Source organism: Lissotriton helveticus, chromosome 1_1 (assembly GCF_964261635.1).
Source record: "Lissotriton helveticus chromosome 1_1, aLisHel1.1, whole genome shotgun sequence".
NCBI lineage: Eukaryota > Metazoa > Chordata > Amphibia > Caudata > Salamandridae > Lissotriton > Lissotriton helveticus.
In genome coordinates this window covers 1,781,818,724-1,781,890,812 of record NC_136057.1, presented here as the reverse complement: position 1 = coordinate 1,781,890,812, position 72,089 = coordinate 1,781,818,724, and positions in this window count along the sequence as shown.

Sequence of the window (72,089 nt, the reverse complement as noted above, 5' to 3'; positions counted from 1 at the left end):
CCAGGTGTTCTTAAAGGGAGTACGAGCTTGGTTGGTTATTTTCCACTGCAGAGATGTGTAACACGTTTTGTTTCAGTTTACACTGCCACTTTGTTATATTACCTTTTTCTCTAATCCCATATAGGCATTGCCTTCTGCTTAGTTACTTCTTTCGAATACCAATACCATTTTGCCTTTCATTTTTTTGACTCCACCCTATTTCATTTTTCCTCGCTCACATGTCTAATTCCTTACAATCTACTTCATGTCTTTCCCTTCAGTCACTCAATTCTTTTCTACCCATTATTGCTCTATTGTCAACCCCTTTCCTCCGTTTCTTCACTCCCTTTATCTTTGCCCTCGTTTATCAGTCTTGATTTCACTCTTTTCCTATTTTTCTGTGGTTCCTACTTTCTCCCCTGCCTTGTCATATTCCCTTGCTTCTTTTTCTTTATGCTGAATTGAATGAATTACCCGCAATCCCACTTGTCAATTATATGGACTCCTCTGAATCATGTCACTACATTGCAAGCTAAGTATCAGGGGTGAATGAGAATTTATTGGGTTGAGTTATTTAGAAAATGTGACCGTAATGTGTTGAATGTAATATAATTATAGGTCAAAATAATTGACCTTAATAAAGTGTCCCACAACTGAATTGGATATCACTTACTAGCTGTGCACTGTGTGGCTTGACTGCAACTGCTTGAATCTGGCTGCATAGACCCGTCAAAATCACCCTCTCGACTGGTTGGAAAACCTAATTTGATTCTATTAAAAACACACCTTGCTGCCCACAAGGTAGGATGCATAATATCTAACAGTGGAGCATGTGTGACATTAGAAAGGGCAAGTCCCCCCACTGATAAGGCTAAACACAGCTGTCACTGGTAAAGCTGTAGCTAGCACACAGGAAAAGTCAAAGTATAAATTATACACTTTAACCTACAACCTTTCACCTGTATCAACTACAGACTCAATTTAAAGATTTATTAAAAGTCCAATCCAGTGACAACTGCTCTCAGGGTAGAGACAATTGCCTGTGAGTAAGCATATGTTGTTCCCCTGGCAAGAAGACCAGTTGGGGTTGGCCTAGGAACTTCATTAAATTGCAGAGGGTCCTTCTCTTTTACAAGTAAATGTCAGGAGAGACCTGGTAAAGGCAGTCCTTTGCACCCTCCCAATCCCAAGTAAGGTTGGCCTCAAACCCAGTGGGAGAGAAACTACCCCAAAACCAATTTAGAGTGAACAGAGAGGAGGAGGCTGCTCATTTCCCTGGCCACACTGGCTCTGCACAAGGGGAGAACAGTTTCCTCATTTTGGATTTGGAGCATGAGTGGCACTGTGGGATTGTTTCACTGGGGAAAACAGGAACTGCTGGAAAGAAGGGTAGGGTTATCCCCAGTAACTTTTACCCCATAGGTTGGGGAGTGCTAAGAGTCTTCCTCCTCCGCAGGCTGATAAAGCCTACAAAGCTGAACCTTCACTCAGCCTTACTCATTACACGTTCTAGGCCTGCGGAAGAACAGTAGAGGATTGGACCTTCTGTCTGGTGACCTGCGAGCATCTCCGAAGGACTGGACCGGTTCCCCCTTTCACCCTGGACAGAAAAGTGGACTCTAAGGGTTAGTTTATCTGACCTGTGTGGCTGCAGGGAAAGAAAAAGCTGCAAGAATCCTTTTCCCTACAGCTCCTAGCTGAAACTTGGGACTGTCTGCCTGTCACCCGGAGTATCTCTAGGTGCCCCACTACAAGCGTACTCCTGTTGTTGCTTGGGCAACAAGAAACCGTTTGGAAAGTTTTACTCCATAGTCAAGGGGACGTACGGCATAAAGGACCTGACTGGTAGTTCCACGGATGCAGCCAGGTGGTGGAGCAGCTTCCTGTAATTCTCGAAGATGTAAACGTGCTGTTTCAGAATAATGAAGCATGACATTATCTATGCCAGTATTAGATTCAGATCCAGACAGTGAGTCAGTCTAGGTCACCAAAACATGGACATGGTGTGAACCTAATATCACAGGTGTGGGTATGCACTTAGCTGCATCTTTAGCTGCCTAATCTGCTAATGCATTACCCCGTGACACAAAGCTCTGTCCATTTGAAAATGCCACACATTTAACAACTGCCACTACGTGTGGTAACGCAAGTGCCTATATTAAAGCCTCTAAAAGATTCCTATGCATAATAGGACTTCCATCTGACTTAAGGAACCCTCTCCTACCCAAACTCATAATATTGGAATGTACTGTGGCGGTATACAACCTTTACAACGCAACTTTTACAATGACCTACCATTACCACGCAATTTTTACAACGCAGGATCCATTACAACGAAGTACCATTACAACGCATGTATTTACAACGCAAGTACTTTTACAACGCATACCATTACAACGTGAGTATTGGTAAGTATATAATTTTATTAAAAATATTATAAGTTTGGGTTTTTGGGTAAAGGGGTAAAGGGGGTAAAGGGGTATTTTTAGGGTTCAAGGTCAGTTTTGGGTTTTTGGGTAAAGGGGTATTTTTAGGGTTCAGGGTCAGTTTTGGGTTTCTGGGTAAAGGGGTATTTTTAGGGTTCAGGGTCAGTTTTGGGTTTTGGGGTAAAGGGGTATTTTTAGGGTTCATGGTCAGTTTTGGATTTTTGGGTAAAGGGGTATTTTTAAGGTTCAGGGTCAGTTTTGGGTTTTTGGGTAAAGGGGTATTTTTAGGGTTCAGGGTCAGTTTTGGGTTTTTGGGTAAAGGAGTATTTTTAGGGTTCAGGGTCAGTTTTGGGTTTTTGGGTAAAGGGGTATTTTTAGGGTTCAGGGTCAGTTTTGAGTTTTGGGGTAAAGGGGTATTTTTAGGGTTCAGGGTCAGTTTTTAGTTTTTGGGTAAAGGGGTATTTTTAGGGTTCAGGGTCAGTTTTGGGTTTTTGGGTAAAGGGGTATTTTTAGGGTTCAGGGTCAGTTTTGGGTTTCTGGGTAAAGGGGTATTTTTAGGGTTCAGGGTCAGTTTGGGGTTTTTAGGTAAAGGGGTATTTTTAGGGTTCAGGGTCAGTTTTGGGTTTTTGGGTAAAGGGGTATTTTTAGGGTTCAAGGTCAGTTTTGGGTTTTTGGGTAAAGGGGTATTTTTAGGGTTCAGGGTCAGTTTTGGGTTTTGGGGTAAAGGGGTATTTTTAGGGTTCAGGGTCAGTTTTGGGTTTTTGGGTAAAGGGGTATTTTTAGGGTTCAGGGTCAGTTTGGGGTTTTTAGGTAAAGGGGTATTTTTAGGGTTCAGGGTCAGTTTGGGGTTTTTGGGTAAAGGGGTATTTTTAGGGTTCAGGGTCAGTATTGGGTTTTTGGGTAAAGGGATAAAGGGTAAAAATTAAATATAATTAAATTTAAATTACATTAAATTAAATTGATTAAATTAAATTAAATTAAATTAAATTAATTAAATTAAATAAAATTAATTAAATTAAATTAAATTAAATAATATTAATTTTAATTAAATTTACATTAAAAAAAATATTATAAATTTACCAATACTTACGTTGTAATGGTATGCGTTGTAAAGGTACCTGCGTTGTAAATACATGCGTTGTAATGGTACTTCGTTGTAGTGGATCCTGCGTTGTAAAAATTGCGTGGTAATGGTAGGCGTTGTAAAAGTATGCGTTGTAACGTCATACATCCTACTGTGGCAGTCACATAAGCCAAATCTGAATACATTGTGCTGACTTTTCCTATTCCCTGCTTAAGATCCGCCCTCAATTCTGATGTTTGGGCAAAATAATGTGCTGGTAGTGTTAATGGCTCTACTATGTGAAATGTGTCTGAAGAATTATGCTGCTGTGCCCTGACTACCGCTGCACCTATATGGGTTACTCCTGTATCCTGGTCAATAGTACAGAAACCATCAACAAAATAGACATTGCTACCTGCATAGGATCCTCTGTTGATTGACTAGATTCATTAGGGATAGATGTTGAACAGTCATGCACATCATCCTCAGAGTCTAATATAAGATGAGCAAAGAATGTTTGAGTTACCTAGAACAACGTCTCTGCAGCTAAAAGCAGAATCGACTACTGAGATCAAATACACAAAACGTATTGTATATTCCTCGGTTTAGGAAAGCACGGATGGGAGGCAGATGTTTCACGGTCGAGGCTGCCAAGCTGTGGAACTCCTTGCCAAATAACCTGCGACATGTTGATTCAGAGCCATTCTTCAGGAGAGCAGTGAAAATGTGGCTATTTAGCCTAGTTCAACAGGCCTAGGTCACATGCTGAGTGAACTTCCTGCATGCAACTGTTTATCGCTATAGCCCCAGGACAACTCTGTTTGAGATAGCTGTTCGCGCTCTATAAATGTTGATATTATTATTATTATATAAAGCCCTCGGATACCTGATGTCTTGGGTCTAGTTTGGGCTATATAAAACTCTTAAAAAAAAAAAAAATGGAGTCACTCTTCAATCAGAAGCCGACAGTGATTGTCATGGGTAGTGGACCTCCCCCTGACAATACTTGAATGTTGTCTTTTTCTACCTTCTATCCTCTCTGTGAGAGAGTAATCAGAAGAAATATTATATATCTCCTACACTGCTGCTCAATAGGACTACAAAGTAATAAGTCGTTGACACACTGCAACAATGTACTGTCACACTGAAAGTTTGATGGATCATTTTTCACTATTCAGTTAAAAATGCTAGGAGATTCGCAATACCCTTGAGGTAACTGTGAATACAAATACTGAGTACTGCGATAGGAGAAACCTGTTCAATGGAGAGATGCTAAAAAAGGCATCGAGATCTACAACAGGGAAATATTTAGCATCCTGAAGAATATTGGTCAAAATGATAGAAAGGTCGGGAACAATTAGAAATTCTGATACTACCACATCATTCAGGGAGTGCAGGTCTTGAACCATACGCCAAGTATTACCCTCAGATTTCCTAACCAGGTATATAGGGGTATTGCAAGGAGACACTCCAGTGTAAATCACTCCTTGCTCTAACGACACTTGTATATTCAGGCGATGCCCTCATCTGCTTCTTTAGAAAGAAGTTACTGCTTCACTCTAGGTAAGATAGAACCTTCCTTTAATGTAATTCTGAATGGTGTAGCAGTACGAATAAGGCCTACATCGTGGGGGCACTAGTCCACAAGGTGTCTGGTACTTGGGAAATATCTGCATCCTTAACAGAATCAAAAACTCGACCTGGGGGGGGAGGAGCCAAGCTCGCGTCCGAGATGGCCGCGTTTTAGCTCGGCTCCGATCACTCTCCTGTCTGCAATAAATATCCTGTACTTTATCCTGCCCCGGGAAGTATTCCACGATGTGCAGTGGAACGACGATAACTCACAGGCACTTACCGTTTGCTCCGGTGATTCCTGGGTGTCACGGATCCTGAGTTACGCCCCTGTCTGCATCGGGGCCTCCGGAGCGGCCGGGCCTGGCACTCCTTGGCGGCGCCCGGGCTGGACGGGGCGCGGTGGCCGGCCCCTGGTGGTGGTGTGGAGTCGGTCGGAGGGGCCGATGTGCTAATAGACCGATTGCGGCCTCCCGGGCCTGGTCCGGCGGTCCTGCGGCCTGGTGTTGGGGAGCTGACTTCCATGGACGGGGTTGACCGTACATCTGGCTCGTCTCCCCTTTGTTCTCCGGCCCGGCCATTTTGAGTTCCTCCGCCCGGACTCGGAGAACGGTGCCGGCGGCGTGTGGGGTGCCGGCGCATCGCCTTCTTCTGGTGGCTCCCCTTCCTGCCCTGGTGGCACCTCCGCTGGTGGTTGCCGGTATCCTGTTTTGCCCCGCTGATATCCGGGCGAGGGTCGGTGTTCGCACGGCCCCGCCGGGCTTCTAAGATGGCGGCCGGCCCCATGATTCTTGGCCTTGCGGGGACCGGCGATGCGAGTCCGCCGCGCGGCACGTTTGCTGAATACTGTAAAGGTGAGCCTACGCTCCGCGACATCCTCGCCGCCCTGCGCTCCTGGGGGGCACCCATGACCGCACCGACCGCTATTCTGGAGGGGGGTCCCTTTGTTGGGCCTGCCGGACCCCCCTCGGTTTGTGCGGCTTCATCTTTGTTGTGTGCTGCTGGAACTTTCCTTGGGGTCGTGGACCTTGAGGCTGCTGATGGTGTGGATGTGCGGGGATCCGCTGCCCTTCTTCGTCCTGTGCCTCCTTCTGCTCCGGAGGTTCCCCGGCTGGATCCCGTCTGGACCGACCTCGATGGGTCTCCTTTTCCTCTTTTGCCTCACATGGCCGTACGAAGATCCTGTGACGGTGCCGCTGGACCGGCTTTCTCCGTATTCTCATCGGAACTTTGCCTGTTTTGCCTGAAGTGGTTACTGTACTTTCTGGATCATCCGGGTCACGATCGCTACAATTTGAGTGTATTTTTAATTCGACTCCCTGTTGTTCACCTCCTGTTTTATGTGGTCTGGTTCCTGGTGCGCTGGACGATTACAGTTTGCGAAAAACGAGGACAGGGTTGAGCTGATCTTGCCTCTGTGGACTGATATTTTGTGGTATGGTTGGGTGATCCGTTCATAATTGTATGATTATGTTTGATACGTCTTTACGTTCCTGGAGCTTATCCGTGTGTTTATTATCTTCCCGTGGGCTCTGAGTATTTTCGGGCGGGGGGGTGGGAGCTGAAGGGGTTTTGATTATGTGGCTCCTCTCCCGCTGTTTTTTCCCTGTTTCCCCTTCTCCCCCCTTTTTAATCTAAGAGATTCTTTCTTTCTTATATTTCTCTATATTTCGGGTTCTAATTAGGGCGACAGGCACGCTGCTGGGGGGTAGGCCATAGCCTTCTGCAGGGGTGCAGGGTGGGCTGTGCGGGGTGGTGGGGGGGGTCTGTTTATTGTATCTTTCCCTGTTCCTCTTTTTGGTTCTATGGCTCTTATGTATTCCCTACTTTCGTGGCGCGGTGTCGGCACGTAGCCCCCCGGGGTGTTTGTGCTGGCATGGCCCTTTTGGTATGTCTGCTGTCACGGTTTACTACGCATTCATTTCTCCTGTTGCCACTAGTTCCATGTGCCGAATTAGTATTGGGTGCTTTGTTAGCCGTGGGGGGCGTGCACTGACGCTGCGCCCTCACTTTCCCCCTCCCCTTTTTTGATGTCCTCTTCCTCCCCTTTTTTCCTTTTCCCCACCCCATTTTCTTTTCCTCCCTTGGGTTGTTGTAACGGAGGGCTTTTAGTTTTGTAAACGTATTTTTCGCTGTTTTATTATTATGTGCCCTGATGGTGGTGGGTGGGTGCTGAGCAGCGATTGTGATTGTTCTTGATGTGGGACTCACGTTCTGCCTTTGCCAAAATGTATTGTTCTGTTGGTCTTTTCCTGTATTCGAGACTTCGGCTTGCTCACGGCCCGCCACGGCCCTCTGGACTTTACAGATTGACATTATCCTGTGACACCCTTTATTCTATTATAAAATTAACCTACTTTTATCCTGTCCGTGATGGCGACTCAAAGACTTGTTGCCTTTGCCTTTCATATGAGCTATTTAGTAATCCTGTTGTCTCTCCTGTATTGCCTCGTATGTTTCTTTATTGTGGTGGCCGGCCCGGTGGGTTGTAGGCCCGTATCTGTGCGCGCCTTCTGTACAATAAAGGTTTTTAAAAAAAAAAAAACTCGACCTGGTGTAGGCGCCCTTAACTCCAATACTGTCCCCAACGTTATGTCAACCTGAAAGACTACAACTGTTTTCTTAGAATCAAACAATTAGTCATCCAATATTCCCCTAATCATTTTACCTGGATCAATGAATATGACATGCTCACAAGACATGGTTATACTCACTGGCTCCCAACACCAAGAAATGGAGTAACACCCTAAATCCATCCTGGTAAGGTGGTACTACCAGCGTGGACTCAACCTCAGGTGGCGGTTAGCCTGAGGGAGTTCTTAGAAATGTTTTCTTTTTTTTCTGAATAAAATACTAGGATCTGTTGTTTTGGTTGAAAAAGCCTTCGTATAAACCACAAAAGTATTTTTTATTAAAGTGGTATCCTAGGCTTGTCTAAAAATACCAGACGGTATTATCAGGAGGCATATGATGGTGTTATGACATATATGCGTCACTGATTGGATAATATTCTCCACATGTTTCTGCCTATACTAAGCCAAGAGGTCAAAGGCATTAATCAGAGCTAATGCTATCCTTCTCTACACCACAGGAAAGTCAGTGCAGAGTCCCATAGAGTATGAAAGGATCTACCTCTCAATTGAAGTATTTTGATTATTTAATCTAAAAATTGTATAAGGGAAAATAACATATAGCGATGTGTTACACAGTTGGTAGCAATTAGAGAGTCATAGTGATATCTATTACACTACAAGAACAAAACTTGTGGTTGTATATTGGCCCCTCTAGTGTCATAAAAATCTTAGCTTAAAAGTCAGTAACAAGCGTGAAACAGTGATAATCACTGGCTATCAGAGCGCCATAGGTTTGTGTTACCGCTAAGGCCTCTATTTGTAATATTAACTCATTGTTAGGTATCCAAGAATCTTGTCCTTGTCGCCGCAAAATAAATTATTTGGTTAACTGGACCTCCCTTCCCAAACACTCTGGGGTGACAGCTATTATTGTATACACTGCTGTGGTAAATGCTTTCATATCAGCAGCTCGAGCTCAGATTTGATCTCTAGTAGAAGATTCTACTATTACAGCCATGAGCCTGGAAGATGGTACTCTAGGGCTACAACAAATCATAGTACCATCAGACTCCAAATAAATGGTCAGATTTAACTTAGCCAAAGGATCTCTCCTCAAAGCTGGGGCAGGTGGAGAGAATAATAAACAACTATCAATGTATCTCCCTCCTAATCCATATCTACTGGTTTAGTAAATGGAATCCTCATTACTGCCCCAGAGAATCCTTGCGTGTCCATTGACCTATTAGAAATTGGAAGGGCTCCCTCTCTAATACAAGATTGTGTTGCACCAGTATCTATGAAGAATGCATAGCTCCTTTCATGATAGCTACCGTCAAAGTGGGTTCCTCATCAGGCCTGTCCATCACTAACAATATTGGACACACGGACTACTCTGTGGGAACCTCAATAGTATATATCCTCTCACATAATTTGTTTGGAAGGGATTTCTTCCTCTCACAATCACACTTTCCTTTCCACTTTGTGGTGGAGTCGCCATTGGGGGTGCTTGGTAACTGAGGTGTCGGGATTTTTTGAACCTCAGGCATTGCTGGTTGCTGCACTCTGTGGTGGCACCTGAGGTACATACATTATTTGCTGGTTTGACTGTGGCTGCACTACTGTAATTCCTAGCTGATTGTAAAAACCTGTCCTTCCATTTTGTTCATCCGATCTCTTAGTCCTGCAATCTTTAATGAAATGTCCATATCTGTGACAATAGTGACATGTTTGATCCATCCTGTGGGGACCTATGCTGCCTTTTCCTTTTGCTCCTTGTCCTTCTCAGTTACTTCCTAGTGCCCTTAAACTATCCTGTTGTGGATACTGTTGGTGGGTGGTTCCTAAGACTGATCGCACACACATTGCAGTCATCTAAGTGGCGGCTGCTACTTAAGCTCCTTTCACTGCTCCTTTCTTTGCCAACTTAACTTGGATGCTGCTTTCCGTCACCTACTGCTTGCTTTTCTCTTTCTCCTGCTTCTTTTAATAAAAATGGATTGTGTGACCCTGTATCTCTGTCCAGGGCTTGGCTTCCAATGCCACTATATTATCTAGATTATCCTGTACATCAGTGGGTAAACCCTACTACACAAAATTGTTAAATAACACAGCATTTCCCCCTGTTGCTTCACAACCCTGCTCTACTACTTGCGTCTATTTTTCTTTCATCCTACTAAGAAACTGAGCAGGGTGCTCATTTGGCTGCACTGATTGAGCCATAACGAACACAATATCTGGCCTGTCAGTGTAGGAGAGTAGGGTCTGCTTCCTATGGTCACCCCCACTTTTTGCTTTTGCTTCACTGGTTTTCGACTTAGATGTGGCTGTGGGCCTGCTAATCAGACCCACAGCACAGATGCACTCTAACTTTGGTTTGGCTTTATCTAAACATGTCGTGTAAGGTGTCATACGCTTTGGAATACTACCCCCTCACCAATTCTGGCGACGGGGGTAGCATTCCACCCTTCTAGAGGGAGAAGACATGTTAGTTCTGACTATCCCGGTTAAAGTTAACCAGAGCCCCAGCGTCACAAAATGGACGCTGCTGCCACAGACACAAGTCTGACCTCCTGCTGCTGGGAGTCCTTCCAGTCACGGAGGTTTGGACAATAGGTTTCCTGCCTGGAGAGGTGCGAGCACCACCCCAGACAGGACTTTGTGTATTGGGACAGGGAGGGCTGAATAGATTGAGACACTGCCTGAGGCACACTAGGTGCTTCATGCATACCCCAGTTCAAACCGGTTGCTGGGGCACTCCAGCCCCAGCTCTGGCGCGAAACTGGACAAAGGAAAGGGGTGTAACCACCCCCCTTCCTGGTCCCACCCATAGGAGGGACCTAGTAAGTAAACCAGCCCCCTTTAGTTGTATAAAGGTAGGAGCTGACCCAGGAGGCTTTTGATTTATCCTGATATCGACTTGAAACGAAACTCTGGACCCTTCGACATTCACCTGAGCTGAAGACTGAAGAATCTCCCTTGTGGCCAAGGAGTGACCACCCTGGGCAACCAGGCACCATCCAGCAACTCGACGGCTTGCTTTGTCCCCGTTCCCGCCAGAACCCGAGCACAGAGCCTGACAAGACCTTGACTCCCGGACCTCTCTGACCCCACTGCACGACTCCAGCACAGCTGAGCCCCGTGGAAGGTGTCGGAACCCGTGGAACCAGGCAACTTGGAAAGTCTTCAACTTGCTAACAGCGCAGCTCCTGAGGCATCCTCGAAGCTGTGCACTGGGGACTGAGACACCCCGACACTGAGCTCCACCTGCACCGAAAACCAGCCCTCCACACTCCACGAGATCTGCGTGGGGCCCTTCTGCTTGTGTTCTGCTCGACGCGTTGTCCGGTTGCTGGCCAGTTGGCTAGTAGCCCTGTGACGACGATCCTTTTGAAAATCCATCGCTGGTCTGGTTGCTCCAGAATGGCCCTTGCTTCCCTGAAAAGGTGAAGTACCTCAGACCCTCCTGGTCTGCACCAGAAGCTCTTTGTGTATCCTGCGTGGGTTGCCTTTGCTTAGGCTTGTTGGCTCCGATCTTGAAGTCGACCCCTCCATCTGCGAGAACCTTCGTGGGACAGTTCCTCTCCAGCACCTGGTCATCCTCGACACCTCCTGGTCCGCGTGGCTGCAACAACAAGCTTCCCGACAGCACCTGATTGCTCCTCGATGACGTCTGGTTCCTTCCTGGTTCCACCCGGTCACTGGCTAGTGACCCAGACTCTGTCCCCTCTGCTTTCAGGTCTCCTTCATCTTTGATCCACCCTTGGATCCCCCGGACATCTTCCTCCTGGTCGCCTGCAGCATCTTCTTCCGAGGCTCCATAGGAATCAACGAGAAAACCCGACACACTTTGACACCTATGCACCCGCAGCCCATGAGTGAGGTAACGCGAGTACTTCGGTGCTCCTGTAGAGATTGACTATCCTAGTGTCCAGTTTTGTTAGTTGTACATTCCTAGTTAGACCGGAAGTGTCTTAAATCTTCAATTACTTACCTTTTAAGTACCCATTGACTTTCTATTGACTCTCGCGTGAGTGTACTGACACTGCACGCGCCGCCTGTGGGCCTCCTACTCCTAACCTAAGGGTCAGATAGTGTAGCCCCAGCGATTCTCTAGGCCCTATGCCTTTCCTTTTCCCGAGTCGTGGTTCTTATACCACTTACTTAGTATATGGTTTTACGCGCCCCTAGGGCCTAACTGTAAATTGTGCTATTTAAAGTGTTTCTAAGAGTAAATTGTTATGTGCTTTGGCCTCTGATCTCATGAAGAGTTCAGAGGAGTGTGTTAATAAATAAATACATATATATTTTATATATATCCTGTGTGGTGTCCTTTCATTTGATATTCAAGGGGTTACATATGGTAAAACAGCTGGCTTTACACGCCCTGAAGAGTCTTTTAGCCTAAGACTGTTCTGTCCACGCTACCACTAGGATAGCTGGTCTATAAGGTTGACTTTACAACCATCACCATAAGGGTTGTTTGGACTGGTGCAAGGTGCTCACTAGAATAGTGAACATCATATACCAGACTAACTTCTCACATTGGTGGCAGCGGTGGGATTAGAGCTTGCTGTTGTCAACTGATCCCAAACTGCTGACTCTAAGTTGACCAGGGAACCATCATACCTAGTGTCAGTGAGGGTAACATTTCTCACTTCTTCTTCTGGTTAACAGTATCCGTCTCATCTCCTATGAAAGAGCTAAGTAAACTTTGTGTGTCCCCCTACTGCCAGGGTGATGCCTCCAGTTTGCTTTTCAAAAGCACTAATCCATTTCCCTGCTCCCTCGGTAAGTGGTGTTAACAAATTTTTCAGATTCACCTTGTCCATTTGTTGAAAAGGAACATAATGAGATGCCTTAGGTCCTTAACATATTAGGGGCATCTGATACATGGAAGTGACAGAATGCTGGGGGTTGTGCTATCTGGCATATTTTTGCCACATGCGCAAACATTTCAGCATGCAGGGATAATCCCAGTCTGGATCTTCCTCGCCATTAAGAATACAATGCTCAACATTTACCATGTCACGTTGATCAAGGGGTCTTTCTTGAGTGATGTCAAAAGTAGAGTGTTTAGCCTTCGAGGATCGAAGTATTTCACCCATGTTATCTACACGCCTATGTATGGATTCTACCCTAGTTGCCATCCTCCCACAACTTCCCTGAATTGGTCCTGAAAGATCATCACAATATTCTTCTCTCCCCGCATCACTTCTGTCCTCATCTTGTGATAACCATTCCTGAATGTTCTCTGGTGAAACTATTACATTCCCCTTCTGCCAAGGTGGTTGATTATCTTCAGTCCTTCTAAAATACTCATCTCGTCCTTGTGATACGAGGCATCATGCTATTCTAACAGCCCTGTCTACATAGTTATTCCATCTAGCATCATCTGTTTCTCCGTTGTGGGTAGACATTCGTTCCCTAACTACCATTTCTTGTTGCATTCTCTTCTGTAATAGAGAAGATGTTGCTGATGAAACATACAACTGATCACCACTGTCTCCTGGATCCTGCTCTTCACCTCTCACCTCTTGGGGAGAAGCTAGATCTAAAAGCAGAATAAACTCCGCTTCTAATTGTCCTGAAAAAGGAGAGTAACTCACCCTTACTTGCTGTCTGGGAGTACTCTTATGTTTTGGCTTTAGAATCTGTGGGGCCACATTAGAAGATCCCTTTGGAGATTCTCAAATCCCACTGCAGCTTCATTTAGCTGTGTGTAAAAAGACCTCTTTTGACATGGTTAGCCCCCCCCCTTTTTGACAAGAAAATGATGTGGTTTTGATTGTAGTGCACAGGGACCCTGCCAACCATGTACCCTGTGCCTCTTCCCTAAAACTGATCCACAATTGACCCTTCAGGCTCCCTGTAAGTCTCTAGTAACTGGTACCTGGGCCTAGGGCACTTGGACGTAATAGGGTTCCCCTAGGCACCCCTCACCAAGGACAGGCAGACTGACCCTGCAGCATGCACGGTCTGGTGCAGACAAAATGACAAAGTCGATAGGGCACACTTCTGCCATGCCAACTAGCACTGCCTAAGGTAAGTCACCCCTCTAGCAGGCCTTACAGACCTATGGCAGGGTGTACTACATCATAGGTGTGGGCATATCTGTATAAGCGGATATGTCCCTACAATATTTAAGTCTATTCTTGGATACTGTAAGTGCAAGGTAAACCATAGAGTACATGGGCTGGAAACTCAACAACTCTAGTTCCCCAGCACCATGATGGCTTCTCTGAACCCAGGAGTGTTTGGTTCCAAACTACTCCTCTCTATAAAACCACACTGATGCCAGTGTGGGATTTATTGAAACATTTACTCAGAGAGCACCTCAGAGGTGCCCCTTAAAACATACCCATCCTGGTGTGGTCGCAGACTGCCTTTAGGCACCCTGCCATCACTACACATGTTTCTGGACCCCTGGGTCGTGAGCCCCCACTCTGTGGGGCCAGAAACAAAGCACATCCTGGGCGGAAGTGTAACACCTACTTTCCCTGGATGGGCACAGTGCTCGAGAGGGAAGCTTCAAAGGCCTGCCACCTTTGTAATGCACCCACCAGCCTCTGGCAGTCCCCGGTTTACACCCCCACTTTGGATGGGAAACACTTAGAAACAAATTGGAGGTGTGCCATTTCTGTCAACTCCACCCATAAGGTGAAGCACGTCTTTCAGTCCCCGCCATCTTGAAGATGGGGGAACTTATCCAATTAGGGCTAGGACTATGCCCTCCTCCATGGGAGGGCAGCATAATTGAGGGTGTAGACACCCCAGTTAAGGTGCCCATTGGCTCTACCTGTAACTCTCTTAAAACGCACCAAAACCTAGTATTAACGTGGCTCCCCCAGACTCTGAAACTAGATCCTGTCGACCTAAGAAGGATGAAGAAGACTCCGTGCAGAGAACACTGTTGACGCACACTGACTTGCCCCCTGCCCTACCTGCCTGTCTGCAGCTTCAAAGACCCTGCACAAAGAATGACGCCCTTCCTGCAGCCAGTGACCTCCACAACCCCTGGGAGGACTGCCTGCCTTTGAAGACCAGAACTTGCGAGGACAGCGGGTCTGTCCACAAGAAAGCAACACAAAGGACTCTAGTGCAATTCGGATCTGCGATCCTAGACCACTCTGCACCAGATGCCTCCAGCCTGTGTCCATGTGGCCCACCGATACAGAAAAGGTTCCCCAGTGATCCAGAGTCCAAGTCCAGTGTTGGCTGACCCCTCCTGGACTCCATCAACATGCCTGCAGTGTGAATCCAAAAGCTCCCCCACCCGATCGGCTACGGTATGAAAAAACGGTTGTCAAAGGACACCCCTGCACCTGAAGCCCCTAGGACTTGGAAAGCTCGACCAACTGTGTCCCTATGACCTAAAGCATCTCAACGTACCTCTGCTATTGCTGGTTTCTTTCGTGCAGCCTCCAGTTAGTCACCTACAACCTGTTTCCCAAACCGAGGCTCTCCATTGACTTGCACTGGGTGCCAGACATCGCGTTTGTACCCTGCTGCCCCAGTGCTGCTGGTGGTACATGTTTGGTGCTGCCTTGTGGCCCCCCTGTGCTTGCCTAAACCACCGAAGCTTGAGCCCTGCAGCCGCTTTACTTACTTGCAAGCAGTGGGTCTTCAAGAACCGTAACATTGGGCCTTATCTTCAACTTTGACCTCGCCACTTGGCAGCTGGTGGTGCAGTGTTGGTGCTTAACTGAACGTTGCCCTCTGCGGACCCTGCAACCCGAAGACTGGATTTCTAAGTTGTTCACTTGCCTGTAAAACTGCATTATTGTTTTCCGTCATAGGTTAACATTGAAAAAACTGAAAACAAAAAGAATTCCTATTTAAAAACCTACTTACCTTTTTGCGAAGATCTTAGTCTTAAAATACATCTTGAGGAAACATTATTTTTATATAATTGGTGTATCTCCTTTTTGAGTCATGTGTCAGTCAGTTAAAGATTCTTTATCTCCCTATATTTCTATAGCATATAAAGTACACAGAATACAAACTTTATTATACATTCTATATTGATCGAAAGCATGTTAAAACCTTTTTTAAAAAGATAAAATGATACATTATTAAAAATATGTGAACAATACATTAAAGACCCTCTAACATAATATAAAGAAAAATTTTAAAGTGCCATCACAATAGAATTCATAATCACAAATGATCGGAAGTGTATCTCATTTAACTTGACGCCCTTACTGTTTGGGATCTCCTACTCTTCAAAGGTGACCAAAGGAATGTTGCTAAAGAATAGCATACAAAAGGTTAATCAAGCTTTTGGATAAAATATAAATCTGGGAAACACTGCCTAAAACTATAATTACGCGAAAGCAGAAGGATGTATCCTTTCATTTGGACACTATAAAATATATTTTATAAAATGTAAATCTGTTTGACTTGATAACCCATCACAAGGACAGGCGGGAGGTCACCTATGGTACGAGTATCAGTGGGATAGCCCAACATCAATGGGATATAATTTAAGCGGAACCTCAATGTTGTAGATTCAACACAAAAGCTAAATAAGAGTGTACCTAATTTGTTATATGAGGGCCTATCTGATATAACTTCACCATGGATTTATTACAATTTGTGTCCATTCTCTCTCGCGCAACCTTTGTTAAAAAAGATTTCCTTCATTCTGGCCTTAGAGATTAACACACAATGATGTGGGTGCTCATATAACTTCTGCAGGCCAAAAGACCTCAGAGAGCACTTTACATATTGCAGCCATGTGATCTTACGCGCAAGGTCTAAGTGTAGACAGTCCCCCACAATACTCTGTGTTAAGTTAACCATCTCCCTTCGTCATACCGAATGCCACAATAAAATAGGTGCTAGGCAAACACTGTCCGAAACATATGAAACCTCAAGTTCAGTATGTAGTAACTGACTCCACGCAGGAAGATGATATTCAGGAGGATTTATTGAAGTTAGTTAGAAGATTAGAAGTACAATGGTAATCAGCCCCACCAGGAGCAGCCAGCAAGGCGCTCAGCCCTTCTCCAACTGTCTGCTTCATACACCAACATTCTAAGTGACATCAACTCAAGAGTGTTCTACAGATTGAGGAGTGGAAAGCATGTAAAACATAATAACCAGGATACTACATATCCTCCTTTCTTCCAAAGGAAAACAAAAGAGAAGAAAATATATTCAGGTGTATAACCTAGTGGACAAAAATAGAGAGAAGAGAGCTAGGGAGAAACAAAGCAAAAATAGATGCAAAGAAACAGATAAATAGAGAGAGCCAGAAAGAAACAAAGCAAAAGTAGATACAAAGAAACAGATAAACAATCTGTTTCCCATCCTCCTTGCTAATAAATAAGAGAAAGAAATAAAGAGAAGAAAGAAAACCATCAATGAGTACCATCTGTACACCAACTGGCCACGAAAGTATACGAGAGAGCAATCCACATCAGGAGAAAATAAGGCGAAAGAGGAGAAGAGAAATACAATATAGAATTCCTTCTTCTCCATACAATTATAAACATTTGAGTTATTAATACAATAGAAAAGTACTGGGCTACAGTGTAATTAAAGATAAGAAAACAGAATAAAGAAACGCCCAGTCTTAAATGGACCACTGCAGTATAGTTAAAAGGTAAAAACCCAAACTATACACCCAAGAGGGTAAAAAAAAAACATGAATGTGCAGAGGTAAAACAAGATAACATTAAACTGTTGTGCACTGTAGAAGTAAAACAAACAACCTACACTAGACACCTTAAGAAAGGTAAGAGCGTGCACGGTAGTGAAGTTTTGTAAATGTAAAGACAAGTGTAATGTCATGTCCGTAAGGACGCACCTCGACTGGAGGTACAATGTTATACACAAAATTATGGGAAGACCCAACAAACATATCTCCAGAGAGATCAGAAAATTATGCATTGTAAAGGCGAGGTAGGAACCACGCAACCTGTAACCCTATCTACGTAGGCATGCACTGAAACAAACAAGAAAACACCTCGTGAAGAGGTCAAAGTTGTGAACTGTAATAACGGGATTAAGAATCCTTGTGTGACACCCCGTGTGGGGTAATAAGAATGTGCACTGTAATGATGGGACTCAAAACCCCTGCGAGACACCTCTTGTTGAGGTACAGATTGTGCACTATGTGAAGGTAAAAACCTTAGACACCCAATGTAGGGTAACATAAAAAGATTGTACACTGTGTGAAATTACCCTATGTAGAGTAAAACATTTTTTTATTGTGCACTAAAACAACGTGAATGTAGACTTTTCGGGTAGGAACCCAAAATAAATGAGTAGAAACCCATGACTTATCTCTTATGAAAGAGAAACATAAACATTTCTGCAAACATTAAGTTAAGGTATAAGTGGATGTCCATTGTTGTGCTCTGTGGTTAGTGAGTGAATGAAACATACCCTAAGTAGATTAAACAAACCTTGACTAAACAACCTTGTGAAAAGGCTTGTTGAAGTGACTAAAACCTAAACATTGTGCACTGTGTGAAGAAAAAGTATTATGCACCGTACGACACTTAAAATAATTGTGCACAATTAACTGTAGAATGTCTAACGACTGTGAAAACAAATCACATTAACGTTACGAAATGTCAAAATGTATAACAGATTCGCAAAACATCAAAGCCAAAACATGCTTGTAATTTAACCAAGGTCATAGGTGTGCCTGTCACCGATAATTGACAGGCGAGGCGTGCAACAGTTCATAGAGACTTTCAATTGTAAAGTACTGTGCAGAAAAACACAGTAGTTTGCAGTAACCATATTGCCACACTTGACAAACTATGAACTAACATGCGGACACATGAGAGATCCATGATGATATTGGAAGACTTAAAGTTGCTACGCTGCTGACGTGGAATAAACTTCAATGAAAAACTATATCGAAATAACAATAGTTGTTTGACAGAGTACTGAAAGGCATTGTCAACAATCAGAAACAGGGGATGCACACTATGATACCAGAACCAGCAAATCTGCTTTGAAACACCTCCAAATCCAGTTGACTCTTTCAGGCGTTTTTCATCGATGGAGTTTGCTTTTAGTACTCTAGCATCGCGTCTACATACTTTTTCCTCATTACAGCTTAAATCGGCCAACACCAAAATGACAGGACGCACAAGAGACGCATGCCGGGTGGTTCACAGCGCGCTCTTGCTTTAAAACGTCCATATGCAGCACCGAACACGAAAACGTCATGGAAAGCACGAGAGAAGCACCGCACGGGATCGTCTTCAAGGCAAGTTGCGCGTGCCAATTTTGAATTATTCAACCGAAGCGCATTGTAGGAACAACAACCACCGGCAAAAACAAATTTGAAAATACTGTTTTCTCCAATACCTGTGCAGCGCTGACAGGAAAATCATTAAAAATGTCACAAATGAGCGCTAAGAGAAACACTTCGCACTGGAGGCCAAAACAACAAAACCCACCAATTACCTTTGTTAAAGAGGCACTGTAAATTGTTTAGAGGCACTGTAGAAAATTGTAGATGCAGCATAAACATGCAAGTGTTGTCAGACACAGACTTTGGCAGACATAGGCGTTGGCAGGCTTAACCTCCTTGAAGTGACTGCAAAAAATAAAACTGTAGAGTGCAGAGGTAGCAGAAACTATACAAGCACAGGCTGTAGCTCTGAAGACACAGCAGGGACTGGTTTGTGCAGCATGTGAAATAGACGCTGTAGGAACAACAACAGGAGGCAGAGGCTTGAACTGAAAAAGGAGGCGTAACACCTTGTTCCATGTAAATAGGGAACGCTGTGAAGGCACACAAAATGTATCAAGTGACGCTTGAGGTGCTGCCTACGTTGCAAAAAAAGTCTTTTACACACACTGTAGGAACAGCAGGCAAAGTGTGTAGGCATGTAGATGGCTAACTGATCACAAGACGCATACTGGCAGGCTTACCCTCACTGAAGAAACTGGAACAGGCACTGTAGCGTTGAGGGCGACCGGTGGGAGGTCACTGGTGGGGCTAATGTGTGCCAGACGAAAAGTTGGAGCAGTAGTAATTACAAAGGTTGCTAGAGGTAGAGAGTAGGAACTCAGGATGTCCTCAGCGGTCCTCAGAGGTAGCAGAAGCAGGTTCTTTAGATCAAATCGTCGCCAATAAAATGTAGTAACTGACTCCACGCAGGTGAATGATATTCAGGAGGATTTATTGAAATTAGTTAGAAGATTAGAAGTACAAGGGTAATCAGCCCCACCAGGAGCAGCCAGCAAGGCGCTCAGCCCTTCTCCAACTGTCTGCTTTATACACCAACATTCTAAGTGACATCAACTCAAGAGTCTTCTACAGTTTGAGGAGTGGAAAGCATGTAAAACATAATAGCCAGGATACTACACAGTAGGACAGTTATAAATGGAGAAGCTTTGGGGGAGCGCAAGCAGCCTTTTATAAAAACCATCCTCTTTGCGCTGCATGGAATCTATGTCCACTAATCCCTAAACCATTGTCCCATAAGTAGCAACAGAAATAGCTTTAGCCATATACACCATTTGTATTGCCTCGATGGGCTTAGACCCAAGCTTTTTAAAATAAAAAATGGCCATGAATCTTTTTTCCAGTAGGAGGGCTCTGTTGGCTATCCTGTTATTCCATGTATTCTTTCTTTTGAATAAAACACCTAAATAAGTAAATGTGTCCACCACCTCCACGCTCTATGTGGATTAGAGGGAGTTTCTTTGGGCACGCCCCAGTCAATAGAATAACAAATTTCACTTAATTAACACGAAGATCAAGGCTTTTCATAAATTTTGTATACTCTTCGATAAGTTTCTGCTGCGCCTTCACAGTTCTGGATATTAGTACTGAATCATCTGCATAGAGGAGTATTGGAACAGGTACTGAATTAGCAGAGGGCACATCTATAGTAGATCTAGTCAGGGCAGCTTCCACTCCATTGGTGTAAATTGTAAATAAGAAGGAGGCGAGGACCCATCCCTGTTTGAAGCCCCTCTAAATCTGAAAAGCCCTTGTACACTCCCAGCCCCTTCCATAGTGGACACATACATTGGCTTGCGACTACATCTGGCTTATAAAGGCTATTATAGTCTCATCTATTCCCATGCCTTCCATGACTAGCATTAACTTAGAGTGGGTGACACAGTCAAAGGCGGCCAACAGTCCAATAAAAGCCATATAAATTTGACCATCCTTGGCCACTGTATATTTGGCAATGATCAGACTCAAGTTGAGACATTGATCGAATGTCCTTTTCCTCTTTTTAAAACTGTAGTGCAATGGTATTAAAACATTCCTCTCCCTAGCCCAGTCCTCTCGTCTGTTCAATAGTAGGCACCCCATCAGTTTAGCTGTACCATCTAACAAAGATATGGCTCTATAGTTATGAGGCAAGGCCTTGTCCCCTTTTTAGGTCTCGCGTGGGCGTGGCAGCGAAGCTGGGGCCCCTCCGTTCCATTAGGTAGCGTCAGCGTTTATGGTAAACACTGGCTTCCCAATGGAAAGGAGGAGTGTTTTCAGGTGCCACCCTGTCCGCTTTTCAGACAGCCCCTCCGGACTCCATGGCCTGCTTTGCGGCTTGTCGTGAAGACTTTTCTTATCTGCTTGTTTATTTAACAAGCAGATAAGAAAATTCTTCAGTACAGCCGTGAAGCAGACGAGCTGTTCTGAGCACTTCCCCCTCCTCTCTAGTTGTTATTGCCCCTCCCCACCTCCCTCTCCCTCCTCGCCTCTCTCCCATGACTAATTCTTTCATGTTTTTGTTTGGAGCACAACGTGTGTGCCGTAAACTGAGTCCTGCAACCTCTGGTTGTCATAGCGGATGTGAAGCACTCTTTGTGCATGTGTCTGTTGTTTCTGTGTCTGCAGCGCTAAGAAGAGAAAGGCGGGGCCGGCATCGGCCCCGCCGCAAGTATGGCGGGGCACCGGCCCCCCTTCCCCCCCGACTGCTCTCCGTGGTGGGCACGCCCCTCCGCGTCATTATGACGCGGTGGGCGCGCCTCATCAGGGATTTGCCATAGGGCTCCAAAGTTACCCGGAAGCGATTGAATCACTTCCGGGTCACTGGGGAGCAGGGGTCAGGCCGGTTAGAACAGGCCTGGTCAGTAGGGGGGGTTTAAAAGGAAGGGGGGGGCGTGGGAGTCAGCCTCTTTTACCCCGCGCTCCACGGTCTGCACCACCCAGCCTCTAGTAGGTTGTAATCTCTTTCTTTTTATTTCTCTCTGTCCAGGTTGTCATCTCGTGCCAGGCTCAGGAGCATCAGGGGAGCAGCAGGCGATTCTGTGGTTTTCGTGAGGATCGCCCCCAGAAGACGCGTCGGTGCGGTTTGTTTTTGTGTTTTATCCCCCTACAGGTGTGGGGGGAGTCCGTGCAGTGGTGGACGGAAGCACACAGCCGACGATTCTGCTTCCCAAGAAGGTGCCGAGATCGGGAGCTTTACTCCGGAGCCGGTCCTGCCTGGTAGCAAAAGGGCACGAGCTTTCAAGCGCTCGGTTTGTAGCCCGGAGGACGGAATTGAGTGCTACGCGCTGTGCAGGTACCGCAAGGGAGGGTCGTGGTGGCCAAAAAATCTGTTGGCTGGTTAGCTCAGTTGTTTAGAACGTGGTGCTAATAACACCAAGGTCGCAAGTTTGATCCCCGAGCGCGCACTTATCAAAAACGGGCGGTAAAAGACACGGAGGTGTTTTTTGAGGATCTATGACAAAATATCGATTACAAAAATATCTATCTACAAAAATATCACAACAAAAATATCGACATCCTATCTCTAACAAGGTAAGTACAAAAATATCGGAAAAAAATATCGATGTTCAAAATATCGTTTTAAAAAAAAGATTGGTTTTTTTAATAAAAAAAAGTGTAATATAAACAAAATAATACTTATAAATGTATTAAACATAGTTAAAAATATATTATAATATTTAAAATTAATAAATAATTTAATAAAAAACAAATAATAATATAGATATAATACATAGCATATACTTCATTAATAATAACTCTAAAAAAGTTATTTTAATAACTTATAAATAAAAATATAATAAATTACAAATAAATGTATACACATACAATAAAAATATAAATAACGAGGAGGAGCTTCGCGCGCAACCAAGATGGCCGCGTGAGCTTAGGGCTCCCGAGACCCTCGCAACCTCCGGCATATATCCTGTGGATAATCCTGACTTTTCTCTACGTCTCCGTGAAGACGAACCACGGTAGACGCGAACACTGCAATCAGAACTCGAATCGGACCCGGGGTGCCGAAGTTGTGCCGATTGAGAGTTGCGGCCTTCTACCTCCGCGATGCCCGGCGGTGGTGTAGGTGTGATGCCCGAGCTGAAGTTGAACAACATCGGCTAGCTGTGAAGGAGAAGACCGGGTGGGCCTACTTTCACTTTCGTTTCTGCTGGATGAGACGATCCCGCAAGAGCAGTCACCAATCTCCTGCCGTGGTGGTTTGACCTGCGCTCCAGTGTGAACATTTATGAGTTGCACGACTTCAAAGCGACTCCGAAGCCGCGCTCTTGGGTTGATTTTGGATTCCTTGCCGGCGACTTGGTGAACCATATTCCTCGACCTCGCCTGTACATTGGATGTGGCCTGCTACTCGGCTCTTGTGTGTTGTCGCCATCTGACCTTTGTGGTAACCGTCTACACGGCCCCTCGACATGGCTGGCAAGCCAGAGGGGGATAAGCAGAGGTCTAAGACCACTCGACGAGGTGGCTACACCCAAACCAACATCATGGATCGTTATGCTCAGGCGAAGGTATCACCCGGTGGGACGAATAAGACGCCCGAGGGAACAAAGGAATCGTCGACCCCGATGGCGGACCTCACTTTGCAGGATGTAATGGTCACTATTGATGGGATCCAATCGTCTCTTGGCAAACAGATGGAAACGCTGGCTCATAAACTCGCCACTGTTGCCATAGATGTGAATTTGATACGCACGGACCTAGCGAAAACCAATGAGAAGGTCAAATCACTTGATATTAAAACCTCTGCCCTGATGGATGATGTTGTTGAGATTCAAACGGAGATCCGCAATTTGAGGGCCTCTAATGATTTCCTTGTCCATCGCCTGGAGGATTTCGAAGGAAGATCTAGGCGGAACAACGTTCGCATCATAGGTGTTCCGGAACAGGCCGAAGATTCTGCGACCGATCTCTTTGTTGAGAACTTGATCACGAACCACCTCGCGCCCAAAGGGCTCAGTAACTTTTTTGCTGTGGAACGTGCCCACAGAGTCCCTGGTGGGAGGCATAAGACCGGGGCCCCTCCGCGGCCTATTATCGCCCGGATTTTAAACTCTCGTGACAGGGACGCTATCCTGCAGGCTTCGCGTTTGAGTGGACCCATGAAGTTTGAGAACACCACCATCAGCTTCTACCCTGACTTTACTCAGGCAGTCCAGAAGCAGAGACTCGGATTTCTGGGGGTGAAGAGGAGACTTCGTGAGATGGGACTCAAGTATGCCATACTTTTTCCGGCTAAATTGCGCATTGAACACGCTGAACGAACTTATTGTTTCGACCGACCAGAAGTGGTGGCCGACTGGCTTGAGACACTCCCGACCCACCGCCCGCATGACGGGCAGAGCGGTGGGGCTGAGGGCGGAACGCCGGATCAAGAATGACTCTTTTGCGTTTGTTTGGGTCCTGGGTTCCTGCAGACTTTGAACTATGGCTCGTTGACTGTGCAGTAAGATTCACGGAGACACTTGGGGAGGGGTGGGGGGAAATCGGGGGGTCGTTTTGCCTCCTCCACTTAGACTTTCCGTAGATTAGTTGGGTTGTGGGGGCGACAGGCACACTGCAATTTGGGGTGGCTTTTTGGTCTTACGCAGGGGTGCAGGGTGGGGGGTGTTGTAACGGGATGGGGTTGGGGGGGAGGTGGGGTTTGTTTGTTTTTGGAGTTTTGTTTTTGCAAGGCAATGCATCGTTTACATGTCTGGTTCAAGTGCTGACTGTTACGTGTGGCTGGAATGTCCACTTTGTATGGGATGGGGGGTAGGGAGCTGAAACTATTGAGTTGGAATGTGAACGGGCTGGGAGATAGGATCAAGCGGGGTATAGTGCTGCAGCTGATTAAACGTCATTCCCCTGATGTTGTCCTGCTTCAGGAGACCCATTTGGTAGGAAACACGTGTCATGCAATGAATAGGAGGGGTTACCGTTTGGTTGCTCATGCGGGGTTCTCCTCGGGCTCCCGAGGAGTTGGTATACTCATTAAAAATTAATTTCCTCTGGAGATCGACACAACGATACTGGACGATAGAGGCCGCTATGTTGTTCTTACTGGTCGTTGGGAGGGTAAGACGTTGTCCCTGGTATCAGTCTACGTTCCCCCCGGGTTGCAATCCACTACCTTTGCGGACCTAGGCGGACTCTCCTAGATCTCCCTGTGGGGCCATTGATACTGGGTGGTGACTTTAATGCGGTCGTCTCAGGTACTTTTGATAGACACCCACCGAGAGACCTCAAGGGTTCACAGAGTTGGCTACACGACTTTATTGGTACTTTGGGTCTGGCTGACTGCTGGAGATTGTTGCACCCCTCTCAGCGACAGTATACATTTCACTCTGGTGCACATGGTAGTCTTTCGAGAATTGATTATGTCTTGGTACCTGCCGCACAGGCGGCGCCTGTGGCGGAAATTAGGCACATGGCTAGAGGAATCTCTGACCACTCTCCTGTTTGGCTTCGAATTGAACTCTCTGTGGGATCGGAAGGGAGGGTTGCGCCAATTAATCCCTGGTACCTTCGTAACCCTAAAACACGGTCTGCCTATATAAAATCACTTGACTTATATTTCCTGGAAAATGAGGGTTCCGTGTCATCTGCGATATCGCTTTGGGAGGCCTTTAAGACGGTTTTGAGGGGACAGGCTTTGTCACTGATCTCAGGTGTCAAAAAACAAAGAGATGAGACTGTAGTTGAGATTGAAACGGAAATAGCAGACCTGGAGTCTGTTCTGGAGCACGACCCTACCCGCGCGAACATGCATCTATTGCGATTAAAGCAATTAGATTACAAGGCGTTGGTCACTGAACCGGCCAAGACTATGTTCCGCGAACAACAGGGCCGCCTCTATGATGTGGGAGATAAGGCAGGGAAATTGATTGCTTGGCTGGACAAAAAGTAGAGAGTTCATCGCGTAGTGCCTGAGATTGAGATGAAGTATATGAAGGGGTCCCAGACCAAAAACACAGAAATCATTTGATTTTCACATAATTAGATAAAATCAAAAACAAAAGTAATGGTGGACAGTGTTTTTATTTTCACTGCACCCAAATACCATACATTGGTTATGCATTCACTAGTATTATAAACAGAATTCAAGTGCGCCCACACAGGAAAGGGGAAGAAGTGCAGGGGGAGGGAGTGTATTTCAATTAGTTAACATCACTAATCAGAAAAATCCTTAAGCACAAATCCACAAGTGAAACCATCATTATCATTGATCCATGAGTAAGAGATCAAGAAAAACACATGTTAAACAAAACATATTGCATGAGACAGAGACTCCTGTAATGATTCTTATTATCAATCTTGGGGTAAGGAGTTCGTATGAGTAGATGATGGTCTACGTTTTGACCCAAAGGTGTAGGACAATGGATCCTTACTCGCGGGTCTTCATCAGGACGTGAGGGGGTGAAGGAGGAGGTGGGGCTGAGTCCTAGGTGTAAAGGTGAAAATGTATGCTCATTACTTTAACGGTCTCAAAAGAGTCCCGACACACTTAGATTAAAAAAGAGAGGCCCGGAGGGCCGTCACATCAAGATATTAAACGTATGAAATTAGAAAAGAGTTAAAAAGGAGGGTAGATAAACTGAGGGCAGAGCAATAGATGATTGAGTTACCTGGCAACGCAGGTAGACAAGGCCACAGGCCTGCTGGGCGTAATGCGTCTCCAGGCAAGGCCCAGTCCGGATTACTAATAGGGGTATCTGAAAAAGCATAATGGAGACGATTCGGTACAGTAACACCAAACTCAAAGGTGAACCATTACAGAGCTGGTGAGGGGCAAAGGCGTCAAGAGCCTACCTTGTAATAAATAGGTCACCCGTTCTAGGTGGCACGGCGGGTGGTGTCCATCAAGTGCGTTTATTTCGAAGGGTTCGTTTTTTGGAATTCCCCAGGCGCTCGTCTGAAAGACACCGAGTGGAAAACCATGTATCAAAAAACGGAGTGCTCCATATGTTTATGCAAGCATTCTGGCACGCATTGCCAAAGAGCTGTAACTCACCCAAAGGGGATTGCGAAATGCTATCACAGGAAGGAGCAGGCACAGCGTGTCTCCTTGAAGGTGGAAAAACCTCCGTAGCCTGAGCGTCCTCAAAGTGGATCAGGTATCTCAGACCGCCATCTGGAAAAGCGAAATCCGAAGAGAAAATAAGGAAATGATTCGGCTCTAATCAGGAAAGAGTTACAAACGCGGCTACTTTCAATGGACTCACCCGTAATGGGTCAGATCGGAGCCAGCGTCAGCGCGTGTCTGCCTGGAACCAGGAAGTGTTACTATGGCTACCAGGATCGATTTTGTAAACTCCTGAAAGAAAGACTCAGACTCGTTGCTGGGTAACCGGGTAGCATCCCTATGGAGGAAAGACTAATACACGGGGATTATTGAAAGGATTGAAAAGACTGAAAAACAACCCAGGAAGACAGGGTTGCTCTTATGAACCAGTATAATCAGTTGGTGTGGAATGAGTCATCCTGCATGGTTTGACGCTTACATGTGGGCCCCAGATTGAAAAATTGAACATGGGAATGAGGGGTGAATTACAGTCAAAAAACAAAACATCAAAATAGCGCGAACCTGCCAAACATGGCGGTCAGGCGCACACTGTCCCAGACAAAAAGTAGATCAACCGAGTCACAAAAGCATAGTGGTCATACAAACATTTCGTGAAAGCCAACATTACAGAATTCCTCAGTATGGCCATTCGTATGTATTGAGTGTACTACACAGGCGCGGACCAACCCAACACGGTAGTCAAAGCGCATATGGGTCAAAGGAATGTTTTACAAATATGTCCTACAGGCAACCATTGCATTATTCCTCAATATGGTCATTAGTATACACCGCATGTCCTACATAGGCGCGGACCAACCAAACAAGGTAGTCAAACGTCTATGGGTCAAACATTTTCCCAAATAGGCCTTGTTGGCAAACAAATACATGATTCCCCATTGGGGCCATTGGTGTGCAATACAAGTACTACAAAGGCGCGGACCCACCAAACAAAGTAGTCAAACGCCTATGTTCAGTGGAAAACACTCAAACTGGATTACAGAGACGCATGAGTTAGAGAGTCAGCATGTTAGTATGTATAGGCACCCAAGAGTGTGGAACTATTACCTAATCATAAGGTGGCCATTTGCGCAAAACTACTTTCAGATTCATTCAAACCCCTGGATACTGAGTCAAAGAAACGGATCCATTTAATCTCCCTAACATTGAGGACGGGTTCGATGCTACCGCCCCTTGGGCCCAGTCGGACCTGTTCCAAAATTGTCCACTTCAGGCTTTCAGGGAGGTGATTGTGTGTATTACAGTGATCAACCAGCGGGGCACCTACGACCTTACATCTCACGCGACTGCAGTGCTGTAGAAAACGTACTTTCGCACGTTGTTGTGTCTGACCCACATAAATCTGGTCACAAGGGCATATTATGCAATACACCACATTGGTGGAGTTGCAATTGGTGTGTGACTTGAGGGGAACTTGATGTTGTTTGTGGGTAAAGATCTTCGTCTGAATTGTCGATGGACACGCTTTGCAAGACCCACATCGATAATGTCCCACGATAGGAGGCAGGTTCCACATGGTTGTGATCGACGGTTCAGCTGGGCTCGATAGGAAGGAGCGCACCACATGGTCTCGGATGTTCCTTGCCTTTTTGAATGCGTGGAGAGGCGGGCACTCGATATTAAGATCCTCGGATATCAAATTCCAATATTTATTAATCGTTTGTTTTATCCTGTTACTTTTTGTGGGAAAAGTTGTAACACAAATAATGCGATCCTCATTCTTATTCTGTTTGTCTCCCGGTTCTAGTAAAGTCTCTCTGGGGTTGAACCATGCTCTCTTCATGGCTTTCTTTACCAACCGCCTGGGGTATCCACGTCCAAGTAGTCTGCCCATTAGGATTGAGGATTGGTCCATGTAATCCTCCTTCCTGCTGCAGTTGCGGCGAATCCGCAAAAACTGGCCGAAGGGGAGGTTGTCACGAAGGCCCCTAGGGTGGTGACTGGAGTACAAAAGGAGGGAATTCCTCTCCGTGGGTTTCCTGAACAGATTAGTTTGAAGGATCTCATTCTCCACAAAGATTGTTAGGTCTAGGAAATCGATGGATTTCTTATCAAACTTAATCGTGAATTTGATATCTGGTGATCTGTCATTGAGCCAATTAAAGAAGTTGGTGATGTCATCCTCGGTACCGGACCAGATACAGACCACGTCGTCTATATATCTCATCCAAAGGTGTATTTGAGATCTAAAAGGATTGGCGTTGGTGAGTACAAAAGTATCTTCATACATAGCCATGAAGATTATGGCCAGATCAGGAGCAAAGGCCGCCCCCATCGCCACGCCCTTGGTCTGGAGATAAAAGCAATTTCGGAAAATGAAGAAGTTCCTCATCATTGCAATCTTGAGCAATAGGATGATGAATGATGTTGGTACCTGGACGGGTGCCTCCCGTTTGTCAAGAGCAATCGACATTGCCACCAGGGCCTCCTCCTGGGGTATGCTAGTGTACAAAGACACAATGTCGCACGTTACCAGGAGGTCTCGTGTAGAATCAAAAGGGCGTCCATCGATCAGGTTGATGGTTTGAGTAGTGTCCCTTAAGTACGTGGTTGTAGCCTCGGCCAGCGGTTTTAGGAAGAAATCTATGTACCTGCACAGTGGTTCCAGCAAGGAGCCACATCCCGATACAATGGGGCGTCCCGGGGGCTTATGGAGATCCTTGTGGACTTTGGGTAAAGTATAGATGGTGGGAAGGCGAGGTTACCCAGGTCCCACTGACCACATGGGTCGAACCCCTCTATTTACAACATACTTCGAGCAGACGCTGGTCTGCGAGGTTCTCTCTCTTATATATCTATCCTCATTTCATTTCATTTTTTTCTAAATTTCAACCACCATGGTTGATAAGGAGGTTCTTTCTTACACTGAGGATTATATCAAACAATTTCTCTCAGACTCCGCTAATACTTTCCTGTCCTCCACCACACCTGTGATTGACTTCTCTCTCAACGATAAAGTCAATCAGCTGGAGCGTCTAGAGAAGAAACTCATCAGAACCAAACTTCATGGGCATTTCCTAGCGCAGTGTCTTCAATCCAACATTATCCCTGTGGGCCTACAGGTCAAAGTTGAACCTGCTATCTTCATCGACGTTCCCAAGTTCCGAGAAGGTTTCAGCTTTGTCGCGAACAATTGTTCGCGACATTGGATGGTCCTCGGCATCGAAACAGCTAGTGAACAAATTGCTATTCTAACTAAGCAGATAGCGGACCTAAAAGCCGAGATTAGTGGGGATTCCACTCTCACTAACTCCAAAGAGGCATTGACCAAACTGGTGGCGACCCTCCAAGATTTTGAAACAACCACAATCAAAAAGAAACTTGAAAAATTAGCCCGCGACGTGAGGTCGTACGACAAAAAAAGAACATATCCCTACCTCCAGGACGAATATTACAGACAAGACAACCAAGGGAGATTTACTAACCGCGGCCGGGGATCCTACAGGGGCAGGCGAAATTTCACAACTTTCTCAGATTCCTCGTACAGTTCAGGTGAGGACTCAGAACGAGCCAGCCCTAGTGGTGCATACGGATACCAGGACTCCTACGGACCATCTTACCAACCTCCTCCTTTTTTAGGACAGGGAGGATGGAGACCCCCGCGGGGCAGAGGGAGCAATTGGGACAGGGGCACTGGCAGAGGCCAATTCAATGCGGGCCAGGAGTGGGATTCCGGGAGAGGGAGAGGCACGAAGCAAGTGAGTTTCCCCCAGGAGGAGCACGGGGAGAGATCCACACGCAGGAAGAACTACAGGTGGTAAAGGAGACTTCCCCTGTGATCAACATCTCTAATTATACCCTCAAGGAGGATGAAACGAAAGTATTAAGCCGTGGTCTATCCTTTGTTCCTACCTCAACACCGGATGCCTTCAACACTGTGGTCGAACTCCACAAGTTCTTTAGGAAGATAAGACTGCGATATTTTTTCAAGGACAAGCCTTATCAACAAGCCTCCTCAACAACTAACCTGAGGCCACCGTCCACTTTTGTACCATCCACGTATGCCATGACCCAACGCATTTTGGCGTATGAGAGTCTAGTACTCCGCGATGTGCAGACCATCCTGAATGACAATAACTTTACTAAACACAACACTAGTAGAACTGAGAAATTTGCACTCAAATCCCTAAGGGACAACTCCGGAATAGTTGTCAAACCCGCGGACAAGGGCGGTGCAATTGTAATACAGGACCAGGACAACTATACAAATGAAATCCTACGACAGCTAAACGACGGGATCAGTTACAGACAATTGGGTGGCGATCCATCACAAAGTATAATGGCTGAGATTCAGAGGGTCACCCAGGATGGCCTCCAACAAGGGTTCCTATCAGAACACGAATTCCAGTACCTGAATCAGAAGCACCCTCGCCTTCCCACCATCTATACTTTACCCAAAGTCCACAAGGATCTCCATAAGCCCCCGGGACGCCCCATTGTATCGGGATGTGGCTCCTTGCTGGAACCACTGTGCAGGTACATAGATTTCTTCCTAAAACCGCTGGCCGAGGCTACAACCACGTACTTAAGGGACACTACTCAAACCATCAACCTGATCGATGGACGCCCTTTTGATTCTACACGAGACCTCCTGGTAACGTGCGACATTGTGTCTTTGTACACTAGCATACCCCAGGAGGAGGCCCTGGTGGCAATGTCGATTGCTCTTGACAAACGGGAGGCACCCGTCCAGGTACCAACATCATTCATCATCCTATTGCTCAAGATTGCAATGATGAGGAACTTCTTCATTTTCCGAAATTGCTTTTATCTCCAGACCAAGGGCGTGGCGATGGGGGCGGCCTTTGCTCCTGATCTGGCCATAATCTTCATGGCTATGTATGAAGATACTTTTGTACTCACCAACGCCAATCCTTTTAGATCTCAAATACACCTTTGGATGAGATATATAGACGACGTGGTCTGTATCTGGTCCGGTACCGAGGATGACATCACCAACTTCTTTAATTGGCTCAATGACAGATCACCAGATATCAAATTCACGATTAAGTTTGATAAGAAATCCATCGATTTCCTAGACCTAACAATCTTTGTGGAGAATGAGATCCTTCAAACTAATCTGTTCAGGAAACCCACGGAGAGGAATTCCTTCCTTTTGTACTCCAGTCACCACCCTAGGGGCCTTCGTGACAACCTCCCCTTCGGCCAGTTTTTGCGGATTCGCCGCAACTGCAGCAGGAAGGAGGATTACATGGACCAATCCTCAATCCTAATGGGCAGACTACTTGGACGTGGATACCCCAGGCGGTTGGTAAAGAAAGCCATGAAGAGAGCATGGTTCAACCCCAGAGAGACTTTACTAGAACCGGGAGACAAACAGAATAAGAATGAGGATCGCATTATTTGTGTTACAACTTTTTCCACAAAAAGTAACAGGATAAAACAAACGATTAATAAATATTGGAATTTGATATCCGAGGATCTTAATATCGAGTGCCCGCCTCTCCACGCATTCAAAAAGGCAAGGAACATCCGAGACCATGTGGTGCGCTCCTTCCTATCGAGCCCAGCTGAACCGTCGATCACAACCATGTGGAACCTGCCTCCTATCGTGGGACATTATCGATGTGGGTCTTGCAAAGCGTGTCCATCGACAATTCAGACGAAGATCTTTACCCACAAACAACATCAAGTTCCCCTCAAGTCACACACCAATTGCAACTCCACCAATGTGGTGTATTGCATAATATGCCCTTGTGACCAGATTTATGTGGGTCAGACACAACAACGTGCGAAAGTACGTTTTCTACAGCACTGCAGTCGCGTGAGATGTAAGGTCGTAGGTGCCCCGCTGGTTGATCACTGTAATACACACAATCACCTCCCTGAAAGCCTGAAGTGGACAATTTTGGAACAGGTCCGACTGGGCCCAAGGGGCGGTAGCATCGAACCCGTCCTCAATGTTAGGGAGATTAAATGGATCCGTTTCTTTGACTCAGTATCCAGGGGTTTGAATGAATCTGAAAGTAGTTTTGCGCAAACGGCCACCTTATGATTAGGTAATAGTTCCACACTCTTGGGTGCCTATACATACCAACATGCTGACTCTCTAACTCATGCGTCTCTGTAATCCAGTTTGAGTGTTTTCCACTGAACATAGGCGTTTGACTACTTTGTTTGGTGGGTCCGCGCCTTTGTAGTACTTGTATTGCACACCAATGGCCCCAATGGGGAATCATGTATTTGTTTGCCAACAAGGCCTATTTGGGAAAATGTTTGACCCATAGACGTTTGACTACCTTGTTTGGTTGGTCCGCGCCTATGTAGGACATGCGGTGTATACTAATGACCATATTGAGGAATAATGCAATGGTTGCCTGTAGGACATACTTGTAAAACATTCCTTTGACCCATATGCGCTTTGACTACCGTGTTGGGTTGGTCCGCGCCTGTGTAGTACACTCAATACATACGAATGGCCATACTGAGGAATTCTGTAATGTTGGCTTTCACGAAATGTTTGTATGACCACTATGCTTTTGTGACTCGGTTGATCTACTTTTTGTCTGGGACAGTGTGCGCCTGACCGCCATGTTTGGCAGGTTCGCGCTATTTTGATGTTTTGTTTTTTGACTGTAATTCACCCCTCATTCCCATGTTCAATTTTTCAATCTGGGGCCCACATGTAAGCGTCAAACCATGCAGGATGACTCATTCCACACCAACTGATTATACTGGTTCATAAGAGCAACCCTGTCTTCCTGGGTTGTTTTTCAGTCTTTTCAATCCTTTCAATAATCCCCGTGTATTAGTCTTTCCTCCATAGGGATGCTACCCGGTTACCCAGCAACGAGTCTGAGTCTTTCTTTCAGGAGTTTACAAAATCGATCTGGTAGCCATAGTAACACTTCCTGGTTCCAGGCAGACACGCGCTGACGCTGGCTCCGCTCTGACCCATTACGGGTGAGTCCATTGAAAGTAGCCGCGTTTGTAACTCTTTCCTGATTAGAGCCTAGTCATTTCCTTATTTTCTCTTCGGATTTCGCTTTTCCAGATGGCGGTCTGAGATACCTGATCCACTTTGAGGACGCTCAGGCTACGGAGGTTTTTCCACCTTCAAGGAGACACGCTGTGCCTGCTCCTTCCTGTGATAGCATTTCGCAATCCCCTTTGGGTGAGTTACAGCTCTTTGGCAATGCGTGCCAGAATGCTTGCATAAACATATGGAGCACTCCGTTTTTTGATACATGGTTTTCCACTCGGTGTCTTTCAGACGAGCGCCTGGGGAATTCCAAAAAACGAACCCTTCGAAATAAACGCGCTTGATGGACACCACCCGCCGTGCCACCTAGAACGGGTGACCTATTTATTACAAGGTAGGCTCTTGACGCCTTTGCCCCTCACCAGCTCTGTAATGGTTCACCTTTGAGTTTGGTGTTACTGTACCGAATCGTCTCCATTATGCTTTTTCAGATACCCCTATTAGTAATCCGGACTGGGCCTTGCCTGGAGACGCATTACACCCAGCAGGCCTGTGGCCTTGTCTACCTGCGTTGCCAGGTAACTCAATCATCTATTGCTCTGCCCTCAGTTTATCTACCCTCCTTTTTAACTCTTTTCTAATTTCATACGTTTAATATCTTGATGTGACGGCCCTCCGGGCCTCTCTTTTTTAATCTAAGTGTGTCGGGACTCTTTTGAGACCGTTAAAGTAATGAGCATACATTTTCACCTTTACACCTAGGACTCAGCCCCACCTCCTCCTTCACCCCCTCACGTCCTGATGAAGACCCGCGAGTAAGGATCCATTGTCCTACACCTTTGGGTCGAAACGTAGACCATCATCTACTCATACGAACTCCTTACCCCAAGATTGATAATAAGAATCATTACAGGAGTCTCTGTCTCATGCAATATGTTTTGTTTAACATGTGTTTTTCTTGATCTCTTACTCATGGATCAATGATAATGATGGTTTCACTTGTGGATTTGTGCTTAAGGATTTTTCTGATTAGTGATGTTAACTAATTGAAATACACTCCCTCCCCCTGCACTTCTTCCCCTTTCCTGTGTGGGCGCACTTGAATTCTGTTTATAATACTAGTGAATGCATAACCAATGTATGGTATTTGGGTGCAGTGAAAATAAAAACACTGTCCACCATTACTTTTGTTTTTGATTTTATCTAATTAAGTGAAAATCAAATGATTTCTGTGTTTTTGGTCTGGGACCCCTTCATATACTTCAATTTATTACCCAGGTCCCACTGACCACATGGGTCGAACCCCTCTATTTACAACTTGAGATTGAGATGGCCTGCGGTACGCGGGTGTCCGATCCGATTAAGATTGTTGAGTGCTTTGCGGACCACCTTAAAGCTGTGTATTCTTCTGTTTCGGACAGACCGGAAGAGGACTCCCACTTATTGCTGCGAGACATAGCCCTCCCCAAGCTTACTGAAGAAGACAGGGATTTTATGGACTCTGCGATAACCGCGGAAGAGGTTGTCATCGCAATTCGTTCCTTGCGTTCTGGTAAGGCCATGGGACCGAACGGATTGCCGATAGAACTGTATAATTTGCGACCTGATAAGATAGCCCCCTATTTGCGAGATATGTTTTTGGAATCTCGTAAATGTGGCACTCTCCCTCGGGACCAGCGGCTGGCGACGATTTTCGTTATTCATAAGGAGGGAAAACCAAGAGATCAGTGTGGGTCTTATCGGCCTATATCGCTCCTGAATGCCGAGCCAAAAATTCTAGCTAAGGTTCTTGCGAACCGATTGATTACGGTCATTAGTGACCTCGTTCATCCGGATCAATCCGGCTTTATTCCACCTCGGAATACAGCCCTGAACCTTAGACGGCTTCATGGAGTTCTCGCGAGGGCAACGTCATTGCGTGAACCGGCCATTTTGGCGTCCTTGGACGCCACGATGGCTTTCAATACTATCGAGTGGCCGTATCTGTGGGCAGCACTAGCCAAGTTCGGTTTTGGTACCAGGTTTATTGGATGGGTGTGACTTCTTTATGAGGACCCTCTGGCGCAGGTGGTGGTGAATGGTCGAGTCTCGGTTCCTTTTGATCTTGGGCGTGGCACCCGTCAGGGATGCCCGCTTCCACCCCTTCTGTTTGCCTTGGCCCTAGAGCCCCTTGCCGCCTGGGTTCGTTGGGAGCCATCTATAAGAGGAATCCGGTGGTCCCCTGAACACGAAGATCGTATCTCGCTTTATGCGGACGATATCCTATTATATCTGACCTCGCCCAGGAAATCCTTGACGGTTTTCGGTGATGTCCTAGCCTACTTCGGGAGGAACTCGGGTTCGATGATCAATTGGGCGAAGTCCTATCTATACGTGATCTCAGGGGACCCGCCCCTTCCTCCGCGGAATTGCCCCATTCAGGTGACACAGACAGGATTTCAATATTTGGGTATTTGGATTACCGCAGACCCCGTGGCTAGATACAAACGCAATCTCCTTCCGCCCCTGGTTAGGCTACAGCATGATGTCTTGGGTTGGCGTAGGCTCCCACTTTCCCCACTAGGGCGCGCGGCCCTTTTTAAGATGATGTCCCTACCTCGGTTCTTATGCGCACTCCAAAACACGCTAGATGTGGTCCCCGCCAGTTATTTTCGTAAGATTGAGAGCCTCCAGAGGAAATTGATATGGGATGCCCGACCACGCATTGCCCTGGCAAAGTTAACACTTCCGTGGTACGACGGGGGCATCGCACTCCCGGACATCAGGAGGTATTATTGGGCATCCCAACTTAGTGCCATCAATCATGGCATGTATGGCCCTGCACTGAACCCGGCATTTGCGATGGATAAACTGTTGCTTCTGGGGGGTAACTACTCTAGAGCTCTATACTCGACATCGGTGATCAGGTCATTGTCTGGGCCAACTAGAACGGCCGTCCGCGTGTGGCATGATGCTACCGCCTCATTGGGCTGGAGGGGCCGACTGACTCTGGCGACCCCACTCTTTGACTCTGAGAGGCTCGGTAATTTGTGGAAATCCAAAGGGTTCGAAAAGTGGGATCTCATTGGACTTAACAAGGTGGGAGATTTGTGGGTTAAGGGACAGGTGAAGTCTTTTGATGTTTTGAAAACGGAATTTGAGCTGGGTGACTCGGAATATTTTAGATATATCCAGATCCGTCGTGCTTTGATGTCGGTTTTCACTAGCGGTGAGTCGGTTCCCGAATCGACTCCACTGGAGGATAGATTGCTAGACGGTCACGTTCCAGACAGTACAATCTCCCTGGTATACAAGAAACTGATTAATGACAGATCAGATCTCCTGCTACCACTACGTAACCGATGGGTCCAAGACGGTCTCGAGTTAGATGATGAGGACTGGCAGTCTGCTGTCTCCTGGCCTAAGGAGATTGGGATTCCTGCGAGACTTCGACAGGTCCAATTTAAGATTCTGCATAGGGTATATGTCACTGGTCCCCGTCTAGTCCGTATGGGTTTTTCTGAGGAGGGGCTCTGCAAGCGGGGCTGTGGCTCGGTGGGGACGTTTCTTCATATTCTTTGGGAATGTCCTGAGGTTGTTGCTTATTGGAACGGAGTATATAAGGTGATGGAGGAAGTCACGGGTGTCTCTCTCCTACCGGAAGCTAGGCGCTGTCTTTTGAATGTCTGGGAGCCCACGGATTATAATGCGGCCCAAACTCAATGGGCGACCCTGGGTGCCATGATAGCAAAACGTGACATTGCACAATTGTGGGGTTTGCAAAGACCACCTCAGGTCGAACTTTGGAAGGAAAACATGGACTGGTGCATGTTTCGTGAAAAAACTGTATATGTGGCCCGGGGCCGTCCACGGAAATAGCAGAGTGTGTGGGGACTGTGGAACGCTTACCGTGGAGATTTATGCACTCCCCCAATGATAGATAACATTGATACTCCGATGTCTCTCTAGCCCTGCTTTCACTGATTGTGATTTTGATTTATTGTTTGCCCCTATGAATCCCCCCCCCTACATGTAATGTTGATTTTTCTCTTATTCACTGTCTGGCCTCGCGCCCATAACAGCACTCTGTATTTGTTTATGCCTTGCTTGTTTTTATAATCAATAAAAATAAATACAAAAAAAATATATATATATATATATAAATAACAATTAATACAAATGTAAAACTAATTTTAAAAACTAAGTAAATGTTGGATAGCGTAGGGGTACACATTTCTATTCCCACTCCAGAAGGTGCAACAGTAGTGAAAGTGTTGGATAGCGTAGGGGTAAAAATTACTATTCCAACTCCAGAGAGTGCAACAGTAGGGAAAGTGTTGGATAGCGTAGGGGTAACAATTACTATTCCCACTCCGGAGAGTGCAACAGTAGGGAAAGTGTTGGATAGCATAGGGGTAAAAATTACTATTCCAACTCCAAAGAGTGCAACAGTAGGGAAAGTGTTGGATAACGTAGGGGTAAAAATTACTATTCCCACTCCAGAGAGTGCAACAGTAGGGAAAGTGTTGGATAGCGTAGGGATAAAAATTACTATTCCAACTCCAGAGAGTGCAACAGTAGGGAAAGTGTTGGATAGCGTAGAGTTAAAATTACTATTCCCACTCCAGAGAGTGCAACAGTAGGGAAAGTGTTGGATAGCGTAGGGTTAAAATTACTATTCCAACTCCAGAGAGTGCAACAGTAAGGAAAGTGTTGGATACCATAGGGGTAAAAATAGCATACTTATAAATACATTTATTTTTTTTAAATAATAAAAAACTTAACTATTAAATAGATATAAACCATTTACAAATACCAAGACATAATTATTAAAAACATGATTAGCAATAAATAATTAACTAAAAAAATTAATAATAAATACCAATTAATAATAATTAATTACCAATTAATAATTAATTAACAATAATATAATTAACAAAACAATTAATTAAAAAACATTATTACTTAATTACAATTAAATTACTTCCCACCCTATTCTCCTATAAACCCACAACACCCTACAGAACATAATTATCAATTAATCTATTATTACAAATTAATTAGCAGTTAATTAAAATTAATTACCAATTAATTAAAATTAATTTATAATTCCCAATAATTAATAATTAACTTAGTATAATTAAATTACTTCCCACCCTATTCCCCTATAAACCCACAACCCGCTACAGAACATAATTATCAATTAATCAATCAATAAAAATAAATGACCAATTAATTAACATTAATTACCAATTAATTAAAATTAATTTATAATTCCTAATAATTAAAAATTGATGTAGTATAATTAAATTACTTCCCACCCTATTCCCCTATAAACCCACAAACCGCTACAGTACTAAAATACAAAATTTAATTAAATTACATAAATATAAATTAAAAACATAATAAATACATAATAATATACATAAAAATAATATAAAAATCGATATTAGTAACATCGAAAATATTAACATCGATATTACTAACATCGATATTTAAAACATCGATATTACTAATATCGATATTAAATCTATCGATATAACTTACCTTCTATATTATGTCCCTTCGATATTTAAACATCGACATTATTGAATGTCGATATATAAAAATCGATATTTTGCCTGCACACCGTTTTTTGGGCAGTATTACAGCGCGATAATTGGGGGTTTGTGTAAGAGGCTCTCTGGGAATGCTGCATTTGAGACTTTATGTTACATTTAAAAAGGCATTCGGTTTGCATCACATTGCCAATGATTTTAGCATCATTGGGAGGGCAGTCGGGATAAGGTTTTTTCTTGGGGCACAATAAGATTGCTTTTGGGTGACGAAGTCATCCATTGCTGTATGTCTTGTTAAGGAGGATTGTGGGGCAGTGTATTCTGGGGTGCATGAACTAAATGCTGTTTTGAGATACATGTTGCGTTTGATAAGGCAGTGTGTCTGTGGCTTCAGGTAGTTGCCCCATTGATTTAATTCACTTTTGGTGAGGGAGCAGTCATATAACGATCAGTTGATATAATTACAGGATTCACGTTTGAACAGACTCTCCGCAGTGGCGCATCGAAGGAGACGCAGGGGGTTTCTTCTTGGTCATCAGAGGTCACAGGCAGGCCTGCACTTCACTGCTTCTGTGGGCCGCCATGCTTGAGATTATTCACCCAACACCCAGGTTAGCTGGTGTGGGGCGGTCCCAGTTGCGTGGTGCTTACGGCCGGTTTGTGTACCCCAACTGTGCTCAGGTAAGGACCTGGACAGGTGTCCAGGTCAGGCAAACATTGTGAGGATGTTCTCTGTGACAGACATAATATAGGTGCAGATAACATTGTGTTCGCGGTCTTATTGCCTATCAGTGCATAAGTTACATTGAATTTTTGCTCAGAGTTATGGCCAGTAAACGTGGCGCAAAGCGTTCCCGCATGGAACATATGTTGGAATCAATGATGCGTAGGATGGCGACAATAGATAGGAGATGGGGTAAGGTTGAGCAAATGGGGTAGAGCCTTGCAGAGCTCAGACAAAGAGTAGATGGGCAGAGTGGGGCAGCAGGCAGGCCAAAGCGAACCATAGTGCCCCCAAAACCCAGGGGGGAATTGGACCCACTCCCCAGCTGGGCTAGGCCCAAGAAGGGGAGAATCAGGACAAAACACCTGTTCCATGTCAGCCTTTAGAGGAGATTCCCTCGGGTGAGGGTCCCTCAGGAGTTCCGGTGACACCAGTGAGCCCATCACCAATACCAGGGATCCCTGCAAGTGTCCCACTGGTCCCCGCTCCTACCCCACTGGCGCCTACACCAAGTCCGGTGGCTCCCACATCAATCCCAGTGGTCCCCGCGTCAATTCCTGTGATGCCCATACCTAGACCAGTGATACCGGTTCTGAATCCATTGGTCCCCATTCCCGTCACAGCACCAGCAAGTGTTGACCAGGTACCACAGGAGCTAGTGGCGCAGGTAGCAGCAGTTCTCCCTTGGCTAGGAAGGGGGGGATGTTTCCAACTTCGGTGTGAGCAAAGGAAGTAGGGGAGAACCCGTTAGCGGAGGCACAGAGGATGGTGGCATGGATTATTGCAGCTCCAAGCGGGGCACCAGGCGAAGGGACAAGGTTTTTATTTTTTTTTTTTTTTTATTTAATGCGATTTTATATAGCGCGAACTTTACCCGAAGGTGTCAGAGCGCTTTACATACGAACCAGTTGCAAAACATAAGGACTTAGGATTACATGTGGTACATAAAATATACAAACAGAAAAAATTGCAAATGTACAGGATGTAAAGTCACACAAGGAAGAGATACAAATGGATATACTCTAAGAGTCACATAGGAATGGTAGAGAGTACAAAGGTCTACTGCACATACTAGTGATTAGAGTTATCTCGATATACATAGGGAAGGGATACGTATGGATATACTCTAAGAGTCACATAGGAATGGTAGAGAGTACAAAGGTCTACTGCATATACTAGTGATTAGAGTTATCTCTATATACATAGGGAAGGGGTACGAATGGATATACTCTAAGAGTCACATAGGAATGGTAGAGAGTACAAAGGACTACTGCACATACTAGTGATTAGAGCTCTCGTCGGTGCAGCGGGGGGGCGCCTCGGTCTGTTTTCAAGGCAGTTGCCCTTCTTTTACAAACCTAAGGACCCCACCCTACCCTCCCACTCCGGTGTCCGTGGCAATAGGTAAGGAAGTGTCATTGCCATTGCTGGGCGCGAGGGTGCTGCCCACTAGAAGGGAACATTTGGCCCGGCATGTAACACGCGAAGTGAAGGAATTGGTATGGTTCGGTGCTTACATCAATATGTTCTCCTTACTTGTGGATGACAGGGAAATGGAATATGCAAAGAAGCAGAAAGATTGGATGCTTTCTAGTGAATGGTGCGTTGAAATGTTAAGATTCAGGGATGGCACCCAGGATCTGGAATGCACTCCCTCCTGAAACCAGACTTATCTCCTCCACCGCATTTTTTAAGAAAGAGGTAAAAGCCATCCTTATGGCTAAATTCACTTGAACTCTATTTTTGTTGGATCAAAGACTTTGCACCATTTTTGTATTATTGGTTATCTGATTGGCTATCTGGTTTTAAGTTTTTATCTGACTGCTATCCTATGTTGTTACTCACTTACTACCGACTACTATATTGTACCTTGTTTCTGTAAAGCGCTCTGATATCTGCAAAGATCTTGTTCGCGCTATATAAAACTCTGAAAATAAATAAAATAAATAAAAATAAATAAATTCAGGGTGGAGGAGACTTTGAGCAACTGGATTAGGGCCTTCTCTGTATTTATGGAAATAATAGCTGAGCGTTCGCTTAATCTGCAAGCAGAAATGGCTTGTTACAGAGCAGGGTTACTATGACTCATGGTAAATATGGGGGCGAAGGGTGGAAGGATTATGACATGAATTTCAGAGCGGCCAAGGCAATTGACCCATCACTTTCCTGGGACCGGGTCGACACAATCTCGTGGTTAGATCAGTTTGGGCCAGGGCAGTTGGGCAATGCAGTTCAAAATTTGAACAAGGGTCACACTTTCCAAGTGTCTCAGCCCTTTCGGCCACCACAAACCTCGGGCACGGCCACCAGTCCAGGGAGCGGTGGGGGACGGAAGGGGACATGTTGGGATTTTAATAGACGGACATTCACAAGGGCCCAAGGCACTTGTAAATTCAGGCACGCATGCTCCATATGTAATCACCCTTCTCACCCAGAATGAAAATGCCTCAAAAAATCAGGACATAGGGGAAAGAAGAAACAGGAGTAATGATAAGAAACTAATAGTAACACACTCACCCATTGATGTTATGGCTATGACTCCTTGGTTAAACAGGTACCCAGATCATGCCACGGCTAGAATTTTACTAGAAGGTTTTTTGTATGGCTTTAGGATTCCTGCATTTGACTACACCGGGACACCTGAGTGTAAAAATGAGCTTTCGGTAAGGACCGATCCAGGGGTAGCAGCGGCAAAAATTGCAAAAGGACTAAGCCTGGGCAGAATAGCTGGTCCTTTTGATCACATCCCTGTGCACAATTTTGTTTGCTCGCCCCTAGGGGTGGTCCCGAAGAAGGAGGAAGGGGAGTTCAGGTTGATTCATAATCTGTCAGCCCCTAGAGGCAACATTAAATGACGCCATCAATGAAGAAATCTGTAGCGTTAAATATGCCTCTTTTGACCAGGCAGTAGATATGCTGAGGGTTCTGGGACCCGGGGCCTTGCTAGCCAAATCAGATATTGAGTCCGCCTTCTGGCTGCTGCCTGTACATCTTCTAGATCACCATCTTCTAGGCTTTATAAAATTCTACATGGATATGTGCATGCCATTGGGTTCCTCTGTTTCCTGCGCTTACTTTGAAAACTTCAATTAATTTCTGGGATGGGTTTTGAGACAGGCGACGGTACACCAATACATCATGCATTATGTGGATGACTTTCTCTTTCTGGGGTCGGCGGGTTCCCGGGAATGCGCCTGGGCATTGCAGGAATTTTGCGTGCACATACGTGCTTTCGGGGTACCTCTGGCGCCGGGGAAGACGGTGGGTCCAGCAACCACAATAGAATTTTTAGAAATTGAGTTTGACTCTGTACAGGGGTGTTTCCGGTTGCCTAAGGAAAAAAATGTGAAATTTAGAGCAGCATAAGGTACAACAGACAGTGGGTCAGTTGAACTTTGCACTAAGGGTCATACCTATGGCACGACCATTCTCCCGCTCCATCTCACAGGCCATGACAGGAAAAACACCATCACACAAGACTGTCGTATGAGGTTCGCCAGGACATGCGAATTTGGAACGCATTTCTGGTGGGTTTCAATGGCAGGGTAGTGTGGCCCGGTCCCCCTACTACTTCCGCGAAGTTAGGTTTATGGACTGATGCTGCGGGCAGTGTGGGATTTGGTGCTATACTTGGGAACTAATGGGTGGCACAACATTGGCCGGCTTGGTGGGTGGAGAGTGGTGTGACAGCCAATATCGTTTTTCTGGAACTCTTTCCCATCTGGGTAGCACTGACTGATTGGCCTCATCATTTGCGTAATCAATCTGTGATTTTCTGGTCAGACAACATGACAGTGGTCGAATGCATCAACCAGCAGGCTGCACGGTGTAAAATGATCCTCCGCCTGTTGAAAGAAATAGTGCTGTTGTGTATGAAGCTGAACATACAGTTTAAGGATAAACATGCCTTTTCACTGGCCTTTTATGGAGCATTCAGGGTAGGGGAACTGGTGGTGTGCAAGGTGGGCTCCAGCTGGAGCATGCGAGGATACAGGGGGACACTTTGCTAATAACCATTAAAAAATCCAAGACTGATCAGGAAGCCCGTGGCGAAGGGATAGTACTTCACTGTGCATGGGATAATCCATGCTGCCCAGTGATGCATCTAGAAACCTTTCTCTGACAGTGGAATAGTGCGACGGGGGGGAGCATTGCTAATGCATGCTGACAGTACCCCTCTTACCAGGTTCCAATTTAAAAGGGTATTGGCCATGGCGATAGACAGGACAGGTTTGGATCCAAAGGACTTTGGGACTCATTCATTCAGAATAGGGGCTGCCACAGAAGCATCAGCTTAAGGGTTACACAGCAACAGTGTGAAGAGAATTGGGAGGTGGTCCTCCAATTGTTATAAACGCTATGTGTGTTTACACATGTTGTGAGGGTGGCAATGCATTTTGTGCTGATGCCTGTCCTGTTTGTCTGCTTGCATTTCAGTTTCTCGAATCTGTCACGCAGGGGGGAAACTGCTGTCGGCGCATCACCAGAAAGCTACTTCACAACGACGGGCACATCCACGGGACAAAGGAGCACATGTTGTTTGGGTCATTGGTCATTCCTATGTAAGGCGTATGAAATCTGTTTTTCTTTCAGGTAATTACAGACACAGAGCTGAGCAGGATGGTTTCACGGTTTCTTTTCATGGTAAAGGGGGTCTCTGCCTCAGTCAGTTCAGGGTTTTCATTACAGATCTGTTGAGTAGACACAGTCCTCCACCCACGATAGTTATCTTGCATTTGGGTGGGAATGATCTGGTGAATCTGGGTAGAAGGGGCTTGATGGAGGACATAATCTCTGAGGTGGGCTGGTTAGCTAAGGCATGCCAGGGCTGCACCATAGTTTGGTCTCAGATCGTACCAAGATTTAAATGGAGGGGCGGGAGATTCTGTGAAAGCTTTGAATCACTCAGTAAGGAGGATCAACAATAAAATAGGGAACTTGTTCAGGTCTCCTCAGCTATAAAACATCACACATAGGTGTATCAGGGGGGAGCCGTGCTTCTTAAAAGAAGGGGTCCACCTGACTAGGTTAGGTAATTAAATCCTGTTGTAAAATATAATGGCTTGGCTAAAGGGCAGGGCATGACCTTTCTGTGTAGGAGAGTAAGGGGGGCTAGATAGTCGGTCAACTACACAGGCCTGTGGCGGTAAGGGCATGATTGGTGAGCATTAAATTTAAGGTCCTTAGAGGGCGGCGCCATTCTTGAATGCGGTCGCCCAAGGGGAGGGACAAGTGGTCTCTCTTAGAAATCCAGGGGCGGTACAGCCGTTTGGCTGGATGGGTGGGGGGGAGTCACGCTTTCTTTAGGCTGGTTGGCCACCTCGCACGTGCACAATGACGTCACTAAACGGCGCAGAGTGCAAAGGCCCCCTTTAATGGAGTTAATAGAGTGTACGGGGGTAACCGGGGGGTGGGGGGGGAAGTACCGTCACGGTAAACGGGCCCTCTGCGCATGCGCACTCCTGAGGGAGGGCGTGGTTAATTGATGACCCGCTTGACCCGGCAGCCAACAGTCTTCGACTGAATTTTCAAGCAATTGACTTGGCACAAAAAGGATTCCTCCCTACACACACTAAAGGTCATCTTCTAGATCACATATACAGCACCCTAGACAATTTAAATATTGAGTTGCCTGTGCCATTGCCCTGGACCGACCGCTACTTAATACCATTTCCATGGACTACTACAAATTCCCCCCCTAAACAAGATCCTAGAAAACATTGGGGCAGGAAATGGGCTACACTTCCCCTCTCCAAATGGGAATCAGCGCTCGCTGAACTTAAACCTTCGGAGGCTACAAATCCTAATATAGCTAGCACTACAACAACTGGATCAATAACTCCCTTAACTTAGTACTCCCGAAGGAACCTCTGCACTCTATAAAAATGCAAAAAGTAACCCCCTGGTACACTCCCAGACTAAGAGACATGAAACAATCATGCCGTAAATTGGAAAGAGCGTGGAGACAAGATCGCTCACAGATCAAAAAGTCAGACTATAGAGCCGCAATTAGGCTATATAAAAAGGAAACTAAATCAGCCCAAGCCCAGTTTTATGATTCAAAAATTAACCTGGCTGCAAATGCTCATAGAGAAATCTTTAAAATAGCCAAATCTCTGATCTCTCCTCCCCCTGAGCGAATGTCACCAGATGGGGCATTAGCCCGCTGTAACAACTTAGCAACTTTCTTCTTTCAGAAGATTCAGACCATCTATTCCTCTTTCTCCACTGATGGAATCGAATCGGAGGTTGCCACTATAGCACGCCCTAATATTCTGGCCCCCTGTATGTTGGAAAAATGTACTCTCTTGGACTCTACCTCCCTAAATAAAATAATTCCTAAAGTCACATCAGGATTACCTAGTGACCCAGCACCCCCACAGTTCCTTACTTTGGTCATGGATGTTATCCGCCCAGTCATTCTCGATGTCCTTAACACCTCAATTACTTCGAGCATAGTCCCGACTGGGTGGAAATGTGCAATGGTCAAGGCTCTTTTAAAAAAAACCACTCTAGGCCAAAGCAACCTAGCCAACTTCCGCCCCATCTCCCTGTTACCCTGGATGAGTAAACTGCTAGAAAAGCACATTAATAACATCTTAGTAGACTATTTGGAATCTAACAATCTGCTGTGTGTCTGCCAGACGGGATTCCATCCCCAACACGGACTGAGACAGCTTTGCTAGCAGTAACCGAAGAAACAAGAACTGTGTTAGACCGGGGAGGGAAAGCAGCCATCATATTACTAGATCTCAGCGCCGCGTTCGACACGGTTAACCATGCCACCCTATTACATCGTTTGAAGGGCATGGGAGTGTCGGGCGTGGCCCTGGCATGGCTTACATCCTTCCTGAACGAACGCTTCTTCCAGGTGTTTGAGGGGGAGGCTGTATCCACCAAGCAGCCACTCAGTTGTGGGGTTCCTCAGGGCTCTGCCCTGAGCCCCACACTTTTAAACGTCTACATGAGGCCCCTAGCGGAGATAGTTCATCCATTTGGCGTCCGTATTGTCACCTATGCAGACGACACTCAGTTGGTGGTCTCACTGGACCACTCTGAGGGGTCGTCTAGCACGCTGAGCTCATGTTTAGAAGCAGTGGCTAAATGGATGAAATCCTCCTGCCTCAGACTGAATGGGGAGAAGACGGAGGTCATGCTATTGGGCAACTCCTCACCTACCATTCTGGCCTCCATCTGGCCCGCCAAAACCGCATCCATCTGTTTTGGGTTGATGAGAATGCTCCGGAAAGTGCTCCCTCTGCTCCCATTCCAGGCAAGGAGAGTCATGGTCCAGGCCCTGATACTCTCCCGCCTGGATTATGGTAATGCTCTCTACCTGGGAGCCCCGGTGGCAGTGATCAACAAACTCCAGGTCACCCAAAACTGTGCGGCCCGACTGCTTTTTCAAATCCCACGCTGGCAGTCGGCCAAACATGCCTTAAGAAAGCTACATTGGCTTCCTGTGGCAGCTAGGGTACAATTTAAAGCCATGTGCCTTGTCCAAAAAGCAATCCAAAGAACAGGTCCAGCAATAATGTACCCTTTAGCTAGTCCCTACCTTCCCCTTAGAGCCCTGCGCTCCAGCTCGTTGCATCTGGCCACCACGACCAAGATTAACAAAGCTCACTGGGGCGGCCGCTCATTCTCACACAATGCTGCAAGAATTTGGGATTCCCTTCCGCTTGACCTCAGAGAGAACAACAACCGGATGGCATTCAGGAGGTCTTTAAAAACTCACTTGTTTGGTAGAGCCTGTTAACTACCCCAGCCGGCTGCCTTGGATTTCAGTTAAAGCGCTGCGAGGCCTACGGCTAGTCTATGCGCTCTATAAATGTAATTTTTCATTTCATTTCATTCATAAGTATCTGACACCAGTTAGCAACCTTGCCGTAGGCCCAAATAGGATACGCAGAAAAGTAATTAATGTATGATTATGGTTCAAATGTTAGATTCGGTGAGGAAATACTTTGTACTAGAAGTATGTTAAGGTTAGCCATCTGATATCTGTATACATTAATTGTAATCAAATGTCATGCCACGTTTTCTGCGTAAAAATGTGTGAATATTGTTAAATTTCAATTTTTATTTGATTTTATGTTTTAATAAATACGGCCGGGGGTTTCACACCCCCCCCCCTCCAAAGAAATCCCTCTTGTGCCAATCTTTAATAAATGGTGGTTCAACACAAGGCCGGGGAGGGGGATGTTCGGTAGTCCCTGGCCATAGAGAAAGGCGGGGCCGGCATCTGCCCCGCCGCGAGTATGGCGGGGCACCTGCCCCCCTTCCCCCGCCTGCTCTCCGTGGTGGGGCACGCCCCGCCGCGTCAGTATGACGCGGAGGGCGCGCCTCATAAGGGATTTGCCATAGGGCTCCAAAGTGACTGAATCGCTTCCGGGTCACTGGGGAGCAGAGGTCAGGCCGGTTAGAACTGGCCTGGCCTGGCCAGTAGGGGCAGTTTAAAAGGCCCGAGAGCACGGGAGTCTGACTCTTTTACCCCGCTCTCCACGGTCTGACCCACCCAGCCTCTAGGAGGCTGTAATCTTTTTCCCCACCCACCATCCCCTTAAAGCAGATATTGGTTATTGTGTTATGAAGGTGTTTATATGTTTTTCCCCAATGTAAATGGATGACAGGTGTGTCGCACGATAATTTTTGTTCCTTAGAATTTTTGCCGTTTACAGGTCATCAATCGTCGTATTTATTGATTGCTATTCCTTGGTCAGGCGGTACGCTCATGATTGGTGAGCAGTAAATTTAAGGTCCTTAGAGGGCGGCGCCATTCTTGAATGGGGTCGCCCAAGGGGAGGGAAACTTCAGGGGCAGTACAGCTGGTTGGCTGGATGTGTGCGGGGGAGGAGGAAGTCACGCTTTCTTTAGGCTGGTTGGCCACCTCGCACGTGCACAATGACGTCACTAAACGGCACAGAGTGCAAGGGCCCCCTTTAATGGAGTTAATAGAGCGTACGGAGGTAACCGGGGGGAGGGGTGGAGTACTCTCACGGTAAACGGGCCATCTGCGCATGCTCACTCTTACGGGAGGGCGTGGTTAATTGATAAGGATCTGACACCAGTTAGCGACCTTGCCATAGGCCCAAATAGGATACGCAGAAAAGTAATTAATGTATGATTATGGTTCAGATGTTAGATTTGGTTAGGAAATACCTTTTGCTAGAAGTATGTTAAGGTTTGCCATCTGATATCTGTATACATTAATTGTAATCAAATGTCACGCTACGTTTTCTGCGTAAAAATATGTAAATATTGTTTATTTACATTTTAATTTGATTTTAATTTTCAATAACTACGGCCGGGGGTTGTACGACCCCCGCCTCCAAAGAAATCCCTCTCATGTCAATCTTTGATAAATGGTGGTTCAACACAAGGCGGGGAGGGGGATGTTCGGTAGTCCCTGGCCATAGCTCCTGCGCTCTGGACGAAGCACGCTCTACGCTGGCGGGGCCTAACTGCTGTATCTGTTAGGGGTGTTTCTATCGCTACTGGTCGTCCTGCGTAATCCTGTGGTACATTGACTCAGTTTAAGTCCAGTGGATCTCAATGATTTATTTATCATTTGTTGGTTGCACTTGAATTGCTACTGGAATAAACATTAATCTAGAGTCAATGAAATTTGCAGCGATTCTTAATTGCTTTTGACAATGCTTGTTGTTTTGTTGTCTAAGCAATTAAACACATGGAAGGTACCAGCAGTCTGAAATAAGTAGATTCAGTGGAACCTAATAGTGTACCACATTTATACTGAAACCACGAAGTTAGTCCAGAGAAGTAACATTGTTATACCAGGAACAGTGAAAAAGAGAAGATACAAAGTCTGAAAACTAGAAAAAGTACCCATCAGCCCACTCAAAAGTGGAATATCGTCATCTGGGTTATTTGCGTTGGAAAATGGTGTCCTGTAGGCTCCTCCTCAGGGAGAGTCTGAGGCTACCTAATTTCGGACCCAATGGTTGAGCATTCAACCAAAAAAGATGACAGTGTGTGAGCGGAAGGGGCAAAAGTTGCAGTGCTCAAAATAGAAAAGAAGAAAAGGAAAATGATCCAAGTGATTTAAAAATACCTACTTTGATGTCATAAGAAAAACTTTAATGGGTCTGTCCATCAATGTGGTATAATTAAAAGCAGTGTGATAATAGCATGCAAGGAATTGCTATTCACCATGTGTGTTATTTGGTCAACATGTTTCAGCCTTTACCGGCTTTCGTCAGGACCTATGATGTACTACTGCAACACTTACTTAATGTGATGTGATAGGTAATCTACACCCACTCTCCAATTATCAAAAGACAATTGGTGTATCTTCTCCTGTATATACAATGTAGGGAACAAAAACAAGACAGGGTTAAAAGTATAAACAACTGTCACATGTTTGTCATGTTTCTATGTAAGTTTTGTATTTAATTTTAATGATTTCCACTCACCCTAGTTGAAGGGAGGAAGAACCTCACCTCACCTGGCAACCGCTCAGGGTAAAGGAGGCCACGCACTGAAAATAAGCGCATAGATCTGAATTTAACTTCAGATTCAGACTAAACAGTCACAATTCAACATTTCATCAGTGATACGAAAGGCACTATGGGGAGGCCTAGATTATTATGCAAGAAAAGGGCGGAATTCTTAAGGTAAAGATATGTCTATCCCAACTTCCTGATTTAAGTCAACTAAGCTGCCTCGCATAGTGGTTAGAGTAGCAGAGTAACAAAATACCAGGAGCTATGGATGTGTTTTCTACTTGTGTACATAAGTGATTGTTTATCTTCTTTTTCGTAAAGAGCCAATCAATCGGATGAGTCCGCATGCGGACGCATGCGTTGCAGCGACAACAACAACCCCCGCCTCTCGGTACCTGTTGAACATGTAGGTCTAGACATGACCAGAAGAACGGCATATTAAGAATAGGCGTCTATTGGTCCCTACTGAACCAATCATGGAATCGCTTCTGACAGCTCCTCCCGCAGTCGTCTAACATGAAGACAGGGCTTCCATTGGTTCAGACAACCAGTACTTACTGAACCAATCACAGCACTGCTCTTGACAGTTCCCTCTAAGGTCCGCCAAGCACGTACAAAATCTCGTGCATTACTCTGCGTCACCACCTCCCCCTCGGCTCAGTTTCTAACCCGAGGCAACGACGGAGAGGTGAGTGATCGCTGTTCGGAACCATACAAAGAGGCGACTTTTTCAGATAGGCGTTTGTAGAAATAGTTCGACCTGATACTTGGGAAGGAATTACTTTGCACATCATGATATAGCATCCATAGCTCCTGGTATTTTGTTACTCTGCTACTCTAACCACTATGCGAGGCAGCTTAGTTGACTTAAATCAGGAAGTTGGGATAGACATATCTTTACCTTAAGAATTCCGCCCTTTTCTTGCATAATAATCTAGGCCTCCCCATAGTGCCTTTCGTATCACTGATGAAATGTTGAATTGTGACTGTTTAGTCTGAATCTGAAGTTAAATTCAGATCTATGCGCTTATTTTCAGTGCGTGGCCTCCTTTACCCTGAGCGGTTGCCAGGTGAGGTGAGGTTCTTCCTCCCTTCAACTAGGGTGAGTGAAAATCATTAAAATTAAATACAAAACTTACATAGAAACATGACAAACATGTGACAGTTGTTTATACTTTTAACCCTGTCTTGTTTTTGTTCCCTACATTGTATATACAGGAGAAGATACACCAATTGTCTTTTGATAATTGGAGAGTGGGTGTAGATTACCTATCACATCACATTAAGTAAGTGTTGCAGTAGTACATCATAGGTCCTGACGAAAGCCGGTAAAGGCTGAAACATGTTGACCAAATAACACACATGGTGAATAGCAATTCCTTGCATGCTATTATCACACTGCTTTTAATTATACCACATTGATGGACAGACCCATTAAAGTTTTTCTTATGACATCAAAGTAGGTATTTTTAAATCACTTGGATCATTTTCCTTTTCTTCTTTTCTATTTTGAGCACTGCAACTTTTGCCCCTTCCGCTCACACACTGTCATCTTTTTTGGTTGAATGCTCAACCATTGGGTCCGAAATTAGGTAGCCTCAGACTCTCCCTGAGGAGGAGCCTACAGGACACCATTTTCCAACGCAAATAACCCAGATGACGATATTCCACTTTTGAGTGGGCTGATGGGTACTTTTTCTAGTTTTCAGACTTTGTATCTTCTCTTTTTCACTGTTACTGGTATAACAATGTTACTTCTCTGGACTAACTTCGTGGTTTCAGTATAAATGTGGTACACTATTAGGTTCCACTGAATCTACTTATTTCAGACTGCTGGTACCTTCCATGTGTTTAATTGTTAAGTTGGGGGACTAGGTACCTTTTGGTCTATAAAAACATTTTCCCCTTGGACCCTCTACCACTCTTTTTGTTTGTTTGTTGTTGTCTAAGCAACCAGATTTCTGTGCTGTCCCTGTTTAAGAGTGTGAGCTCATAATGAGAGAGGCACGCGCTTGCCCGCGTGACAAGAGTCTATTAAGGGTTCCCTTGTCAACGGCTCAGCGCTTCTGTTTCTGGAGCCGATCGTTAAGAACCCGTTTACTCAAACCCATTTACCCTCTTCACTTAGAGTGAGACTAAAATCTGTAAAATCCCTCTTCAAACTCCTGCCCCTTATTGTGCCCTTGATTCCAGTCTGCTAACTTTCCAAATCGTTTCCTGATCGTCGGAGAAAGACTCGAGGTATCTTGCAGTGAAGCTGCAGGATCGGACGTCGTTATTTTTTCCTCTGTGGGAAGCAGTTCGAGACTCCTGTTCGCCGCGGAGCAGCTAATGAATAAAAAAGGACAGTAAGATTTAATTTATTCAAGAACTGACGTTTTCGGTAGCGTTTGAGAGGAATTTTCAATTAGCCGAACTCTGGACTCTCCGTGCTAAGTTATTAGCCAATAGACTAGACAGCTTAAGTTTTGAAACAAGCCTTGGCTAAGGCAAAGGAACAAATGTGTATAAACCGAATAATTTAGTGTTTTGTACAATAGACACTAAGAATAAGTTCTGATATAATGTGATAAGAATTCATGGGGGTTTAACTTGAAACCTTAATAGCAGTAGTTTATGGAGAAGGTTGCTGTTGTTCTTGTTTTTCTCCCTCTTGCTACAGAACCCCACTTGAACTGAAGTTTTGCTGGAAATCTCAGGTATGAGCATTTGCATGAAAAAAGCAAGATTAACAAATCTAACCAAATTAACTAACTAACTCTCAAGTTAAGGTTAAGTCAAATTGAATAACTACTTTTATTTAAAGGTGTCAATAAGTTAAAGGACAAAGCAAAACTCCAGCTTCTGAAAAAGTGTGAACAAAGGCCGTTAACTTCAATGGTCAGTAATTCTGTTGAGTATAACTTAAAACTGGAGGTCAAAATGTTTAAGGCAGTTGATTAATAATTATTTGGTGGCACTGTACTACAGAATTGCGTGGGTCCAGTGTTGCGCAATTGAAAAGACTACGGCCTGGAGCACTTCCTTGAGAGGAACAGCTGGAACCAGTGTTTGTTTTGGTTTTGTTTGTTTCTCTCTCCACTTCCCCTTTCCCTTAGGGAGAAGTTGACATAGTCAGTGTAGTTATCCTGATTGTGTTGGTTGATCCTTGAGGGAGTTGGGAGTTTGCGGCTTCAAGAGGAAACGTCAGAAGTGACTCTCGTGACTTTCTCAACAGTATCATCCTCTTAGTTCTGCATGTCACTGGGCCAAAAGGCACGCGTAACAATCCTGTTGAAACACATGCACTCTCTTGTATGTGTGTGTGTCGGTGTGCTGCTGTCTAGCCTCCTCTCTCAGATTCCTGGTGCTGCTGTGGACAAACAAAGGGATACCAAAGGGGATGATGGACGGAGTGTTTGAGCAAATCAAACACTCACCCCGAGTCAACTGATCTGGGTTTAATCCATCACCATTCTTTAGCTCATTCCACCACCCCAGTTCAGACATGGCCATATGCAAATCAGTCTGACCCTGTGCCTCATGGGAACAGTCCAGCCCGAACTTCCAAGCCATGTCTTCCCTGGACCGGAAACAAGCATCCTGGGACCGGTTTTGGATTCATAATCCTCATCAGCCAGGCTATCTTGAATCCAGTGGTAGAGTGAGCAAGGGACCCACGTCCGGGCATACCCTGCCAACTTAGGGCGAACAAAGCGATACCAAAGGGGATGATGGACGGAGCGTTTGAGCAAATCAAACTCTCACCCCCAGTCAACTGATCTGGGTTTAATCCATCACCATTATTTAGCTCACTCCACCACCCCTGTTCAGACATTGCCATATGCAAATCAGTCTGACCCTGTGCCTCATGGGAACAGTCCAGCCCAAACTACCAAGCCATGTCTTCCCTGGACCGGAAACAAGCATCCTGGGACCGGCTTTCGGATTCATAATCCTCATCAGCAAGGCTATCTTGAATCCAGTGGTAGAGTGAGCAAGGGACCCACGTCTGGGCATACCCTGCCAACTTAGGGCAAACAAAGCGATACCAAAGGAGATGATGGACTGAGCATTTGAGCAAATCAAACACTCACCCCCAGTCAACTGATCTGGGTTTAATCCATCACCATTCATTAGCTCATTCAACCACCCCAGTTCAGACATGGCCATATGCAAATCAGTCTGACCCTGTGCCTCATGGGAACAGTCCAGCCCGAACTGTCAGATTTGCTCAAACGTTCCGTCCATCATCCCCTTTGGTATCGCTTTGTTGGCCCTAAATTGGCAGGGTATGCCCAGACGTGGGTCCCTTGCTCACTCTACCACTGGATTCAAGATAGCCTGGCTGATGAGGATTATGAATCCGAAACCGGTCCCAGGATGCTTGTTTCCGGTCCAGGGAAGACAAGGCTTGGCAGTTCGGGCTGGACTGTTCCCATGAGGCCCATGAAGGATTACTTTGGACTTGCGAGGACGTGGAATTGAGTTTCACGTCAGACCTAATGAAGCCCGCTGGGGTGAAACGCGTTGGCTGTGTGAATCAAGAATAAAGAAGATGTTTATATGAAGACAAGTCTCCTTATCTAACTATGTGATTTGTGAGCATACTGTATGCAATTATTAATGTTCCTCTTTGAATGTTTGTTTTGTATAGTCTAAATTTAGGTCCTAGAGCAGTGGACCTACAAAGGAGGGCACAAAATAGACTCTTAAGTGACCACATTATTAGTGATAGAAGAGTAAGTGCGGCCGTAATTCTTTCCCTCACTGCTTTTGTTGTCTTTTTGAATGATATAGCCAGACTTATGCAGAATTGGGTGGTGACATGGAATAAGCTTTATACATTGTGAAGGAACATGCCAGGGAAAGTCAGTATGTTTTACTTTTTTCACTTCATTATTCCCCTATGGGGATGTGGGGCCCAAGTGCTAGAGTAACTTCCATAAGGCCTACAGATTCCAGACACGCACTAAAGTACACTGTAGCAGATGTGAAAAGAAGTATTCTGCAGAGTCCAAAGTCAAATTTGTACTGCTTTGGGTCATACAGAAATGCCATATTTCTCTGAGTCGCTGGCTGGGGTCTGGCCCTGGCAGGTTAGATTATCGACCTTTCTTCCCAGATCAAATATCTTCCCTCCACAGAGAGAAGATAGGTGGAGCTACAGGCTAATCCATCAGCAGCTGTCGCTGGGTGCCAGGCACCAAGCTGAACTAAGGTGAAGGCAGCACTGGGGGAAGGAGACCATGTGGCCAGAGACACTGGACGACTCCATTTTGAACAAACCCAGAGGCTGGACAGGAAGGAGGGAGCAGGGGCAGGGACGTGATGTGTCAGTGTGTGATAGGGCAAACAGAGACTTCCTGCCAGCCCCCTCCCCAAATTCTTAAACGAACTTGCACAGGAAAAGAAGCTCTCTCTGGGGTGTGGTCTGCTGAGGAGGAAGGTGCTGGAGCCTGGCAATGGGCAGTTGGGAGGAGAGACGCCCTGACTGCCCCTGGGCCCTAACAGCGCCTGAATAAGAGCCCGGGCCCAGTGCGCAGAAGCAGGGGCCTCTGCACAGGGAGAAGAGAGGTCCAGGAGAAGAGCCAGGCGAAAGGCTGGCGCAGGGAGCCAGTGAAGACCGCTCCCTGTAGAATGCACCCTCTTGGAGACCCGTTTGGCGAAGGAGAGTGCTCCCAGTGGCTGGGGGGCACCACCAGGAGAAAGAAGATGTGAAAATGGGGCAGATCGGACCTCCAGGGGCTGAGATATGGCCCCCGGAAGGTAGGTAACCTTTGACCCCTAAGAAGACTGACAACGAAGTGCGTGGGGCTCCGACGCAGGTCTCCGAGATGCACCCCCAGGGGGGGTCAGTCCCGGGGGCTGCCCCAGGAGGAGGCAAAGTCGGGGGTCAGGAGCCCATACTGGCCCTCGTCATGTGAAGGAGGGGGACGTGGGAGCGCCATCCCCGGGCCCTGAAGCCAAGCCGGGGAGCGTTGTCGCGCTCCTCGTGAATATTCCCCCAGGCCGGGCGCCAAGAGCCCACCCTGGTGCCCGCCAAAATGCTCAAGGGCGGGGAGCGCCAGCACGCTCCCCGCGAGGAAGAAGAGGAGGGGCCCGGGACCACATCCTTGGGCCCCCAAGCAAAGCCGACGGGGTGCCGTCATGCTCCCCAGGAAGATGGCCCTGGGGGGCCCGGGACCCCATTCCCGGGCCCTGATGTGCAGGAGAAGGCGGGGGAGTGCAGCTGCACTCCCCGGAGTCCAGGAAGACCCACAGGATTCAGAGCGTCTGTCCGCCGGAGCAGGCTGACCCGAAGACAGGAGACGGCTCCTGCGGCAGCACAGAAGAGTGCTGGCCGGGCGAGGAGCCAGCGGGGGCAGCCGAGAGTGGGCTCCCCGGGCTGCTCTTCAACCAATAGCCATGCAGGGGTCCCGGGTGACCACAAGCAGTGCGAGGGGCCCAGGTGAGACGGGGCCCCGAAAAAGAGGAGGAGCGGCCGGGGTTGGGCTCCCCGAGCCGCCTACGCTCACCTGGGGGTCCGGGTGGGACCAGGCCCAAGAAGCAGCCGGAGGCCCACATCGCGGCTCAACCCGGCAGAGTGGAAGAGCCGCTAATAAAATATTCATACCAAGGAGCCTGAAGCGCCCCTTAATGCCTTGCAAGACATGGGGAAGTTATCGTTTTGGTGCCTGGTGGCCCCACAGAGGAGGGGGGTCACCCTCAATTGAGAAAAGGTGCTGGGGGAGCTGCTGGAGAAGCGCAGTCTGCCCCGCAGCAGAAGAGAAGAGTCCCACCCTAGGTGTGATGGGGACTTAAAAAAAACAACCCCCTCAAGGGCTCAGCCAAGATTGCATCACCTCCTAGGCTGGAACCTTTGTTCTACACCTGGGGTGCATTGAGAAGTGCATCATGGAGTGAAGGGCAGAGTTGGGGATGTCTGGAGAAGGGCATCCCCTGGAGGTGAAGAGGTGTAATTGCACCAAAATGAATTTACTATGTGTTATTTCTTTCAGGGGGACTGATGTTCATGTTTAATGTGACGTACAGGATCAAAGTGATATCATAAGCAAAGTGTGGTTATGTTTCCAGACATTCCTGCTTGGGTGTCTGGCTGTATATGGGTAATACTGTGATTTCGTCTGGGATGCCTTTAGGGGCTGTAATTGCAATGCATTGTAATGATCCACAAAGGTGCTGAGTACTGTCATTCTAAAGTGTGCTTAAACATGTATTCTTGCTGCTGCACTTAGGTGAAGACCCCAGACTGCTAGCCCTTAAGATATAGAGGTGCATACTTTATGGTCAGTAGGAGATGCTCAGTCAGGGTCATGTGACACCAAGGCAGGTGTACCCCTTTATGATGAGTGTTAAGGTAATGGGGTGGGGCGCCACTGGAATGGTGCCAGTGCTCAGGGCCCTCGCTCTGGGTTATGGTCAACTAACTGCATTGGGCGCAAGATGATGTGCATACAGGGGAGTGGTGGTGCTGGACCCCACCCCCCCTGCGGGAGGGGTAGAGATGTTATGTAATGTCACAAAGTAATTCCAACAGCTTATGTATATTTGTAAATTGGTGCATAGTATTGAGTAGTGTGTGTGTTTAATAAATGTACTCTTACTTTTATAAAGCAAAGTACAGACTGGACAATCAATTATTGAGTGTTATTTTTGCGCACCTGCAATGGCGATTACTAGCCCGCACCACCTCCCTTGAGTAAGCCTCAGACTGCTCTGCAACGCTACTCTCTGAGAGTCAGGCGCTACAATTGGGTGTTTGGTTCCCAGTGAAGGACAAATGTAGTCATGTTATTTGTGCAGGCCTCACAGATGCTGCCTCGTTTTCCAACACCAACCCAATAGGAGAACCGACTCGCATTGCCCAAGTGGCAGAGTACATTAAGTCCACTGTTTGAGGCATCACACATGCATTCACACCAGTTCTTACCTCCTCTAAAGACAGGCGGCGATCAATTAGTTTGACCTCTTTGGTTAGCATATTACCCGCCTTTGTCAGAAACGAGCCCACAGTATTATTAATTTCACTCCCATGTTCAGATTGTTTGGCTTTCCTTTTGCCCATTCTCCTGCAGGAAAGCTGCAGAGCACAAGAACCAATAGCTTGGAGGAACAGTGCGGCCTCTTCCGGGCTTTGCCTGGGCGCGCCCTTTGCCCGGGAACGTGTCCCTGGAGTCGGTGTTGCACTTATATGTGCGTAGGAGCTTCACAGGGGATGATGGGGAGTGTGGTTTTCCCTCAGCGGTGCAGGCAGTTCCGAAGAGCACAGCTTCTCCCAATTTCACCAGCAAGCAAAATGCAACTACCGTGTCATTTATTGGTTACTGTGTGCACCACAAATGTCTTACACTCCTCTGTGTTAGGCCTAAGGCTGCTTGCCCACACTACCAAAACCACAAATAGAGCACTTTGGGTTTGCTTTCAGCCCTGTACACTTCTGGGGGAATCTCTGGACTCTTTCTACACTGTGTCAATGGATAAATACCAGGTACCTTGGAAGAAGTACTCATAGGGTCACATGGAGGAGGGGAAGCGGACAGTGTACTACAGGTGTCAAAATTTGAGGTGTCTTTAGACTGTTCACAAAAGACTCACCATAAAGCTAAGGTGGCTTCTCGTTTCTGCAACCTACATATTTACTTTAAAGTTGCATAACAATATGCTCTAATATTTTGTCATTCCTTTGGCCAGGGATACGTATACTTTCGACACTCCTGACAATATTGGAGTAACCTTTTCTGGTCACCTGGAAAGGTCTTTTGCATGTGCTAAACAAACCTCCATAATCTCTCTGTATTTCTAACAACTTTTGAAATTTTAAGTTTTATATATCTACTCAATAAAACTTCTTTTAAACTTTTTATGCTAGTCCTCATAAACAAGAAATCTGCCCATACATTTCAGTCATATATTAAACATATCTCACAATACTATTATGCAACATTATTCAACATCACTACTCTGCCATGCTTGTGTTGTTAGATCTTTCGGCAGCATTCGACACAGTGTCCCATAAAATACTGTTGCACAGATTAGAAAGCATCGGAGCGTCAGGCTCTGTTCTGTCTTGGTTTCAGTCTTTTCTTGAGGGGCGTTCTCAGCAGGTGGCTTTACACCCCTTTACTTCTGAAACTAAATGGCTGTCGTGGTGAGTTTCTCAAGGCTCGGCCCTCAGCCCTACCCTTTTTAATGTTTATTTGACCCCGTTAGCCTCCATAGTCGAGAAGTGCGGTCTGCGGATTGTTAATTATGCAGATGACACCCAACTGTTGTTCTCCTTTAAGGAAAAGGAGGGAAGGGACCTCACTGGTTTTAAAAACTGTCTCTTAAATATTGTGTCATGGATGTCGGACAATTGCTTGAGACTCAATACTGAAAAGACTGAGGTCCTCTTTTTTAACAATAAATCTCCTCTGCAATCAGCACTTTGGTGGCCTACAGCTCTTAACCCTCCTCCGGTCCCGGTCAATGCGGTCCGTAATCTAGGCTTTAAAATGGACACGGCATTGTCGGGAAAGGATCATATTGCGAACTGTCAGCAGTATGTTTTTGGAAATTAGAAACCGTGCGCAGATTTCTCCATTTTCTTCCTTTGGATTGCCGGCAAGTGGTGGTCCATTCCACCATTACCTCTCGTCTGGACTATGCCAATAGCTTTTTTATTGGACTACCAGAATATTTGATTTCTATGCTCCAGTTAATCCAAAATGCGGCAGCCAGACTTATCAGAAACATTCCTATAAAACACAGTATATCCCCCAATCTGGCAAGTCTGCATTGGCTGCCCATAAAGAAACAAGTTATTTTCAAGACCAGGGGCCATATGTATCAAGCGAATTAGCATTCGCAAAGGCCGAAATTCGCAGAATTTCGGCCTTTGCGAATGCTAATTTGCTAAATGGTATGTATGAAACTTTTTTGCTGCAAAATAAAGAATCGCAATATTTGCTATTCCTTATTTTGCGATTGCACTTAAGGAATCGCAAATTTTGCGATTCCTTAAATGCAATGTATCAAAGAAAAAATAATGCAAAAATGCCCATAAGGATTCGCAAATTACCACCAACTTCTAGTTGGCTTGCGAGAGACTGCGAACTGTGTGCGCTGTGGTGCAGCGAACGCTGATTTTTACCATGTTGCATGGCTGCGTGGGCTTGTGCTTGCCTTCTGGACTGATGTGACTCGCATTCTGTCGGAGGTGGTGTTGGAACGTGTGGACTGTCTGCCTGAGATGTGCCTGCTTGGTTATATGAAACGCTTAAAGCCAGCTAATAGACGCACTGTTGCGATCTCCACTTTGTTTGCCAAGAGAGCAGTGGCGCAGCGGTGGGGATCGAGGTCCGGCCCTACTATCAAGCAGTGGCTCAGGGACTTGGTCTACTGTAGGGACCAGTTGCAAGCATTTGAGGAGGAGCTGCCGGAGTCATCCCGTGCTGTATTGGCCTTGCTATACCCTTAATGGACAAGATTCAAACTACTACCAAACTTGTCTCCAACATCTCCGTCTATGTGGCCTGGACTTCACTTGTACTTTATCTAATGTGTAGTGATTGCAGTCATGACGTCACCGTAGACTGGTGCATATGTTTGGCCTCCTGGGATGGGGTTGGGGGTGGGACGTGAGGGGGGGAGTTCTTGTGCTCTACGCATTTTATTTGTTTTGTAATGCTTCCCAATCTTGAATGTGTGCTTTCTTTTTTGGATATGTGCTTGACAAAATTGATAAATAAAGTTAAAAAAAAAAGTGGCTGCCTGTGAAGGAGCACATTGAGACCTGCTGTTTACCTGTGTGGAGATAGCTCTATAGTGTCATGACAGGGAGAGTAGCTATGTTTGCCTTGCCAAGAGGAGTCTTGTCTTTTTTCTTTATTTTAAGTTACTCCGCAACATTTGGCAAGCCAGCAGAGGAGTCCCTTTTGCCCTCAACTGACTACTGCCACCAGAACCCCCTCTACCCCGCTGCGTAGATCATTGCGCATATTTGAAGAGGTAAGCAGATACAGAGTTGCCTAAAGTTCTGCCTATCAACTTTAGCAGGTAGGAGCTGGCGATTGCTGTCTTTAAGGTCTGGACTGGCCGTAGCGGGCACTGGTCGTTTCCCCGGTGGTGCGCCAGGTTGGGGGCCTCTTGGGGGCCGTGTTGGTTACCGGGGAGGCAGTATCGCTCCCCTGTAACAAAATTGGCAAAAAACAGCCCTTGCAAACAGCAAGCTCAGCTCAGCTGCACCCACCTACTCCCCCAGAGGGACCAGCCGAGCAGTTTGGTTCCCAGTCCGGCCCTGAGCACAATGCAGACTTTGTTTTGTATATATTGTATGATTTGTCTCTTTGGCAGTGGTAAACACAGATGTAACTATATGATCTATGTCTATTGCATGCAAGATTGTGTACATGTGTTGCACAATATTAAGTTAAGGCGCTGTGTAGTTGATAGTGTCTTTTCCCCATTATAAAGTTGGAAGTGGTCAATGTGGGTGATTCAAAGTTGGGTTTCCAATATGTGCTCCAATATTTGAGTCCTAGAGGGACAGCTGAAAGGCTGATGTTGCTAAACTTTACATCCAAGTACACTCTAATTACCTTCTGGGGCCTAATGTCCAGAAGTCGTTCCATGGTCTATGAGACACATGGTTTGAGAGATATCCTATCTTGAGCATGGAGGGAAGTGGACAATTGCTATCGACAGTGAAGGCCACAGTCTGCCCCGTGCTTTAATAACAAAAGTGTAGAGACAGTACACGCTGTGTTTAGAAACTGTCTCTACGCTTTTGTTATTAAAGCGCGGGGCAGACTGTGGCCATTTGTTTAAGTATTGCTGTTAATCGGAGCCCGTGAAGGGGCTCTGATTAACAGCAATACTTAAACAAAACGCCACAGCGGCTGGGGAAACGAGTGGAACCGAAGGCAAAAGGGGCACAAAAACAAGGGGAAAAAATGAGTGGCACAGAGGGCAGAAAGGCACAAAAAACGAGTAGGACAGAGGGCAGAACGGCACAAAAAATGAGTAGGACAGAGGGCAGAAAGGCACAAAAAACGAGTAGGACAGAGGGCAGAAATGCACAAAAAACGAGTAGGACAGAGGGCAGAAATGCACAAAAAACGAGTAGGACAGAGGGCAGAATTGCACAAAAAACGAGTAGGACAGAGGGCAGAAAGGCACAAAAACAATAGGACAGAGGGCAGAAAGGCACAAAAACGAGTAGGGCAGAAAGGGACAAAAAAACGAGTAGGGCAGAAAGGCACAAAAACGATTGGAACAGAGGGCAGAAGGGCACAAAAAACGAGGGAAAAACAAGTGGAACAGAAGGCAAAAGGGGCAGAAAAACGAGTGGAACACGGGACAGAAAGGCACAAAAAACAAGTCGAACAGAGAGCAGAAGGGCACAAAAAAAGAGGGGAAAACAGTGGAACAGAGGGCTAAAAGGCACAAAGAAAGGAGTGGAACAGAGGGCAGAAGGGCACAAAAAACGAGGGAAATACGATCGGAACAGAAGGCAAAAGGGGCACAAAAACGAGTGGCACAGAAGGCAGACGGTCACAAAAAACTAATGGCACAGAGGCAAAATACAGAAATATAGGGGCAGCTAAGAACAGAAGGCAGAACGGGCAGACAGGCACGGTGGCAGCGAGGGGAACAGAAGGGAAAACTAGGCAGAGACACGGGCAGCGAGGGGTACAGAAGGAAAGACCGGGCAGAGAGAGCACGGGGACAGCGAGGGGAACAGAGGGAAGAAAAAGGGGCACGGACCACGTACAGGCAGCGGGGAAGACAGACAACAGCAGTCAGAGACACAACAATGAAAATACAGGCAATACAATACATTTGCAAACTGCCCTTAAGACCCTTATTGTGGCTCTGTATTCGTGAAAATGCACCATCTTTTCACTTTTTAAAGTAAACGTTTTGAGTGCCATTTGGCGCCGCAGACACGCACGGTTTGCTTCCTGGTGCACATAGCCATGGTTGCAGCGCACAGAGACCCTCCACTGCCGCACACAGAGGAAAAAAATTAGAGGGAACATTGCCCAGGACGTGCACAACGGAGGATTGATCTCTGTTCTGAGCCCACCTGAACCACCCGAAAGGACCATCGCCTGCACCAGAACAGGAAGGACAGCATCAGCCTCAATGGCCACATGTGGCTGAAAGCGTTGTGGGAAGTGCCAATAATGGGCAAAATGTGCCTGCGCACAAAAGGTAATAAAAACGAAGGTCAGGAGCCTCAAAGCCCCCCCTATCGAAGGGCTGTCCCAATAGGTCCCATCTACATCGGGGTTGTTTCCCTCCCCAAACAAAGGACAGCAGCACCGACTGCAGCGTGCAGAATAGTACTATATTCAGTTTAATGGGTATGTTGATAAAAAAGTACAGCATCTTAGGCAGGAATACAATTTTTACCACTGCGATTCTATCCGCTAACAATAACGGGAGATGCGACCATCTCTCTGCCTGCTCCGTGATGCGAGTGATAGAACGTCCATAGTTCTCTGCTATCACTACCTCTGGATCCCTGTGGATCCACACCCCCAGGTACTTCACAGGCTCAGCTGTCCAAACCAATGGGAAGTCAAGGTCAATTTCCCTTGTGTTCACATGACTTGGACCAATTTATGCCAAGTCCCGAGAATCTTTCGAATTAGACATATTCCCTTAGCAGTGGCAATAAGTACATAGCTGGCTCCCGGACATAGAGCAGCATATCGTCTGCATAAAGCGAAACAATTAGCGGGCGCTGTCGGAACCGTAACGCCGCGGCAGAATAATTCTGACAGAGTTTACACGCCAGAGGCTCTAGTACCAGAGAAAAAAGCATGGGCGACAGGGGGCAGCCCTGCCGCGTGCCTCTCTCTATATGAAATAAAGACGAGACCCTGCCATTAACCCGCACCCTGGCAACCGGTCCATTATAAAGAACTCTAAGCCACTGCACGAAGAAGGGAGGAAACCCCATTCTGCTCAGGACCGTGAACATGTATGACCAGTGTACAGAATCGAATGGTTTGGCTACTTCAAGCAGCACAGCAACCGCCTGGAAATCTGGTTCTAAATAGTGCAGCGTGGAAAACAATGTGTGTAGTGGAGCGATCCATTACGAAGCCGGATTAATCCGGTAACACTAATGAAGGAATTAAGGGCTAGAGTCTAGTGGCTATCATTTTGGCCAATATCTTCGTGTCAATGTTAATGATTGATAGTGGTCTATAAGATCCACACTGATTAGGGGGCTTTTCTGGCTTCAACAGAGTAACTAACAAGGCCTCACGGAGCGATGGCGGCAAAATTCCGTTATCATAGGCCTCAGCATAGACCTCCAGTAACCGCGGAGCCAAGACCGACGGGTATGCTTTGTAAAATTCACTTGGCAGACCATCAGGCCCGGCGGCCTTGCAGGTCGGTAAAGCCATTAAAGCCTCCTTCACATCCTCCTCATCGAAGGGCGGCACCAAATACTCACGATGAGCATTGGACAGCCACCCCAACACCACATCATCCAGATAGTCATGCATCTCCCCAAACGAAGGGGACTCCCTAGCAGCATAAAGATCTTTATAGAACTGAATTGCAATGTCACAAAGCGCCTCCGCCGAATGGCAAGGCGCACCCGTGGCATCAATGAGCTCGTTAATGGGCTCCTGACTACGAGGCTCTGCCAGTTTTTGGACTAGAGAACGACTAGGCCGGCCACCTTCCCCATAATATCGAGCCACTCGGCGTCGTGAGCAGTGCCGTAACTCCTGGTCGACAGTTTCATTATGCTCCGTGACCAGTACCCCAATCCGTGCAAGTTTATCTGCAGTAGGGTCGGCATCAAAGGCACGCTCCAGGAGGGAGATGTCAGCCGCTAACTTCCGTCCCAACGGCGGATATCACGTAGGACACCAGATTGCACCCCTATGCAGGCCCCGAGAAGGTGACCTTAAAAGCCTCCCAAAGGACCCCCGCACTATCCACTGAACCCTCATTTTCTTTAAAATAATTCTCAATCGCCTCCGCTATTGTTTGCTTAAACACCGGGTCTTTAAGCTCAGACGGCTAAAGCCTCCATGTAAATTGTCACTACTGAATACAGGGGAAACCTACTCTCAGAGAACCAGGGTAATGGTTTTATAGGGGGAGACAGTGGTTCTAGCGGAAAGATAACTTATGTTTTAGGTAATGCATATGCACAATGGCGATACATTTGTAAGGGGCAAAATAATGTATGTGGACAAAAAGACCTCTCTACATAGTTAGGTCTGATAGTTATTTATATGTACACAATAGAAGTATAAATCACTTTCTTAAATTCAAAAAGCAATATACTTTGTGCAGTCTATCCCCAAGTGAAACATGGAACCATAAGTGAATATAAACAGTGAATAGTTTTGCAAAAGGTTTCCATAGGTACACGAAGTGACCATTCAATTATAAATGGTGACAGCCTGAATGTCTAGTGATACTGGCTGTTTAAAGGTCCTTTCTGTCCTCTTATCGACGACGTTTCAACCCTACTATGGATGTGGGGTCTCCTCGGGACGTATAATGTGGGGATATCTGCAGGAAATGCATAAAGCATTATGCCTTGTTTAATGGCACATATGTTAGAGTTTTGAGAGAGGATATTAAGTAAGGTAAGTACCTTGGTCTACAGAGGGCGCAGCCTAAGTGAAGTGGTGGTGCCCCGTATGTGGTGAAGGGAAGGAAAGTGAACTCACGTGAGTACCCGGCCGGGTGCTGCGTTGTGAATTCAGGGAAGGTAAAGAACATGGTTAGAGGTGTGCTTTTGACAATGATAATTACAGGGCTATAGCTAGTGCTGCACGCATCTTACCTCACAGTGAAGAGGTTTCGTGAAGCTGTCTCTGTCAATTTTGGATTGAGGACTCTTCCAGTCCTTCTCAGATGGATGGCTATCGTTTCTCAGTTTGACATTCAATGGTGTCAGATTATTGTGAGCAAAACGGTTTGGATTAGTTAGGAGAAAGGAGGGGGTGTGGGGGGGGGGCATAGGGGGTGATATGCGGTAAGATTAGGAGTTCAATCCGCGATGCTCATAACTTACTTTAGACCGATCTCCATGTAGATAATCTTACCGACTCATGAGTAGTCTGGCGTCTTGCCTGTGAATGCGGCTCCCGGTGCGATGACATGGTGAGCTCATCAAGCACTCTCTTTTGAATGTGTGGGCTGGAGAAAGTCCAGCTGGAAAGATGAGCGCAGCGGCACCGTTCGTTCGACCGATCAGTGCTGCATTGTCATGGCAACCGTTTACGGGTCTGCCAGCGCTCGCGTGTCACATTACTGCGTAACTGAGCGGGCTGCCTATTTGCAGTGTGTCTGTCATGTCGATACACAGGAATATGTGGGCCACGGCTGTATAGCCATCTAAATAAACCGTATAGGTGCTGAATGCTGCAAATGGTACAACAACGTGTATTGTCAGCGTAACTATCCCGCACGCATAGTAATGCATTTATACTGTTTTGACCGGTCGGTGGATGATAACATTGCACCCAGTGTGTTTATCAGCAACAACAAATTAGCAACAATCAAAAATAAACAATGAATAATAAATAATAATAATAATAAGCCTCATCTGTCATGAACAAATGGATAGGTTCATGCTCACATTCTAGGGGTCACATAAATGACATCTACCTATTATGTATTATTAATGACTTTAGTGGGGCAGGAGGGACAGTGGGCCCTACATGTAGAGAGTGTGTGTGTGGTTCCTCTCTATGGAAAAGGCGTCCTTGGGTTGCTAGCAGGAACTCAAAATGCAGTAACTATTCTCAGTGTAAATTTGTGACGAATCCCCACCACTCATCGGCCGAATTCAGTCCTACTTCAATTGAATTGACTCTATCTATCCAACAGCACTCTATGCGTTGAAGGGTAGTTGTGGAAAATTAGTACGGTCTGGTAAACATTATCTGCGCCATCTTGCCTTTTTCCCTGATGCCACACTTTTTGTCGTGCGCACCCGCCATTTTAGGTGCCTCGATCAGAACAACCCTTTTTGCATGCCACTGGCCCCCGGCATAGCCCTCCTCCCTCACAAAGCCCGCACTCTGACAACCCCCGCTCGCACATGCCTTGGGTCATAAACCCCTCTTCAGCGCAGCTCTGCCTCAGAACCCCATCCTGTCCCCAGCGCGACACCTCCCTTCCTTCCTTTTATGGTCCCAGGCTCTTTTTTGATGCAAGACCCCTTTCCCTGTGTGCCCGTTTGTCTTCCTCGTTCCCAGGCCGACACCTAGCTCTGCCGATACTGTTTATTGCCCCTCCCCGTACAGTAGAAAGCTTCCCTCATCAAAGGGCCCTCGAGTTGATCAATGCCCCCGCCCTATGAGATCCGATCAAACCCCCACATTCCGTGAACCGGCGGAATGTCCAACTGCGCGATAATCATCACCTGTCGTGACCGGGGCGGGGACTTCTGCTGTATATGTGTGTGGGAACGGGCTTGGAGCGGGGATTCCGAGAATGTCTTTCCGCACATCAAAGCATTTGCCATGAATATGTTATATGTAATAACGCAATAAAGCTGTGTATAAGAGGCCAGGCCTCAGAGATGCGGTTAGAGCACCTCAGAACGATACCTGCTGTTTGAACTGATGTGTTCTCCTCCGGAGAGAATAAACCTTGTTTCCTGCCTTCCCGTCTCCAGCGCCTGCCTCTTCATTGATTAATAATTCATGGGTTAAAGAGGCGATACCGCCGGGCAAATATCGATTGTCCCCTGACCTTAGATTTAACAATTGGCGTCCCAAGCGTGGGGCCCATCAGCGACTCGTGGATCCAGTGGGAGAGGTCCTGACGACAGAGTGAACGACTGCAACGATCGGGAGAGCTCTTGCCCAATAGACCCTCGTCTGGCAGCCGATCATCCGAACTTCACTGGTTCCGAACAGACCTCTCCCGAGTGATCTACGGTCCTGACTGGGAACCATCAGGAGTGCTGCGAGGAATACAAAGAAAAGAGGACGATCGGGCGCTGGATTCGGAAGACAAGAAACCGTCCGTACGGTCCGGGTAAGGTCGTGTAGACACGACGAATCACGAAATAATTGTTTAATTGTTCAGAAAATACTAGTATTACTCTTTGTTGACCTATTTGGAGATTCACTGTCTGCACACGAAGAAACAGTAGGCTCTTTTCTCTTTGCAAACAGTGAAGGATAGGTAACGCAGCCGTCGCGCCTATCTTTCTCCCCCACTGAATCGATTATTTATTAACGGCCACTGATTAACTGTTTTTGACCCCGAGCTACTGTTCGCGGATTGTTTTCTGGAGATTCTCTGTCTACAAACAGGAAAGAACAGGTTCCCCTTTGCAGATAGTGAAAGGGTAGAGGACGCAGATCTTTTGCGAATCTACTTATTCTTCCCACTGGTCCTCTTTTTGTTCATTTGATATTGGTTCATGAGGTATTCACTGCCTGCAAACAACGTAGAATAGAAATATTCTGTCTAGTCTTTGCGCACAGTGATAAGATAGGCAGTGCTGACTTTTTGTCCCTCGTTGTGAGCTGTCATGTCTGTCTTCTCCCCACTGGTCGATAACTGGTTCAGCCCGGACCGTTTATTAGAGGTGGATCATCTAGCTCCGCTGGAAGGCACCCCTAATAAAGACATGTTCATAAACTATGGATTAGTTACCATAGCCTATAGTAAACTATGGCACAGGTATACCAAAGAAAATCAAGAGAAACAGTGGCCACTGATAGGATCCTTCGATCTTGATAAAATAGAAACGTTAGAAATAGCCCTTCGTGATAATAAGACAACGCCTATTATGCTCGACTGCCTCGGTATGTGGCGCAAAGAGGCAACGCAACGAAAGAATAGAGACGAGGACAGAGCAGGTAAAGGAACATATCGACAGGACGACCCCAGAACACAACGTCCCGAAAGTAATCCCCCGACACTACGCACAGGACGGCCAGACTTAGGGCAAAACCAATGTGCTTTTTGTAGATATGCCGGGCACTGGAAAGCCCAATGCCCGACTCTACTGAACGTGAGTAGGAGCAGAGGACCGACAGGAATAACAGGCCGGCAGAAAGGGAAAAGGCGCGAGACAAAGATGAATCAGACTGACTTGAACAGGCCAGATAGAACCACCACGTTCGATTACGCCCGATGGCACAGATTTCGCCAAGCCGATTTCAACGACATATTCGAGTCCTCATAGATCAAACAACGATAAGACGGGAAAACCCAGTGTAGCTCTAAATTGACAGACGACAAACCCCGAAGAAAACAGAAAGAATAATGTACACACATGATCAAGCATCCTTACGTTTAGCCAAGTAGGGAAAGGTCTAGGGTATTTCGAGGTAAGGGTTACACAAGTATCCTTCGCCGAGAGGACTAGGGAGATTGCCAATGTCTGAAAACCTACTACCTCCTTTCTTCCGCATCCTTATAGGCATATAACTAAAGCCTGCCCCATTGCTCTAACAAAAAGTATGCGCAGCATATAGAAATAAGATAATTGTGGCCAATAACTGTTTTATGTTTGTCTTGGGTCTTTCTATATAATATTTGTACTGTCTCCCCGTCTGAGTTTGTGTGTACGTGATGCATGAATCTGCGTCATCCCTCTGCCTGTGTTACCGTGTTACTTAAACTTCTGTTAACAGAAGCTTTAGCATGAAACAACCTGGAAAGAAAGGAATGAGAAAACGAAATCCGTAGGCCGCTGATGAACTTGAACTTTTATTTAACATGACGAACAAGAAACAAATAACAGTAAGCTAGAAAATGAAAGTCAGCAGAACATTCGCCCCCCCCCCCCATTCTGGAAACTTCCAAATTAGGGCAGGGCTACGGCTACGCCCAACCGGCAGCAACCCATATAAGGCGGGTCCTGCTGCCAACAGTCGGCCAGGAAATCGTAACATAGGGTGGAGCCGGAGGAGAGACAAGGGCCAGCGGGACCCAGCCAGGGGATCACCTTGACCACACCGAAGAGTTGTAGGGGGGGGAATGTCTATGTCCTCGACCCCCCCCCCTCTCTCTCTCCCCCAGTCCGGCCACGGTGGCACGTGAGAGTTGCAGATAGTCCCGCCACATGTCTTCCCGGTCCGGCCACCAATGGCCAGGGACTGGGGCCAACTGGATCCGGTGGCAGCCGATGAGCCAAGGAACCCGTTCATGGGGCCAGAGCAAGAGGCGTCCGGCCGACATCCACCGGAAGCCCGGCCCAGAGACGGACGGGACATTTTTCCTTTTCTCCTCCGTAATGGCCGCGACAACGCGCCAGGCGACACTTCTTTCTTTTCTCCTCCGTAATGGCCGCAGCAGCACACCAGGCGCCACTTGAATACTGGCTGTGACAACTCTGGGGAGAGGGATGTCTTGTACATACCTCCGCGAAAATTAGTCCAGGTCGGGCTGGGAGGGAGAGGCGACGCGGACGAGCCTCTCCCACCTCCACGGATAGGAGGTTTCCCAGCCCCCGGCCCAGCGCCGAACTCCTCCAGCCAGGCGGTGGTGCCAATACCTGCGTAGCACCGAACATACCATGGTGGCGCCCCAGTACTTGCGCAGCACCGAACATGCAACGGTGCCGATACTTGCGCAGCACCGAACATGCAACGGTGCCGATACTTGCGCAGCACCGAACATGCAACGGTGCCGATACTTGCACAGCACCGAACATGCACCGCAGGTGGCCATACTTCCGCAGCACTGGACATGGGTTCATTCCAAAAGGTCTCCTCCACTCTTGCAGACTCGACGAAGGGCGGCTGCTGCAGGCCTCAAAATGGCGTCTGGGCCCCCTGAAAGGCGGGCCTCGGCCGCTAGAGTAACTGTGAACAGCAACGTAACTCGGGCGCTTGCCCACCGGAGCACGATCCCCCACCTCCAACAGCACCCCCACAGCCTTGAAGATTCTACAAAAGTCCCAGGAGCCCTCGGCCCCTGCAGGCTTCCGGTGAGGAACAACTGCCTTGGTCGCTAACGAAATAAGCATGACATAGCCACTCCTTCTGTTAGCATGAATTCTCGAACTGCCGAAAAGGACTCTGGTCCAACTGCCGGTTGTAGGAGACATTTTTTCCCTGACGCTACTTCCGGACTAACCCGGCCCCGCCCAAAATGGCGCCGGTATCAATAGGAACTCACGAACACCTCGTGGTGTTTTTTTAGCTAAAAAGACTCGATGTTCTGAAAAATATATATGATCCTTTGTACACTTGACGAAAAAAAAGGAAGGATTCACTCGACGAACATATAAAAGGACCGCGTGAAAAATGTTTTTCAAATGTACGATTCATTATGATATTATCATGTCTGACATGTAACCTCGCTTATGACACGCTCCCATGGTATACCTATAGGAATTTGATTACACCTAGCCCAACTGTGTCTCCAATTATGAAATGAATGCCCCTTGGTCCCTCAACTATTCGATAGACGTTTTTAGTTCCCTGCAAATGAATGAATGAACCTTTTTAAACATGTTTTAATCCTACAAAATAGCCCCCCCCCCTCTACTGTACGCACTTTAGCCATTGCCGTATCCGGCCAACCCCGATCACACTGTACTATCGAC